At 48.5% G+C, this 71,546-nt stretch overlaps 1 protein-coding gene across 2 annotated transcripts; it reads left to right on the top strand.

Moving 5' to 3' along the window:
* Window positions 1-19,664: 19,664 nt before the first annotated feature.
* LOC137323482 (gap junction gamma-1 protein-like) lies at window positions 19,665-60,783 on the top strand. 2 transcript variants are annotated; one of them, XM_067986990.1, is made up of 3 exons: window positions 19,665-19,789; window positions 52,983-54,134; window positions 60,598-60,783. In XM_067986990.1, the coding sequence occupies exons 2-3, from the start codon at window positions 53,015-53,017 to the stop codon at window positions 60,609-60,611; spliced, it is 1,134 nt and encodes a 377-aa protein (XP_067843091.1). In that variant the 5' UTR covers window positions 19,665-19,789; window positions 52,983-53,014; the 3' UTR covers window positions 60,612-60,783. The 2 variants fall into 2 exon arrangements, with proteins under 2 accessions (XP_067843091.1, XP_067843093.1); XM_067986992.1 differs by lacking the exon at window positions 19,665-19,789 and adding an exon at window positions 42,313-42,436.
* The last annotated feature ends 10,763 nt before the right edge of the window (window positions 60,784-71,546 follow it).

Here is a 71,546-nt window from a genome sequence, read left to right as displayed (position 1 = left end):
TTTTTATAACTGATAAATGAAAATGTTCAAAGAAAATGAAAAAAAACCCCCACTATTTTGTTTAATGCCCCGATGATTTTTCTCCCTGGTTTTGCTCCCAGCAGTGTCCTGGAGATTAATCTTCAATTCCTGGAGACTCCAGGGCAATCCTGGAGGGGTTGGCAACCCTAACCCAGAAGCTTCATCCAATGCCCTCCACTGCAGCACCCAAAAGGATCTCAAATGATTCCAGGGTTTTTTGCCTGCACTGTTTGAGTGTGTGGCGATCTTGGATAGGAACAGGTGGAGGCCATTCAGCCCCTCGGGCCTGTTCTGCCATTCAATTAGATCATGGCTGAGCTGTACCTCAGCTCCATTTACCCGCCTTTGCTCTATATCTCTCGATACCCTTACCCAACAAAAATCTATCGATCTCAGTCTTGAAAGCTCTAATTGACCCCTTTTGGGGGGAGAGAGTTCCAGATTTCCACTCCCCTTTGTGTGAAGAAGTGCTTCCTGACATCACCCCCGAACGGCCTGGCTCTAATTTTAAGGTTATGCCCCCTTGTTCTGGACTCCCCCCACCAGAGGAAATAGTTTCTCTGTATTTACCCTGTCAAATCCCTTTAACATTTTAAATGACCCCCTTAATCTTCTAAACTCAAGGGAATACAACCCAAGTTTATGCAACCTGCCCTCAGAATTTAACCCTCTAAGCCCCAGTATCATTCTGGATGTCAGATGAGGGTAGAATTGGGCTTGGCTGTGATTCCTGCCCCAGTGGAATAACCTCGCCACCGCTCAGAGCCTCGGCTCACCCATGAAGGCTGGTTGACTGGATGAGAAACTGGAGGTTAGCAGAGGCGAGGAGGGAATAGGAAAACAAATTGTTAAACCAGTTGTGTTGACTCTTTGCTCTCCTTCAACCCTCCTGATGTGAAGGCAGTGACAGGTACCGACTCTCAGGTGGACAATAAAAGATCCCAAGGCGACTATTCGAAGAAGAGCAGGGGAGTTCTCCCATTAAACAAAAAAGGCAAACCAAGCACTGGGCTTCATTTCTGGAGGGATAGAATAGAAAAGCAGAGAAGTTATGTTAAACTTGTATAGAACCTTGGTTAGACTGGGTCCGACCAAGTCCAGGGCAGGAAAGTGGAGTTGGGGTCGAAGATCAGCCACGATCTGATTGAATGGCGGAGCAGGCTCGAGGGGCCGTTTGGCCTGCTCCTGCTCCTATTTCTTATAAGCGCATAAGAAATCGGAGCAGGAGTAGGCCATACGGACCCTCGAGCCTGCTCCGCCATTCAATAAGATCATGGCTGATCTTCCACCTCAACTCCACTTTCCTGCCCGTTCCCCATATCCCTTGATTCCCCTAGGGTCCAAAAATCTATCGACCTCAGCTTTGAATATATTCAATGACTGAGCATCCACAGCCCTCTTGGGTAGAGAATTCCAAAGATTCACAAACCCCTGAGTGAAGAAATTCCTCCTCATCTCAGTCCTAAATGTCCGACCCCTTATCCTGAGACTATGCCCCCTAGTTCTAGACTCTCCAGCCAGGGGAAACAACATCTCAGCATCTACCCTGTCAAGCCCCCTCAGAATCTTGTATGTTTCAGTGAGATCACCTCATTGAACAACTTATCTTCTTAGATCACACTGGGAGTATTGTGAACAGTTCTGGTCTCCATATTATAAAAAGGATATAGAGGCACTGGAGAAGTTGCAAAAAAAGATTCACAAGGATGATCCCAGAGCTGAGAGGTTATACCTATCAGGAAAGAGTAAACAGGCTGGGGGTCTTTTCTCTAGAAAAGAGAAGTTGAGGGGTGACCTGATAATAAGAACAAAAGAAATAGGAGCAGGAGCAGGCCATACGGCCCCTCGAGCCTGCTCTGCCATTCAATCAGATCATGGCTGATCTTCGACCTCAACTCCATCTCCTGATAGAGGTCTTTGAGATTATGAAAGGGTTCGATAGGGTAGATGTAGAGAAAATGTTTCCACTTGTGGGGGAGACCAGAACTAGGGGGTCATCAATATAAGATAGTCACTAATAAATCCAATAGGGAATTCAGGAGAAACTTCTTTACCCAAAGAATGGAGAGAATGTGGAACTCGTTACCACAAGGAGTAGTTGAGGCGAATAGCATCGATGTATTGAAGGGGGAGCTAAATAAGTACGAGGGAGAAAGGAGTGGAAGGATATGCTGACAGGGTGAGATGAAGTAGGGAGGGAGGAGGCTCGTGTGGAGCATAAACACCGGCATGGACCTGTTGGGCCGAATGGCCTGTGTTGTAAATTCTATGTAAAATTTATCCCTCAATCAACATTACTAAACCAGATTATCTGGTCATTATCACATTGTTGGTTGTGGGATCTTGCTGTGCGCGACTTGTCTGCTGCGTTTCCCACATTACAACGGTGACCACACCTCACAAAGTACTTCAACGGCTGTAAAGCGCTTTGGGTCGTCCTGAGGTCATGAAAGGCACCAGATAAATGCAAGTCTAAGATAACTAAGGAAAGAGTAGGGCCTATTAGAGACCAAAAAGGTAACCTGTGTGTGGAGGCGGAAGATGTGGGTCTGGTTCTTAATGAATACTTTGCATCGTCTTCACAAAAGAGGGGGACGATGCAGAGATTGTAGTTAAGGAGGAGGAGTGTGAAATATTGGATGGGATAAACATAGTGAGAGAGGAAGTATTAAGGGATTAGCAGGAAAATAGATAAATCGCCAGGCCCGGATGAAATGTATCCCAGGCTGTTAAAAGGAGCAAGGGAGGAAATAGCGGAGACTCTGACCATCATTTTCCAATCCTCCCTGGCTACAGACGTGGTGCCGGAGGATTGGAGGACTGCTAATGTTGTACCGTTGTTTAAAAAGGGAGAAAGAGATAGACCGAGTAATTATAGGCCAGTCAGTCTAACCTCGGTGGTGGGCAAATTATTGGAATCGATTCTAAGGGACAGCATAAATCGTCATTTAGAAAGGCACAGGTTAATCAAAGACAGTCAGCATGGATTTGTTAAGGGAAGGTCGGGTCTGACTAAAACTTGATTGAATTTTTTGAGCAGGTAACAAGGAGGGTCGATGAGGGTAATGCATTTGATGTCGTGTACATGGATTTTAGCAAGGCTTTTGACAAGGTCCCACATGGCAAACTGGTCAAAAAAGTAAAAACCCATGGGATCCAAAGGAAAGTGGCAAGTTGGATCCAAAATTGGCTCAGTGGCAGGAAGCAAAGGGTAATGGTTGTCGGGTGTTTTTGCGACTGGAAGGCTGTTTCCAGTGGGGTCCCACAAGGCTCAGTACTCAGTCCCTTGCTTTTTGTGGTATATATTAATGATTTGGACTTGAATGTGGGGGGCTTGATCAAGAAGTTTGCAGATGATACAAAAATTGGCCGTGTGGTTGATAGTGAGGAGGAAAGCTGTAGACTGCAGGAAGATATCAATGGACTGGTCAGGTGGGCAGAAAAGTAGCAAATGGAATTCAATCCAGAGAAGTGTGAGGTAATGCATTTGGGGAGGGCAAACAAGGCAAGGGAATACACAATAAATGGGAGGATACTGAGAGGTGTAGAGGAAGAGAGGGACCTTGGAGTGCATGTGCACAGATCCCTGAAGGTAGCAGGACAGGTAGATAAGTTGGTTAAAAAGCCATATGGGATACGTTCCATTATTATCCGAGGTATAGAATGTAAGAGCAGGGAGGTTATGCTGGAACTGTATAAAACATTGGTTAGGCCACAGCTTGAGTACTGCGTACAGTTCTGGTCACCACATTACAGGAAAGATGTGATTGCACTAGAGAGGGTACAGAGGAGATTTACGAGGATGTTGCCAGGGCTGGAGAATTTTAGCTATGAGGAAAGATTGGATAGGCTGGGGTTGTTTTCTTTGGAACAAAGGAAGCTGAGGGGAGATTTAATTGAGGTGTATAAAATTATGAGGGGCCTAGATAGAGTGGATAGGGAGGACCTATTTCCCTTAGCAGAGGGGTCAGTGACCAGGGGGCATAGATTTAAAGTGATTGGTAGAAGGATTAGAGGGGAGCTGAGGAGAAATTTTTTCACCCAGAGGGTGGTCGGGGTCTGGAACTCACTGCCTGAGAGGGTGGGAGAGGCAGAAACCCTCAACTCATTTAAAAAGTACTTGGATGTGCACTTGAAGTGCCGTAACCTACAGGGCTACGGACCAAGTGCTGGAAAGTGGGATTAAGATGGATAGCTCTTTTTCGGCTGTCACGGACATGATGGGCCGAATGGCCTCCTTCTGTGCCGTAAATTTCGATGATTCTATGAAGTCCTTCCTATGTTTACTCCACTCGTCTATGGGAGAAATCGCAACGATCCTGGTTCATACTTACACATAATCCCAATGTTCAGCCCCCCTCTCCCCGGCTCCATGCCTGAGGAGAGGTGTTTAAAATGGTGGCAGCGTCGTTACCTCCCCGCCTTCGTGCCGCACTCTCACCGGTCGCGATTTTTCACCCCACGGCTTCGCGAGTGCTCGAGAGCCGAGGTTCCGATGACGTCATTGGGACCCCGATGCGATTTTAACCCCCTCTCCCCCCCCCCCCCCCCTCCCAAGGCTGCGGGCAGTGCTGACGATGCAGGGGGGAAGCTGTCCCCGGGCGGGATCCAGGGCCAGCGGAGGCCCAGGTGACCTGGAGTCCTCCTCCGGGGCCCGTCCCCGCGCAAAGGAAGCCTCGGGCCTCCCCTTCCCGTTTCCAGTGCTCTGGAACTCCGGCTGATTTCCTTCTCTCCCTTCCCCCCACCGCCGGGCAGCCGAGGCCAAACGAAGCACAGGACCGAGACCGAGCCTCGGGCTGTCTGAACTGTGCGGTTTTACTGGCAAGCCGGTCGTGCGTTTACACACTGAGCCAGCGAGGGGCGAGCCGCCCGTTTGTTCTCAGCAGGGAGCTCCCATCCCACGTTCCAGCCCGGCCAACCCGTATCCTCTCCATCGCCATGTCCGCCAACTTCCACCTCCATCACATCGCCCGTCTCCGCCCCGCCTCAGCTCATCTGCTGCTGAAACCCGTAACATCTTTACGACATTAAAGGCACCCTATCAATGAAAGTTGCTTTTAAAGGGACTACATCAATGGAAGATGTTGACCAGTTAAAGGCGCTATACAAAGGCAAACTGTTCCTGCTGTACCGCAATCCAGCCATAAATCACCGGTTGTGCGCTCAATATGTACGGTGACTCCCCTTCCCTCCCTTTAAGCAACCTCCCTTTCAGACTCAGGGGCCACTCACCGACACCTCACCACCAGGCCTGATTCATGCGTTTCAACATGACAGCTGCACAGGAAACGATGCCAGAATCGCTCCTGAGAGTTCCCTTCAGGCGTGTAGCATGTCGGCCCATTAAAGCTCCAGCAAAATCCCACACCACCCTCTCTGAGTCAACATGGAGAGACTGGAGAAGCTGGGGTTGTTCTCCTTAGAGCAGGGATGGTTAAGGGGAGATTTGATAGAGGTGTTCAAAATCATGAGGGTTTTTTGATAGAGTAAATAAGGAGAAACTGTTTCCAGTGGCAGGAGGGTCGGTAACCAGAGGTCACAGATTTCAGATAATTGGCAAAAGAACCAGAGGGGGAGATGAGGAGAATGTTTTTACGCAGCGAGTTGTGATGATCTGGAATGCGCTGCCTGAAAGGGCGGTGGAAGCAGATTCAATAATAACTTTCAAAAGGAAATTAGATAAATACTTGAAAAGGAAAAATTTGCAGGACAAGGGAAAGGGCACTCTCACTTCTGAGTCAGAAGGTTGTGGGTTCAGAGACTTGAGCACATAATCCAGGCCGACACTCCCTGTGCCAGCACTGAGGGAGTGCTGCACTGTCGGAGGGGCCGTCTTTCAGATGCGACGTTAAACCGAGGGCCCCGTCACCCCCTCTCAGGTGGACCTAAAAGATCCCATGGCCACTATTTTGTAGAAGAACAGGGGGAGTTCTCCCAGGTGTCCCTCAACCAACATCACTAAAAAAACAGATTATCCGGTCATTATCACATTGCTGTTTGTGGGATCTCGCTGTGCGCAAATTGGCTGCCGCGTTTCCTACATTGCAACAGTGACTACACTTCAAAACTTAATTGGCTGTAAAGCGCTTTGGGACGTCCTGAGGTTGTGAAAGGCGTTTGTGACTCAGGCAAGAGGGAGGAGTGTTCATGCTACAATTTAAAGTGCAGGGGGCTGCGGGGGTGCTGAGAGACCACCCCCCTGGCACTAATAAAGTCAGCACAAGAGACACTGTTTGTAATCTGCTGTCTCCATGGAAACGGGCCTAAGTGTTAGCAGAAAGCCTTCAGTACAAACACTGAACTTCTGTCGACCGGTCCGGGTTCAGTGCTAATCATTGACTCTGAGCAGGACTCAGCGGCTCATCAAAAAGGCTACATATCTTCATTACTTTCCATCAGATGGTCGGTGAGCTCAGTAACGTTCTCCAGGCGGTAGCGCAGGCTCCTCCGACAGCTCTCTCCCTGAGTACCCTGCCTCCACCGAAAACAAAACCCCCCCTCTATAGACCAGTCAGCCTGGAGTCAGGGCCTCAATCATGCAAGGCGAAGAGACTCACCGGGAGGGGCTTAGAAATTAAAAACTTTCGGGACTGAGATCGATAGATTTTTGTTGGGTAAGGGTGTCGAGGGAGCGGGAGAAAAGGCGGGTAAATTACATGGAATTTACAGCACAGAAACAGGCCGTTCGGCCCATCTGGTCCGTGCCGGTGTTTCTGCTCCACACGAGCCCCCTCCCTCCCTACTCAATCTCACCCTATCAGCATAATCTTAGAATAAGGGGCTGCTCTTTCAAAACTGAGGTGAGGAGAAACTTCTTCACTCAGAGGGTGGTAGGTCTGTGGAATTTGCTGCCCCAGGAAGCTACATCATTAAATAAATTTAAAACAGAAATAGACAGTTTCCTCGAAGTAAAGGGAATTAGGGGTTACGGGGAGCGGGCAGGAAATTGGACATGAATTTAGATTTGAGGTTAGGATCAGATCAGCCATGATCTTATTGAAGGCTTGAGGGGCCGAATGGCCCACTCCTCTTGCTATGTTCCTAAGTGGAGCGAACGATGGGTGGTGGGTTGATGGCGTGTTGGTCAGACGCAGAATGATTGTCACGCTCACGTCTAGTACCCGAGACCGACTGATACACGGTGCAGCCTATACACGTTCTGCAGCAGTTACCGACTTATTCACGCTGAATCCCACACACCTCCCGCACCAGAGGCTGACCAAAGAATTAATTCCCCTCCGCTTTCAAGGCTCAGCTCGATGGGTTTTCTCTGGGTGAGCGTGTCGAGGGAAAACGGAGTAAAGATACAGATCAGCCATAAAAGAAAACTTGCATTTATATAGTGCCTTTCACGACCTCAGGATGTCCCAAAGCCCTTTACAGCTGAAGAAGTAATTATGAAGTGCAGTCACTGTTGTGATGTAGGAAACGCGGCAGCCGATTTGCGCACAGCAAAATCCCACAAACAGCAATCAAATAAATGTGATGTTGATTGAGGGATAAATATTGGCCCAGGACACCGGGGAGAACTCCCCCTGCTCTTCTTCGAAATAGTGGCTGTGGGATCTTTTACGTCCACCTGAGAGGGGGCAGACGGGGCCTCGGTTTAACATCTCATCCGAAAGACGGCACCTCCGACAGTGCAGCACTCCCTCAGTAACTGCACTGGGAGTGTCGGCCTGGATTATGTGCTCAAGTCTATGGAGTGGGACTCGAACCCACGACCTTCTGACTCAGAGGCAAGAGAGTGCGACCCACCGAGCCACGGTTGACATGACCTAATTGAATGACAGAACAGGCTCGAGGGGCTGAATGGCCTGCTCCTGTTCCTACATGTCAGCCATGGCTCAGTTGTAGAACCCTCAACGGAACTGAGTTCTATCCTATTCTGACTGCCGTTGAGCTCTCTGCCCGCATTCCGCTCCTGATGCAGGCCTGGGATTTTGGGGCCAATGACTCTTAAGCTGGGACAGCGGTAGCAACATCGAAATTGGCCTGGCCGCTCATGGGATGGTATCATAGAAGGTACAGCATAGAAGGAGGCCATTCGGCCCGTCGTTCCTGTGCCGGCTCTTTGAAAGAGCTATCCAGTTAGTCCCATTCCACTGCTCTTTCCCCATAACCCTGCAAATTTTTTCCCTTCAAGTATTTATCTAATTCCCTTTTAAAAGTTACTATTGAATCTGCTTCCACCGCCCTTTCAGGCAGCGCATTCCAGATCATAATAACTCGCTGCATTAAAAATGTTTCCTCATGTCGCCTCTGGTTCTTTTGCCGATCACCTTAAATCCGTGTCCTCTGGTTACCGACCCTCCTGCCACTGGAAACAGTTTCTCCTTATTTACTCTGTCAAAACCACTCATGATTTTGAACACCTCGATCAAATCTCCCCTTAACCTTCTCTGTTCTAAGGAGAACAACCCCAGCTTCTCCAGTCTCTCCACATAACTGAAGTCCCTCATCCCTGGTACCATTCTAGTAAATCTCCCCTGCACCCTCTCTAAGGCCTTGACATCCTTCCTAAAGTGCGGTGCCCAGAATTGAACACAATACTCCAGCTGAGGCCTAACCAATGTCCTTGTTTTTGTACTCTATGCCTCTATTAATAAAGCCCATTAGCTTTTTTTAACAGCCTCTCAACTTGTTCTGCCACCTTCAAATATTTGTGTATATACACCCCCAGGTCTCTCTGTTCCTGCACCCCCTTTAAAATTGTACCGTTTAGTTTATTTTGCCTCTCCTCATTCTTCCTACCAAAATGTATCTCTTCACACTTCTCTGCATTAAATTTTATCTGCCATGTGTCTGCCCATTTCACCAGTCTGTCTCTGTCCTCCTGAAGTCTGTTACTATCCTCCACATTGTTTACCACATTTCTGAGTTTTGTGTCATCTGCAAACATTGAAATTATTCCCTCTATATCCAAGTCCAGCTCATTAATATATATCAAAAAGAGCAGTGGTCCTAATACTGACCCCTGGGGAACACCACTGTATACTTCCCTCCAGTCTGAAAAACAACCGTTCACCACTACTCTCTGCTTTCTGTCCCTTTCCATTTCGACCTCTCTGCAGCCTTTGACGTGGTTGACCACACCATCCTCCTCCGTCGCCTCTCCTCCGTGTCCAGCTGGGTGGGACTGCCCTCGCCTGGTTCCATTCCTATCCATCCAGTCGTAGCCAGAGAATCACCTGCTATGGCTTCTCTCCCCGCTCCTGCACCGTTACCTCTGGAGTCCCCCAAGGATCTATCCTTGGCCCCCTCCAATTTCTCATCTACATGCTGCCCCTCGGCGACATCACCCGAAAACACAACGTCAAGTTCCACATGTACGCTGATGACACCCAGCTCTACCTCACCACCACCTCCCTCGACCCCTCCATTGTCTCTGATTTATCACACTGCTTGTCCGACAAGCGAAAATTTCCTCCAACTGAATATTGGGAAGACCGAAGCCATTGTCTTCAGTCCCCGAAACAAACTCCGTTCCCGAGCCACCGACTCCATCCCTCTCCCTGTCTGAGGCTGAACCAGGCTGTTCGCAATCTTGGCGTCCTATTTGATCCTGAGATGAGCTTCCGACCACATATCTGCTCCATCACCAAGACCGCCTACTTCCACCTCCGTAACATCGCCCGTCTCCGCCCCTGCCTCAGCTCATCTGCTGAAACCCTCATCCGTGCCTTTGTTACCTCTAGACTCGACTATTCCAATGCTCTCCTGGCCGGCCTCCCACCTTCCACCCTGCCCGTATCCTAACTCAAACGATCCTTAAAACCAACCTCTTTGACCAAGCTTTTGGTCATCTGTCCTAATATCTCCTTATGTGGCTCGGTGTCAAATTTTCTTTGATAATCGCTCCTGTGAAGCATAAAAAACATAAGAAATAGGAGCAGGAGTAGGCCACTCGGCCCCTCGAGCCTGCTCCGCCATTCAATAAGATCATGGCTGATCTTCGACCTCAACTCCACTTTCCCGCCCGATCCCCATAACCCTTGATCCCCTTAGAGTCCAAAAATCTATCGACCTCAGCCTTGAATATATTCAATGACTCAGCATCCACAGCCCTCTGGGGAAGAGAATTCCAAAGATTCACAACCCTCTCAATGAAGAAATTCCTTCTCCATCTCAGTCCTAAATGTCCGACCCCATATCCGGAGACTATGCCCCCTAGTTCGAGACTCTCCAGCCAGGGGCAACAGCCTCTCAGCATCTACCCCGTCAAGCCCTCTTATAATGTTATATGTTATATCTTATATGTTTCAATGAGATCACCTCTCATTCTTCTAAACTGCAGAGAGTATAGGCCCATTCTACTCAATCTTTCCTCAGTGGACAACCCTCTCATCCCTTGAATCAATCTAGTGAACCTTCGTTGCACCGCCTCTAAGGCAAGTATATCCTTCCTTAGGTAAGGAGACCAAAACTGTACACAGTACTCCAGGTGAGGTCTCACCAAAGCTCCGTACAGTTGCAGCAGGACTTCCTTACTCTTGTATTCCAGCCCTCTGGGCCAATATAGGTGACTCCAGTGAACGTGAAGCACCTTGGGACATTTTACTATGTTAAAGGCGCTATATAAATGCAAGTTGTTGTTGTTGGTGCCCCTCCATGTCTAGAGTTGCCAACTCTGGTTGGAGGATTTTGGGACGTCTCATCACATCACAGGATAGTTAAGAGTCAACCACGTTGGGTGTGGGACCGGAGTCACATAAAGGCCCAGACCCCGTAAGGACGGCTGGTTTCCTTCCCCTGAAGGACATTAGTGAAACCAGTTGGGTTTTTACGCCAATCCGACAGCTTCACTTTTACTGACACTGGCTTTTTATTTCCAGTTTTGTTTCTAAACTGAATTCAAATTCTCAAACCTCCCACGGTGGGATTTGAACTCGTGCTCTTGGTATTACTAGCCCAGTAATATAACTACCACTGAGCCACGGCTGACATGTACGGGATACAGGTACCTGAGTGTATTCGTAGAGAGGCTGGGGTCCCTCATGAATGTTTCATGATGAAATCTGTCATGCAGTTACCAGCTGTTGCCCAAGATTCCATCTCCCGGTGGACTGAATCCTCGGGAAGCATATGGTGAGCGAGTGGAATATTCCAGGCAGAAGGAAACCGCACTCAGTGTCGTCTTTTTAAAATCGAGTAACTCTGGCAAAGGGTCAGAGCTCTTCAGTGCAGGGCCGCATCGAGTTTGGAACGGGAAGATGAGGCAAATCAGGCAGGCAGTAGGGATTAGATGATGCCAAGCTACTCGGTTTAAAATCCTAAGAGTGTAAGAGGAAGAGAAAGTTGAGGGAGGTGAGGAGTTACACCGCTCGAGGTTTGGGAAAGGATCAGATAGTAGGGTTAGAAATCATAGAACGTTTACAGCACACAAGCTTGCCTCCCTTGTCTCTGTAACCTCCTCCAGCCCTACAACCCTCTGAGATCTCTGCGCTCCTCCAATTCTGACCTCTTACACATCCCCGATTTCCCACGCCCCCCACCATTGGCGGCCGTGCCTTCAGCCGTCTAGGCCCTAAGCTCTGGGACTCCGTCCCTAAACCTCCCTGCCTCTCACCTCTCTCTCGTCCTTTAAGGAGAGGCACGGATGAGGGTTTCAGCAGCAGATGGGCTGAGGCAGGGGGCGGAGGCGGGCGATGTTACGGAGGTGGAAGTAGGCGGTCTTGGTGACGGAGCGGATCTGTGGTCGGAAGCTCATCTCGGGGTCAAATAGGACGCCAAGGTTGCGAACGGTCTGGTTCAGCCTCAGACAGTGGCCAGGGAGAGGGATGGAGTCGGTGTCCAGGGAACGGAGTTTGTGGCGGGGACTGAAAACAACGTCTTCGGTCTTCCCAACATTTGGTTGGAGAAAATTTCTCCCCTTCCACCTCACCTCAGCCAGCTCACTACTGATCTTTCTAAAATCTGCCCTAATCCAATCTGCTGTCCTTGTTTCTCTCCTAACTTTTCCGCCATTTTAATTTGAACTTAAACCGTATCATATTATGGTCACTGCTCCAAGATATTGCCCACATTTAACTCAACAGGCTGATTTGCTTCATTAGTTGAAGAAAAGAAAGTAGTTGTATTTATATCATGCCTTTCATGACCATAGGACGTCCTAAAGTGCTTTACTGCCAATCAAGTACTTTTGAACTGTTGTAATGTAGGAAACGTGGCAGCCAATTTGGGCCCAGCACGGTCCCATAAACAGGAATTAAATAAATGATCAGTTAGTCTGTTTGTGATGTTGTTTGACATTGGTCAGGACACTGGGGAGAACTCTGCTCTTCTCCGAAATAGTGCCGCAGGATCTTTTATGACCACCTCAGAGGGCGGAGAGGGCCTCGGTTTAACGTCTCATCCGAAAGACGGCACCTCTGACAGTGCAGCAGTACTGAAATAAAAACAGAAAATGCTGGAAATACTCAGCAAGTCAGGCAGCATCTGTGGAGAAAGAAACAGAGTTAATGGGCCCAATTTTAGCACCCGCTACCGGGTGCGTTCTCGGTGGGGGGGCCCCGAAAATCCCGAAATCCAGGTGCGGGACCGGATCGCGCCACGATCCCGACCACTTCCGGGTTCCCCGATGACGTGCGGGGGTGCGAGCGCAGCCCCCGCTGGTGGGAATCCCGCAGGCAATTAAAGCCAGCGGGATGCCACTTGAGTGCATTTATTTTGCTTGTTCAGGTCATTAACTGACCTGATTAAGGGACTGTGTGTGATTTTGGAGAAACATGGGACTGTTTCACACACTGGGGGAAACAGTCCTAGTTGAACTGGACGTGTTGCAGCCGTCAGCCTGTGGCAGCTGCAAAGGTCCATTTGACAGGTGGGGTGGGGGGAGACCCTCACCCATTGCAGGAGGCCGCTCTGTCACTTGGGACCCCCCTCCTGATGGTCAAAGTCACCAACCTGCACACTCACCCCGGGGTCCGGAGACATGTGCCTACCTTGCGGACCCCCTCAGATGTACATATTGCAGATGGGGGCCGCCGTAGCTGCAGTCATGACTTCCTCGGAGGGCGCACAACATCGCCAGCCTTGCCATCCACGCCGTCCACCTCTGACACGTGGAGCTCCACAACAGAGTGCTGTGACACATCCACCTGTACAGCAGGAGGGAGGGCTACCACAGAGAGAGATGCGTCGCAGAGGGCACTACCCTCGCCACAGGGTCCACAGACCGAGGCGCAGCTCCCCGGACCTCTCTGAGCAGCAGTGCACACGGAGCTGCAGATTCACTCGACATGTTGTCGTGGAGATCTGTAGCCTCTTTCATGCCGAGCTGCTCCTGGCTGGCCCCAGCACCATCTGCTTACCTGTCGCTGCCAAAGTCACCACTGCCCTCCACAACTTCTCCTCCGCATCCTTCCAAGGTGCAGCCGGGTACACCGCCGATGTCTCTCAGTCGTCTGCGCGGAAGAGCCCTGCAAATACACCTGCACCTACTCTGCAGTAACACAATGGGTGGCATCAGTGGTGGGTCCTCATAGTGATACCCAGGAGCGGGCATTATTGGACACAACAGACAGGATTCGCGGAGACATGGAAGTGGTGGTGCCAATATAATGTGTGATGTGAGTTGTTCTGAAATTCAATATAGGTAACACCCATGGCAAACCCTCAGACACCCTTGTGCATCCCCTTCATGCTCACGACACGTTTGCCTTACGCTGCCTACTGCACATATGTGATGCATGCCCTGTGGCTGCAGCACAGGTGGTGGCAGGTTGAGTGAGGCTGGCCGTGAGGGAGATGCACAAGGGATAGAGCCATGAGATTGTATGAGGATAGGGTTGCGTGTTAGTGGCGGGGTGAGTACTCGCGAGGTGAGTAGGTGCAGGTAAGATGATGATGGGGTTTGAGTGGGTATGAGGGGTGATGTGACAGAGTAGTGTTGGCAGTGCAGAAGGAGATGTGGGGTGGGGGCAGTGTTGTGGCAGACGGAGTGTAGGGGAAAGACTACGTGTTCTCACTGTGGCTGACCTACTGCGGTCATTGGAGCGCCTCCTGCACTGTATGCAGGTGGGCGATATGTTGGTGGCGCAGGTGACCCCCTCTGCCACCTCGAGCCAGGCCTTCTTGGTGGCAGAGGCAGGCCGCTTCCTCCCGCCCGCCGGGTTAAAGATCTCTGTCCTCCCCCTCCTCCTCACCCCATCTGATGATACCTGGGGTGAGGCATCATTAAACTGGGAGCAGCCTTCCCCCTGGGCTGCTCCAGGCTGTAATTTGTTCCATTGGCTGCAGCATCTGTCAGTGGAGGACTGCCCCTTTAACTAGAGAGCCTCCAGCTGACAGATCGTACTGCGCATGCGCAGCCCGCCCGACGCGCAGACCAGCAGCGCGGACCCCGGAGGAGCAGGTAAGTGATTCCAATTAGTGGATTGCCTGCTACGATCGCGCGGGCAACCCACTAATTTCACCGGGCGCGGAGGCCACGCACCCGAAACCCAACCCGCCGGAAACCCGCAGGCCTGCTAAAATCAGGCCCAATGTTTCAGGTCAATGACCTTTCATCAGAACTGGAAGAATTTAAAGATTTAACAGTTTTTTAAGCAAGTACCGAGTCAGGGAAAGGAGGGAGGGGAGGAAAGAAGAAAAGGGAAGGTCTATGATATGGTGGAGGGCAGGGGTGATTAAATGACAAAAGGGATGATGGTGCAAGGCAAGGAGGGTGGGAATGGGACAAGTAATGAAACAAACGATGGGTCTAGAGGAGGTAAAAATGGCAACAGCAGAACCATTACCAGCACTGGCTGCCCGAAAAAATGGGAGCAGTGGTTATGGTCTGAAGTTTTGAAATCAGTGTTGAGTCCGGAGGGTTGTAAAGTACCTAAACAAAAGGTGATGTTCATCGAGCTTCCGTTGAGCTTCATTGGAACGGTGTAGGAGGCCGAGGTCAGAGTGGAAGCGAGACGGAGAATTAAAATGGCAAACGACTGGAAGATCAGGGTTACGCTTGTGGACTGAGCAGAGGTGTTCAGCAAAGAGATCACCCAATCTGCGTTTGGTCTCCCCAATGTAGAGGAGATCGCATCGTGAGCAGCGAATACAGTATACTGAATTGAAAGAAGCGGGGTGGGAGGAAGTGTAATCAAGGTAGCTGAGGGAGTTGGAGGAATGGTTAGTAAGTTTGCAGATGACACCAAGATTGGTGGCATTGTGGACAGTGAAGAAGGTTATCTAGGATTGCAACGGGATCTTGATAAATTGGGCCAGTGGGCCGATGAATGGCAGATGGAGTTTAATTTAGATAAATGTGAGGTGATGCATTTTGGTAGATCGAATCGGGCCAGGACCTACTCCGTTAATGGTAGGGCGTTGGGGAGAGTTATAGAACAAAGAGATCTAGGAGTACAGGTTCATAGCTCCTTGAAAGTGGAGTCACAGGTGGATAGGGTGGTGAAGAAGGCATTCGGCATGCTTGGTTTCATTGGTCAGAACATTGAATGCAGGAGTTGGGATGTCTTGTTGAAGTTGTACAGGGCATTGGTGAGGCCACACTTGGAATACTGTGTACAGTTCTGGTCACCCTATTATAGAAAGGATATTATTAAACTAGAAAGAGTGCAGAAAAGATTTACTAGGATGCTACCGGGACTTGATGGTTTGACTTATAGGGAGAGGTTAGACAGACTGGGACTTTTTTCCCTGGAGAGTAGGAGGTTTCGGGGTGATCTTATAGAAGTCTATAAAATAATGAGGGGCATAGATAAGGTAGATAGTCAAAATCTTTTCCCAAAGGTGGGGGAGTCTATAACGATGGGGCATAGATTTAAGGTGAGAGGGGAGAGATACAAAAGGGTCCAGAGGGGCAATTTTTTCACTCAAAGGGTGGTGAGTGTCTGGAACGAGCTGCCAGAGGCAGTAGTAGAGGTGGGTACAATTTTGTCTTTTAAAAAGCATTTGGACAGTTACATGGGTAAGATGGGTATAGAGGGATATGGGCCAAGTGCAGGCAATTGGGACTAGCTTAGTGGTATAAACTGGGCGACATGGACATGTTGGGCCGAAGGGCCTGTTTCCATGTTGTAAACTTCTATGATTCTATGAAGTAAGTGGAGTCAAAGGAGAAGTTGTTCAGCGTAAGAACAAGTTCAGCCGGGCGGAGGAGGGCGGTGGTGGATGGGGGGCTCCGTTCAAGGGAGGAGCGGGGGGTCTCGCAGGCCGTCCTGGTCAGGGACGGAGGTGTCGAGGTACTGGACGACCACGGTGAAAAGGGAGATGGTCAGGGCCGAGGACCTGGAAACTGTTGAAGTGGCGGAAGGTGTCCGAAGAGTCGCGGATGTAGGTCGGAGGAGACCGGACAAGGGGAGAGAAAGTAGAGTGGAGATAGGAAGGAGTAGGATCCGTGGGGCTGCACTGGGATTGTCAGCCTGGATTATGCGCTCGAGTCTCTGGAGTGGGACTCGAACCCACAACCTTCTGCCTCAGAGGACGAGAGTGCTACTGACTGACACCTAGTTATAACCGGATCTGGCGATACCTCTCCCCTCGCAGGCTTACGGACATACGTTTTAGGAATTCCATTCCCTGTTCTCCATTTTACTCTCTCCCTGTCTTAATCAACGAGTGGGTAATTAATATCTCCCAGAACAATAATTCTGTTATTCCTTCTCATCTCCCTGCTCTGTCTACAGATCCCCTCTTCCGTTTGCCTTCCACAGTTAGGGAGTCTGTAATACGACCCCCTCTAACGTAGCAATCCCTCTCTTTATCTCTGACCTCTAACCCCTATTGAGTCTGTCTGAACTTCTGTTCTGTAATATAATATATTCCCTCCTTCACCGATATCTCCACTCCTCCTCCTCCTCCTCCTTTCTTAGCTATCCTGTCCCTCCTAAAAAAATATTCCTGATTCACTTTTCCGCACCTGCCCATCTTGCAGCTCAGTTTATTTTCACACTGTTAAATCTCTAACTGCCCTTGCCATAATTGCCTCAGACTCCCGCAGTTTATTTCCCACACTTTGAGCATTGTAATCGAGGCACTTTATCTGATTTTGTTTGTCCTTGACACTAGCCCGAATTTCCCTTTGATTCTTCTGTCCAAGCTAACACCTCGTTCCTTTATCTCCGTCTATCTCCTGTATTTGTATGTTTACCTCATCTACTTGCTCTTTCTGATTCCTCTTACTTTCCCTCAGCTCCGTTCCTTCTTATTTTGACTCCTCACTCCCCTATTTGCCAGTTCATTGGCTCCCTTCCCTGCTCAGACCCAGCCCATTGAGTTACATCGAAACAGCGGAGAAACAGGCCATTCGGCCCAACTGGTTTTTTTGGTCCATGCGAGCCTCCTCCCTTTTGTTGGCGTTAATGTTCCCATAAAACGGAAACCCTTTTCCCAACGCTACCCCTTGAATCCGGAAGATTCCCACCCGCGAGGTCGTTCTCCTGAGCCCGCTTCCTCACCTCCCAACTCGTACCGAGTCCCGTTCACCCATCACCCCCACTGTCCTCGCTGACCTACATCGGCTCCCGGCCCAGCAACGCCTCGAATTTAAAATTCTCATCCTCGTGTTCAAATTGCTCCATGGCCTCGCCCCCTCCCCTATCTCTGTGACCTCCTCCAGCCCTACAACCCTCCGAGATCTCTGCGCTCCTCCAATTCTGGCCTTTTGCACATCCCCGATTTCCATCGCTCCACCATTGGCGGCCGTGCCTTCAGCTGCCTGGGCCGTAGCTCTGGAATTCCCTCCCTAAACCTCTCCACCTCTCCCTCCTCCTTTAAGACTCTCCTTAAAACCTCCCTCTTTGCCCAAGCTTTTGGTCACCTGTCCTAATATCTCCTTATGTGGCTCGGTGTCAAATTTTGTTTGATAATTGCTCCTGTGAAGCGCCTTGGGGATATTTTAATACGTTAAAGGCGCTATATAAATGCAGGTTGTTGTTGTTATGGAAAGACTGGGAAAGATTATGGAAGGCAAGGGAGAGCAGCCATTCCTCATGATCGACATGGGAGCTGACGATACAGGTAAGGAGAGGCCTGAAGTCCGGCACAAGGAGTTTACAGCAACAAGGTGCTGGGGTGAGATATGGGGTTAGGGAAGTACTGGGGTGGGATATGGGGTGGGGGAGGTGCTGGGCGAGATATGGGGGCAGGAGGAGGTGCTGGGGTGAGATATGGGGGTGGAGGAGGTGCTGGGGTGAGATATGGGGGTGGAGGAGGTGCTGGGGTGAGATATGGGGGCAGGAGGAGGTGCTGGGGTGAGATATGGGGGTGGAGGAGGTGCAGGGGTGAGATATGGGGGCAGGAGGAGGTGCAGGGGTGAGATATGGGGGCAGGAGGAGTTGTTGGGGTGAGATATGGAGGCGGAGGAGGTACTGGGGTGAGATATGGGGGCGGAGGAGGTGCTGGGGTGAGATATGGGGACGGAGGAGGTGCTGGGGTGAGATATGGGGACGGAGGAGGTACTGGGGTGAGATATGGGGGCGGAGGAGGTGCTGGGGTGAGATATGGGGACGGAGGAGGTGCTGGGGTGAGATATGGGGGTGGAGGAGGTGCTGGGGTGAGATATGGGGGTGGAGGAGGTGCTGGGGTGAGATATGGGGGCGGAGGAGGTGCTGGGGTGAGATATGGGGGCAGGAGGAGGTGCTGGGGTGAGATATGGGGGCAGGAGGAGGTGCTGGGGTGAGATATGGGGGCAGGAGGAGGTGCTGGGGTGAGATATGGGGGCGGAGGAGGTGCTGGGGTGAGATATGGGGGCAGGAGGAGGTGCTGGGGTGAGATATGGGGGCGGAGGAGGTGCTGGGGTGAGATATGGGGGCAGGAGGAGGTGCTGGGGTGAGATATGGGGGCGGAGGAGGTGCTGGGGTGAGATATGGGGGCAGGAGGAGGTGCTGGGGTGAGATATGGGGGCGGAGGAGGTGCTGGGGTGAGATATGGGGGCAGGAGGAGGTGCTGGGGTGAGATATGGGGGCGGAGGAGGTGCTGGGGTGAGATATGGGGGCAGGAGGAGGTGCTGGGGTGAGATATGGGGGCGGAGGAGGTGCTGGGGTGAGATATGGGGGCAGGAGGAGGTGCTGGGGTGAGATATGGGGGCAGGAGGAGGTGCTGGGGTGAGATATGGGGGCAGGAGGAGGTGCTGGGGTGAGATATGGGGGCAGGAGGAGGTGCTGGGGTGAGATATGGGGGCAGGAGGAGGTGCTGGGGTGAGATATGGAGGTGCGGATAACGGATGCTTTTGCAAACCAACTTATGCAAACCAACAGGACAAAGTCTCCACGACAGGAGGGGATTTGCAGAGGGAGAGGGCTAGATTTTGTGAGTTTTTGCTGTTTGCAAATCATCCCTTAATTCCCAATTACCCTGCTCCAGCCTCTCACTGTGCGAAGAAAGAATCTTTGCACCTCATGATTGGGGCGCTAACCAGGAATGTCATCTCACTGCAATCATCATTATTGCTCAAACAGACAATCCCAAATGATGGCCAAGATTAAAAACCTGAACAGGGCTGCCTGTTTACTGCTCCGTGTTTGCACATCGCCTCGAGTCAGATATCTTAATCCCCTAGTTTATTTTTCTTTTGAGTCGGGGGGGAGGGATAGATGATAGGGGAGGTGGATGGGGAGAGGAGGTGCACAGGAGATGGGGGAGGTTTCAGCAGGGTCCATGGATCACGTGCAACCCCCACCCCCCCTGCCAGCTTTTTTGACTTATCGTTGGCTTCTCTTTGTTTGCAAATCGGAGGGAATCTCAGGATAATCCAACGCGTGTGTTTGTGTGCTGTGCATCCCTGAGCTGGGGACAGACAGGAGGAGGGTCCAGGACGCGGGTGAGTACTGTACCTGTACCCGGGGAACTCGCAATCCGGGAGAGGAGGGCAAACTTCCCCAGGGCAGCAACCTTTCCAAACGCCCACCCCCCACCCCCCCAGGGTCTCAGGGTGATGTTGGCGGGTTCCCCGCTTATCATTGATCAGTTTCTGCAGTCCCGGTCAATTTCAGAGCAAAAAAAAAACAACGAACAACTTTACCAGCTCGCGGAGAGAAAACTTTCAGCAAAGTTTTACAAACTTTACGTCTCTCTGCTTCTTTCTCTGTCTCTCTCCCTTTCCCTCTTCTGTCTCTCTCCCTCGCTATATCTCTCCCTCTCTCTGTCTCTCTCCCTCTCTCTCCCTCTCTTTTATCTCTCCATCTCCTTTCTCTCTGTCTCTCCCCCTTTCTTTTCTGCCTGCCCCTCTCTTTTTTTTCTCTCTTCCTGCCTCAATCCCTTTCTTTTCTCCCTCTGTGTACCCCTCTCCTTTCTCTCCCTCTCTTTTCTCCGTCTCTCTTTTTCTCTTTCTCTTTTTCTCTCTCTTAATCTTTTGTTTTTTTTCTCTCTCACACACACACACACACATCCACTGGTGTTTGTGAATTCCCGCAACGAATTTAACCACCTTGTGGTTGCTGAGAATTTTAAACTTTGTTTTGCTGCTGGGACACTCGGCGGTGCCTGGATGAAGCGGGAGAGAGGGGACAGAATGAGGAGCTTCCGCTCAGTTGGAAAACCCTGTGTTTGAAATGTGCTATTTTTTTTCTTTTTGAGGTGGTGGGGGGAAAATGTTCTGAAAACCAGGTGAAATGGAGAAAGAATCAGGAATTCTGATTCAAACTGCTTCTCCTCCCTCCTCCTCCCTAAACTCTCTGGGTCCCTCATTCACTTCATCCTGTCCTTTGTTTTATGCTGTCTGGGTTGGCACAGATTTGCAGTGTGGGCTGGGTTCTGCTATTAATGCACAGCCGTGGGGGCAGGGAGAGAGAGAGAGAGAGAGAAAAGGAGAGAGACTCCTGGTGCATGCTTGATTCTCGGCCATTCAGCCCCTCCAGCCTATTCCACCATTCGATTAGATCTTGGCTGATCTGAATTTTAACTCCATTTACCCGCCTTGGTCCCGTAACCCTTAATCCCCTTACCCAACAAAAATCGATCAATCTCAGTTTTGAAATTTTCAATTGACCCCCAACAGCTTTTTGGGCGAGAGAGTTCCAGATTTCCACTCCCCTTTGTGTGAAGAAGTGCTTCCTGACATCACCCCTGAACGGCCTGGCTCTAATTTTAAGGTTCTGCCCCCTTGTTCCGGACTCCCCCCACCAGAGGAAATAGTTTCTCTCTATCGACCCTATCAAATCCTTTAATCATCTTAAACACCTCGATTCGATCACCCCTTAATCTTCTATACTCGAGGGAATACAAGCCAAGTCTATGCCAACCTGTCCTCGTAATTTAACCCTTTTAGCCCCGGTATCATTCTGGTGAATCTGCACTGCACCCCCTCCAAGGCCAATATATCCTTCCTGAGGTGCGGTGCCCAGAACTGAACGCAGTCTCCAGATGGGGTCTGACCCGAGCTTTGTACAACTGAAGTATAACTTCCTCCTCTTTGTATTCCAGCCCCCTCGAGATAAAGGCCAACATTCCATTAGCCTTTTAAATTTTTTTTTGTACCTGTCCTCGAGGTTTTAGTGATTCTTGTACTTGGACCCCGAAATCTCTCTGCTCCTCCACAGTTCCCGGCTTCTCACCATTTAGAAAGTACTCTAATTTACCTTTCTTAGATCCAAAGTGGATGACCTCCACTTCCCCACGTTGAACTCCATCTGCCACAGTTTTGCCCACTGATTTCCCTGTGCCCCCCCCATTTCAATTTCCTCCACCCTCCCCACTTCTCTCCGAAGGTGCTAACTCTCGCTGGGGTACAGAACTACGGGAGTGAGGCGCGATGCCCTTCAGTAACTCATTCATACAGCCATTATTCGTATGTGAGCTAGGAGTTGAGTGCAGGTGTTGGCTATTGGACTACAAGAGGCATCACAGCCAAGGCACATCCTAATCCTGTCCCTCGCCTGACGCCCACATTCGAGCAGGAGTCACTGGGTAGCAGTAAGGAGTGGAAGCCAGGAACACCGAGGCCCCTCGTAGCATCCCCCCAGACCGGTACCTCGGTGGAGATCAGATAACTTGGGAATTGAACCCGAGGGGACGGGGTGGGGGAAGACCTTCCTGATCTGCCTGGCTGAGGACCACACCGTGTGCACTTACCCACTCCGCCATTCATGGAATCATACAGCGCAGGAGGAGGCCATTCGGCCCATCGTGCCCGTGCCAGCTCTTTGAAAGAGCTATCCAATTAGTCCCACTCCTCCTGCTCTTTCCCTGTAGCCCTGCAATTTTTTCCTTTCAAGTAGTTATCCAATTCCCTTTTGAAAGTTATTATTGAATCTGCTTCCACCGCCCTTTCAGGCAGAGCATTCCAGATCATAACAACTCACTGCATAAAAACATTTCTCCTCATCTCCCCCCTCTGGTCTGTTTGCCAATTACCTTAAATCTGTGTCCTCTGGTTACCGACCCTCCTGCCACTGGAAAGAGTTTCTCCTTATTTACTCTGTCAAAACCCCTCATGATTTTGAACACCTCTATCAAATCTCCCCTTAACCTTATCTGTTCTAAGGAGAACAACCCCAGCTTCTCTACATAACTGAAGTCCCTCATCCCTGGAATCATTCTAGTAAATCTCCTCTGCACCCTCTCCAAGGCCCTGACATCCTTCCTAATGTCTGGTGCCTAGAATTGAACACAATACTCCATTCGACCAGCCTGCTTTGATGGTCGTGATTTTAATAATCGTGGGAGGGGAACCTTGCTGGGACAGTAAAGACGCTGTGTTTGTGCCTGTAAATCCGTCTTTTGGATGAGATGTTAAACCGAGGTCCCGTCTGCCCCCTCAGGTAGACGTAGCAGATCCCAAGGCACTATTTCGAAGAAGAGCAGGGGAGTTCTCCCCGGTGTCCTGGGCCCAATATTTATCCCTCAGTCAGCATCACTAAAACATTACTTGGTCTAATTAAATTCAACTAAATGGTTTAATGCGTTTGATACCTCAGCTACGATGCCCATGCTCCTCTCTTGGTTGAATAGCCTCAACACATGGGAAGAATTGGGTGAGGTGGAGGAGGTGCAGCTGCCCAGTGTAGTGAGAGTGCGTGGCCTCAGGAGCGGAAGGGAAGCAAAATTAGTGCAAAAGTGAGTCACAGTTTTACATTATGTAGAATTTACAGCACAGAAACAGGCCATTCGGCCCAACAGGTCCATGCTGGTGTTTATGCTCCACACGAGCCTCCTCCCTCCCTACTTCATCTCACCCTATCAACATATCCTTCTATTCCTTTCTCCCTCATCTACTTATCTAGCTTCCCCTTAAGTACATCTATGCTATTTGCCTCAACTACTCCTTGTCGTAGCGAGTTGCTCATTCTAACCACTCTGGGTAAAGAATTCCCTAAATTCTCTCTGAATAAAGAATTCCTGAATTCCCTATTGGATTTATTAGTGACTATCTTATATTTATGATCCCTAGTTCTGGTCTCCCCCACAAGTGCAAACATCTTCTCTACGTCTACCCTATCAAACCCTTTCATTATCTTAAAGACCTCTATCAGGTCACCCCTCAGCCTTCTCTTTTCTGGAGAAAAGAGCCCCAGCCTGTTCAGTCTTTCCTGATCGGTATAACCTCTCAGTTCTGGTATCATCCTAGTAAATCTTTTTTGCACCTTCTCCAGTGCCTCTATATCCTTTTAATAATAGGGAGACCAGAACTGTTCACCGTACTCCCAGTGTGGTCTAACCAAGGTTCTATACAAGTTTAACATAACTTCTCTGCTTTTCAATTCTATCCCTCTAGAAATGAACCCCAGTGCTTGGTTTGCTTTTTTTATGGTTTTATTAACCTGCGTCGCTACTTTTAGTGATTTGTGTATCTGCACCCCCAGATCCCTCTGCACCTTTACCCTGTTTAGACTCTTATTTTCCAAGCAGTATGTGTCCTTCTTATTCTTCCTACCAAAATGTACCACCTCACACTTATCTATATTGAAATTAATTTCCCAATTACACGCCCATTCTGCAAGTTTATTAATGTCTCCCTGTATTTTGAGCATTGCTGCAGTCAGTTTGTGTGGGGTTACTGGGGGTAGCTGGGCAATGATCCATCTGCGTTAGGAGGGGGCAGTTTCACCTGGTAATTGGCCGTGCAATCTTTGGGGGAAGGGGCGGGTTTTGATACTTCAGAACAAAGCCACTCGCTGCCTTGTACCATCTGTGACTTAATCCCCTCCATCTCCTGCCCCTTTTTGTTTTAAATGTTTAGTGCTGCCTCTGATCCTTTGTGTCCTGTAGCATCTCTTCCCCCCCCACCCCCACTCCGATTCACTCATCTGCACCGAGATATCTGCTTTTTGGAACCTTTTTGATGGCCCTCTTCCTGCAGTTAAATTAACAGTGAATAATAAAAGGGAGATGGGTTTGAGGCTCTTTGGGGGGTGCGTATAGGTCTGGCAAACAACTTCTGTGTATAGTATCACACTGGGTTGGCACCTTTACCCACTGGGCCAGTGAGATGCCCTTCCTTCTACAATGTGCTGTGTAAAATCATACAGCACAGAAGGAGGTCATTCGGCCCATCATGCCTGTGCCAGCTCTTTAAAAGATCTATTCCTTAGTCGCACTCCTCCCGCTCTTTCCCCACAGCCCTGTTATATTTTTCCTTTTCAAGTATTCCTCCAATTCCCTTTTGAAAGTTACTATTGAATCTGCTTCCACCGCCCTTTCAGGCAGCGCATTCCAGATCAGAACAACTCGCTGCGTAACAAAAAAAATTCTCCTCATCTCCCCTCTGGTTCTTTTGCTAATTTACAGATTTTAAATCTGTGTCCCCTGGGTTACCGACCCTCTTGCCACTGGAAACCTTTTCCTTATTTACTGTATTAGCAACATTCCCTATTCCACAGAATACAGCACTGGTTTTATATATCTTATCATTACTATATTAATCTGTATCACTGTTTATAGACTATGGTTAACTTTGTCAAACCTTCCCACTGTGTCCACCCTCCAGTAACTCGAGAATAAATAGTTGTTGCTGTGTGACTTGTAGAGGATGAGCATTGGCAGATATCCAACTGTAGGGGGCATCACATTTCCCTTATCCCCAATCCCCCCCACCAGCTCTGTGTGTGCAGTTTCCAGGAGGGATCATAACAGCTTGTGTTTATATAGTGCCTTTAATGTAGTATAATGTCCCAAGGCGCTTCACAGGAGCGTAATCAGATAAAATTTGACATCGAATTTAGACCAGGTGACCAAAAGCTTGGTCAAAGAGGTAGGTTTTAAGGAGCATCTTAAAGGAGGAGAGAGAGGCGGAGAGGTTCAGGGAGGGAATTCCAGAGCTTAGGGTCTAGGCACGGCCACCAATGGCGGGGCGATGAAAATCGGGGAACAGCACGAGGCCTGAATTGGAGGAGCGCAGAGATCTCGGAGGTTTGCAACGAGGTCACTGAATGGCGATGAGAAGCCGGACCTCTGAGCTTCTCTGTTTCCCCTCTGTAGCCCACGAACCCCCAAGTTCGAGACTTTGACACGGGCTTGGATCAGCTAAATCGGTGCCGATCAAAGATCGTAAACCCGGGAAGAATTCCACACGGAGCTGAGTTTAAAACGTTCTGATCCTGCAACTCCGTCTTGTCACCTCTCTCAAAACATCTCCAAGAATTTCACTTGGGAATATAGGAATTGGTAGATGAAAATAGACCAGGGTCCGTCTAGTTCACCTTCTCCCATCCCGGTAATCCCATGATACGATGATAATGGGAGTTATTGACTAATCACAGCCATCAATCTCTATCACTGAGTCTCCAACAGACCCAGACATGAGGTGAGGAAAATCCCCAGTGGGGGAGAGCTTCGGGAACCAGAGGTCCAAAGTCACCTGTTCCTCCCGAGCCTGTCACACTCGCCACACGTCAGGTCTCAAATCGCTCATATACTGGATACCAAAATGTTATTTACTGAAAGAAATCTCACCAATTTGCATTTGAATGAATCAATACTAACTGCTCCCACCGCCTCCCTCGGGAGACTTTTATAGATTGACCACTTGCTCACTGAAATATTGTTTCTGCAGATTTTTAAAAAAAGAACTTGCATTTATATAGCACCTTTCACGACCTCAGGACGTCCTAAAGTGCTTTGCAGCCAATGAAGTACGTTTTGAAGTGTAGTCACTGTTGTAATGTAGGAAACGCGGCAGCCAATTTGCGCACAGCAAGATCCCACAAACAGCAATGTGATAATGACCAGATAATCTGTTTTTTTAATGATGTTGGTTGAGGGATAAATATTGGCCCCAGGACACCGGGGAGAACTCCCCCCTGCTCTTCTTCTAACAGTGCCTGTAGATCTTTTACGTCCGCCTGAGAGGGCAGACGAGGCCTCGGTTTAACGTCTCATCCGACCAACGGCACTTCCGACAGTGCAGCACTCCCTCGGTACTGGCACCGGGAGTGTCGGCCTGGATTATGGGCTCAAGAGCTGTGGGCTGCTCAGGGCCTGAATAACATAGGTGTGGGGAGCTGGAGTATGTCCCTCCATTTTGTAGACTCACCATCTCGTGTTACTGCACTCCTGTAACGTGACTCCTGAGTAACTGTGGCCTGATCTACAGCTCGCTGTGTATAAAATAACCCAACAATCGAGACTTCGACCAAGTTGCTTTTCGATGAGATTGAGGAAGTGTTTTCCAACAGTTTCCTTCAGGTTGAAAGGGCCTCATTCATCGTGTTGGGCTCCTCCTAATCCCTTGCGGTGTAACTGACTCCTCTCGCATTACCTCCCCGGTGACCCATCTGTGTGCAGAGTCTCCCCCTCTCGAGCTCGGGGACTTTGTGCCCGTCTCTGCAGTTTCCTTTACAGTCCGAAAATGGAAATAATGCTCAGCGATTACAAGGGGCCCTTTAACATGTCTCAGATTCGTCGATTGTTGTGTTAGGTGTCAGCTATGGCTCAGTGGGTGGTGCTCTCGCCTCTGATAGTCAGAAGGTTGTGGGTTCAAGCCCCACTTCATGAGACTTGAGCACAAAACCTGGGCTTGCGGTACTGAGGGAGTGCTGCACTGTTGGGATGGAGACGTTAAACCGAGGCCCTAGCTGCCCTCTCATGGTGGATGAAGAAGAGCAGAGGAGTTCATCCCAGTGTCCTGGGGCCAATATTTATCCCTCAACCACTCTCACTAAAAAAACAGATGATCTGGTCATAATGCTGTTTGTGGGATCTTGCTGTGCGCAAATCAGCTTCTGTGTTTCCCACATTACAGCAGTGACTACACCTCAAAAAAGTACTTCATTGGCTGTAAAGTGCTTTGGAACGCCCCGAGGTGTTATATAAACACAACGTCTTCCTTTCTTTAAAGAGATTGGCGCCGATCCATTCCAGCAAAGTCCCCCGGGTATTGATGACGTGAATAACTAATTGATGATCAATTAACTGGTCATTCGACGCGTTGCTGTTTTGTGGGATCTTGCTGTGTGCGAAATGGCTACCTTAGAAAAGAGTCAGTGGTAGTGTAGGAATGATCAGGCAGTGGAGAGGAACCAAAGTCTTAAAAATCCCAAAAGTCCACAAAGCGAGACGGCCACTGGAGTGAAATGGCGCTGAGTCCGAATTTAAGGCCGTGCAGAGAATGTAACACAAGCTGGAGACTGGCAGCATTGGGTGGGCTGGGAGTGGCTACTGACCTTTCGTCCATGAAACGAGTCCATTGCGCGTGAAGAGGTGACTCAATGAAAGGGCAGTGTTAGCACCCAGCTTATACCTGCCAGCCCTCATTCCTGTGCTCCTAAGACACTGGGGTAGATCTCGACCCTGCGTGACGGTGTAAAACAGGGTGATGGCGGATCGGCAGACATTTCTAAATCCTTCCCACTCTTTATTTCCACTGAGCTGCAATAGAAGTAAAAATGTGGAGAGATGTGAAACGGCCGACTCACTATCGAAATATATAAAATCCTAACAGGACCAGACAGACTAGATGCAGGGAGGATGTTCCCGATGGCTGGGGGAGTCCAGAACCAGGGGTCACAGTCTCAGGATACGGGGTATGCCATTTAGAACCGAGATGAGGAGAAATTTCTTCACTCAGAGGGTGGTGAACCTGTGGAATTCTCTACCACAGAAGGCAGTGGAGGCCAAGTCATTAGATGTATTCAAGAAGGAGATAGATATATTTCTTAATGCTAAAGGGGATCAAGGGATATGGGGAAAAAAGCAGGAACAGGGTAATGAGTTAGACAATCAGCCATGACCATTTTGAATGGCGGAGCAGGCCTGAAGGGCCGAATGGCCTACTCTTGCTGCTATTTTCTATGTTTCTATCGCTCGTTTTACACTTTGAAGTGTAGTCACTGTTGTAATGTAGGAAACGCGGCAGCTAAATTGCAAAGTCGAGATCTACCCCAGTGTGTCTCTTGCTCATTCTCACTCCCTAATGCAAAGTGATTTTCCTCAGCTCTGCATGTGCGCACACAGGAAAAGCAACTGGCTATCCTTTACGGAGCAAGAGGTACGGTAGTGTAGTGGTTATGTTACTGGGCTAGTAATCCAGACGTCCTGGACTAATAAAAGAAAGTAGGACTTGCATTTCTGTAGCGCCTTTCACAACCCCAGGACGTCCCAAAGCGCTTTACAGCCAATTAAGTACTTTTTGAAGTGTAGTCACTGTTGTAATGTAGGAAACGCGGCAGCTAAATTGCGCACAGCAAGATCCCACAAACAGCAATGTGATAATGACCGGATAATCTGTTTTTTAGTGATGTTGGTTGAGGGATAAATATTGGCCCCAGGACACTTTCCCTGCTCATCTTCGAAATAGTGCCCATGAGATCTTTTACATCCAACTGAGAGGGCAAACAGGGCCTCAGTTTAACGTCTCATCCGAAAGACGGCACCTCCGACAGTGCAGCACTCCCTCAGTACTGGCGCTGGGAGCGTCGGCCTGGATTATGAGCTCAAGCCCCTGGAGTGGGGACTTGAACCCATGACTTTCTGACTCAGAGATGAGAGTGTTACCCACTGAACCACAGCTGACAATAATTAAGCAAACTTGAGATCAAATCCCATTCTGGCAGTTTGAGAATTTTGAATTCAGTTCTAAAAACGAAATCTGGAAAATAAGAAGCTCCCGGAATCAGTGGAAGTGATTGTGGAGCTGTCGGACTGGTTCTCTAATGGCCCTTTAGGGAAGGAAACCGGCCGCCTGTGGAGCTCTTTTCCTCATGGAATGCTGGAAATTCTGTAAGGTAATAATCACTGTCCATCTGTGACCAATCACTCAGGTTATCCAGACAACCAGGCTCCTTTTTTTTAATGAGCCCAGTGCGCATTCCTTGCCTGTACAATACGCTGAGACTTCATCTCCCCTTTCAGGCACGGCTCTACTGTTTGCCCAGCGAGTGGTGCAGTGGGGGGGGAGCGGAGGGGAGGGCGAAGAAACCTGGAGTTAAAAGCCGCTTGAGTTTGCGTGGGACTTTATATTAAAAAAAAAACCCTCTCCTCTTTGTCAGTTTATGCAGGTCGCGGGATATCTGGCAGCAGCACCAGGTCAACAAGTCGGCTGCTTTTAATGACTGGAGTGAATATTACTTTTCCTGTTTCCTGCTGTCTTGGGGGAAATCAGAGCCTGGGGTCAAACTTCAAAAGGCAGCAGGCCGCCTCGAGGCTCCGCATTCCCTGTGTTGAAACTCTGCCTCGAGGCCATCAGATTGCTGCAGCAGCTTAATTTACTATCGGGATCTTTCTGTCACTATTGATAAACGGTTGTGAAATGGTAGGGGTGACTTAGTCTCGTTTTCAAAAGTGCGGATGGTGGAGGGGGTCCCCGGGAGTGTGTCAGTATTCACAGGGGGTCCCCGGGAGTGTGTCAGTATTTACAGGGGGTCCCTGGGAGTGTGTCAGTATTTACAGGGGGTCCCCGGGGGTGTGTCAGTATTCACAGGGGGTCCCCGGGAGTGTGTCTGTATTTACATGGGGTCCCCGGGAGTGTGTCAGTATTTACAGGGGGTCCCCGGGGGTGTGTCAGTATTTACAGGGGGTCCCCGGGGGTGTGTCAGTATTCACAGGGGGTCCCCGGGAGTGTGTCTGTATTTACATGGGGTCCCCGGGAGTGTGTCAGTATTTACAGGGGGTCCCCGGGAGTGTGTCAGTATTTACAGGGGGTCCCCGGGAGTGTGTCAGTATTTACAGGGTGTCCCCGGGAGTGTGTCAGTATTTACAGGGTGTCCCCGGGAGTGTGTCAGTATTTACAGGGGGTCCCCGGGAGTGTGTCAGTATTTACAGGGTGTCCCCGGGAGTGTGTCAGTATTTACAGGGTGTCCCCGGGAGTGTGTCAGTATTTACAGGGGGTCCCCGGGAGTGTGTCAATATTGGTGGGTTGATCCACTCTTGCACACACCTCATGTCCATGTGTTTGTGACCCAGTTAAACACCCATCGTGGTGATACGTGGCACTGCCCCCACCCCGCAGGTGGCTGCCTTGTGACTGTGACGTGACTTGAAATTAGAGATGTTTTGTTTTTATTTGGTTTCCTGTTTTTCTCCCTCTCTCTCCGGGTGATGTAAGTGACGGACTGAGCAATGATATTCAGCCATCTGGAGTTCATTCTCACAGTGTCAGCCGTGGCTTAGTGAGTAGCACTCTCTCACCTCTGAGTCAGAAGGTTGTGGGTTCAAGTCCCACTCCAGAGACTTGAGCACATAATCCAGGCCGACACTCCCAGTGCCAGTACGGAGGGAGTGCTGCACTGTCGGAGGTGCCGTCTTTCAGATGAGACGTTAAACCTCTCAGGTGGGTGTAAAAGATCCCATGGCACTATTTTGAAGAAGACGAGCAGGGGGAGTTCTCCCTGGTGTCCTGCCCAATGTTTATCCCTCAACCAACATCACCAAAAAACAGATTATCTGGTCATTAATCACATTGCTGTTTGTGGGAACATAGGAACAGGAGGAGGCCATTCAGCCCCTCGAGCCTATTTTTTTTTATTCGTTCATGGGATGTGGGTGTCGCTGGCGAGGCCGGCATTTATTGCCCATCCCTAATTGCCCTCGAGAAGGTGGTGGTGAGCCGCCTTCTTGAACCGCTGCAGTCCGTGTGGTGAAGGTTCTCCCACAGTGCTGTTAGGAAGGGAGTTCCAGGATTTTGACCCAGCGACGATGAAGGAACGGCCGATATATTTCCAAGTCGGGACGATGTGTGACTTGGAGGGGAACGTGCAGGTGGTGTTGTTCCCATGTGCCTGCTGTCCTTGTCCTTCTAGGTGGTAGAGGTCGCGGGTTTGGGAGGTGCTGTCGAAGAAGCCTTGGTGAGTTGCTGCAGTGCATCCTGTGGATGGTACACACTGCAGCCACAGTGCGCCGGTGGTGAAGGGAGTGAACGTTTAGGGTGGTGGATGGGGTGCCAATCAAGCGGGCTGCTTTATCTTCCACCATTCAATGAGATCATGGCTGATTTATGACCTAACTCCATATACCCGCCTTAGCCCCATATCCCTTAATTGCCTTTGGTTAACAAAAATCTATCAATCTCAGATTTAAAATTAATAATTGAGCTAGCATCAACTGCCGTTTGCGGAAGAGAGTTCCAAACTTCTACCACCCTTTGCGTGTAGAAGTGTTTCCCAACTTTACTCCTGAGAGCCCTGGCTCTAATTGTTAGGCTACGTCCCCTAGTCCAAGACTGGGATCTTGCTGTGTACAAATTGGCTGCCACATTTCCAACATTATAACGGTGACTATACTTCATTGGCTGTAAAGCGCTTAGGGACGTCCTGAGGTTGTGAAAGGGGCTATATGAATGCAAGTCTTTCCTTTTTATTTGAGACACTGCCGTGCTGAAAACATTCCACCCTAAGGTCTGTATCGTGGTTAAGAGCACCTGGGTCCTGGGGCTCAAACAGAGGCACGTGGCTGGATTTTCCCCCTCACCAACCCGTCCCAAATCGGGAGCGAGACAGCGACAGCGATGGCGGGAAATTGAGGCCTACTGCTGTCGCCCCGACCTGGATTTTCCTTTCTCCCCCCCCCCCCCCCCGCCCCCCACCTCCCATGCCGCGCCCTCGCCAGGACTGAAACCTGGCCATTTTCCTCCCTCGCCCAGCGAGGCCTCGAGCTCCTGGCGGATTTCCCTCCCGCCCGACCCCTCTGACCGCCACTCCCCACAACTGCTTGGAGAAAGGTGCTTGTAGGCCTTGTGGGGGGAGGGGGGAATAGGGGTTGGGCCTCAGTGGGAGGGTGGGGAGAGGTGGGGGAAGAGAGCTCAGTAGAGGCCTCCTCTGTCACAGTTTAGGCCCCAAGTGGCTTGCCCCTTAGGCCTCGGCCTTGTTCACTTTAGTCTTCGGTGGGGGGGGGGGTCTTCTGCCCCTTTTGAAGGTCCATCACCAGCTCTTTGATTGCTGCTGGACGATCCCACGTCGCACCTCCTGATGTTCCAGATTGACAGCGGCGAGCTCCCTCTTAGGAGCAGGAGAAGGCCATTCAGCCCCTCGAGCCTGTTCCACCATTCAACAACAACAACTTGCATTTATACAGCGCCTTTAACGTAGTAAAACGTCCCAAGGCGCTTCACAGGAGCGATCATCAGACAAAATTTGACACCGAGCCGCATACGGAGATATTAGGACAGGAGACCAAAAGCTTGGTCAAAGAGGTAGGTTTTAAGGAGCGTCTTAAAGGAGGAGAGAGAGGTAGAGGGAGAGAGACAGGGGGGTTTAGAGAGGGAATTCCAGAGCTTAGGGCCGAGGCAGCTGAAGGCACGGCCACCAATGGTGGGGCAATGAAAATCAGGCAAGAGGCCAGAATTGGAGGAGTGCAGAGACCTCGGAGGGTTGATTGGATCCTGGCTGATCTGCACTTCAGCTCCATTTACCCAACTTTACTCCACATCCCCAGATACCCCATAGAAACAAAAATCTCCGATCTCAGTCTTGAAAGCTCCAGTTGACCCCCAGCATCCACAGCTTTTTGGGGGAGAGTGTTCCAGATTTCCGCTCCCCTTTGTGTGTGAAAAAGTACTTCCTGATTTCACCCCTGAACGGCCGAGCTCTAATTTTAAGATTGTGCCCCCTTGTTCTGGACTCCCCCCCCCTCCCCCCCAAGGACATGGTTCCTCTGTATCCACTCCATCGACTCCTTTAATCATTTTAAACACCTCGATTAGACTCAATCTTTTATACTCGAGGGAATACAAGTCTAGCCTGTGCAACCTATCCTCATAATTTAACCCTTTTAGCCCCGGTATCATTCTGGTGAATCTGCGCTGCACCCCCTCCAAGGCCAATATATCCTTCCCGAGGGGCGGTGCCCAGAACTGAACCCAGTTCTCTAGGTGGGGTCTAACCAGAGCTCTGTATAACTGGAACATCACTTCCACCCCTTTGTATCCCAGCCCTCTTGAGATAAAGGCCAACATTCCATTAGATGGTGGTAGAGACACTACAATTTGGCCTCAGTGCCCTCAGGTTAGGGAGAGGAAGAAGTCGGGCAGAGGTTCCTGCTTCTGGTCATTACACATGACTCCCGCCGGGAAGTGCGCGTGCACGCGTGTATATGTGTACATGCAAGTGTGTTTGCACGTGTGCATGAGCGAGTGTGAGCGTGTGAGTGTGTGCTGAGTAATGGTGAATCTAATACAGGAAATGGCTCGATAAAACCTACCTGGAGCAATTGCCTTGTGTTACTTTTATTATCATGTTCAAAAGCTGTGCTCAGGATGGACTGGTGTCAGTGATAGACACAGGCAAGGAGTCTTAACCGGGAGTGTTTGATGGGACAGTGTAGACGGAGCTTTACTCTGTATCTAACCCGTGCTGTACCTGCCCCTGGGAGTGTTTGATGGGACAGTGTAGAGGGAGCTTTACTCTGTATCTAACCCGTGCTGTACCTGCCCTGGGAGTGTTTGATGGGACAGTGTAGAGGGAGCTTTACTCTGTATCTAACCCGTGCTGTACCTGCCCTGGGAGTGTTTGATGGGACAGTGTAGAGGGAGCTTTACTCTGTATCTAACCCGTGCTGTACCTGTCCCTGGGAGTGTTTGATGGGACAGTGTAGAGGGAGCTTTACTCTGTATCTAACCCGTGCTGTACCTGCCCTGGGAGCGTTTGATGGGACAGTGTAGAGGGAGCTTTACTCTGTATCTAACCCGTGCTGTACCTGCCCTGGGAGTGTTTGATGGGACAGTGTAGAGGGAGCTTTACTCTGTATCTAACCCGTGCTGTACCTGCCCTGGGAGTGTTTGATGGGACAGTGTAGAGGGAGCTTTACTCTGTATCTAACCCGTGCTGTACCTGCCCTGGGAGTGTTTGATGGGACAGTGTAGAGGGAGCTTTACTCTGTATCTAACCCGTGCTGTACCTGCCCTGGGAGTGTTTGATGGGACAGTGTAGAGGGAGCTTTACTCTGGGGGTGATTTTAAGCACGGTGGGTTAAGAACGGGTGGGTTGGGCCGGGTGGGTGTTGAGAATTGTTGATTTTTGGGTCGCAACCGCAGCCCGGTTTTATTTCTGGGTTTAATGTTGGTGCAGAAAAGTCCAGGCTTCCCGCCGGGAACGCAAAGTCCGGAAATTTTGCGGTTGCGACCCCAAAAAAAAAAACAACTATTTTCAACTCCCACCCGCCCCCAACCCACCCGTTCTTGGGGTTTAAAATCACCCCCTCTGTATCTAACCCGTGCTGTACCTCAGTTATTTCCGAGGCTGATTCTGAATGCAAAATGTTGTGGGGAAGAGCGGAGATGAAATGAGCCACCTCCAGCTAGGAATGTTGTGATGTTTTTGTGAGCAAGGTGAAGTTCCTGCATCAAGAGTCTTATTTGTGATTGAGTAATGTGTTATGACTTTGAGAGTTTGTGTCCAGGCCTGTTGGAGAATGAGTTGGCATTTGGGCAGGTAAAGATCTGTATCGGTCTATAATTATGAAGGGTTTTAGAGCAGAGACAGTTAAGAGGAGATTTAATAGAGGTGTTCAAAAATCATGAGGGGTTTTGATGGAGTAAATAAGGAGAAACTGTTTTCTACCGACAGGAGCGTCGGTAACCAGAGGACACAGATTTAAGATAATTGGCAAAAGAACCAGAGAGGGAGATGAGGATCTTTTTAATCAGCGAGTTGTTCTGATCTGGAATGCGCTGCCTGAAAGGGCGGTGGAAGCAGATTCAATAATAACTTTCAAAAGGGAATTGGATAAATACTTGCAAAGGAAAAAAATTGGCAGGGCTATGGGGAAAAAGAGGTGAGGTTGGGGGAGTGGGACTAATTGGATAGCTCTTTCAAAGTGCTGGCACAGGCACGATGGGCTGAATGGCCACCTTCTGTGGTGTATGACTGTTTGATGCAGTTATTAGCAACACCTCATTCTGCAGTGTCTGGAGTCTCCTGTAGAAATGAAATCGGACAGTGCATTCCCAGTGCAGATGTGCTGAGTTGCTGTCCCAGGCCTCAGTTTGTTGCTTTTCGAGTTGCGAGAAGCCTTTTGTGAGGCCCCGAGCCCATCGCATGTATGATTCTAACTGTACAAAGCAAAAAAGACCGTGCATTTAAACAGCACCTTTCATGACCTCGGGACATCCCAGAGCGCTCTACAGCCAATGAAGTACTTTTTGAAGTGTGATCACTGTTGTAAGAAACATGGCAGCCAAATTGCGCACAGCAAGATCCCGCAAATAGCAATGTAATAATGACCAGATCATCGAGTTTTAGTGATGTAGTTTGAGGGATAAGTATTGGCCCAGGACACCGGGGAGAACTCCCCCTGCTCTTCTTCGAATTAGAGGCTGTGGGATCTTTTACGTCCACCTGAGAGGGCAGACGGGGCCTCGGTTTAATGTCTCATCCGAAAGACGGCACCTCCGACAGTGCAGCACTCCCTCAGTAACTGCACTGGGAGTGTCGGCCTGGATTATGTGCTTGAGTCTCTGGAGTGGGACTTGAACGCTAGCATCTGAGTCAGAAGGTCATGGTTGAAGGCCCACTCCTGGGGTTTGAGCGTGACCGCTATTCGAAGAAGAGCAGGGGAGTTCTCCCCGGTGTCGTGGGCCAGTGTTTATCCCTCAATCACCATCAAGAAAAAAAATACAGATTATCTGGCCATTTAGCTCATTTGCTGTTTGTGGGATCTTGCTGTGCACACATTGGCTGCCGCGTTTCCTCTATTACAATGGTAACTACACTTCTAAAGTATTTAATTGGCTGTAAAGCGCTTTGGGATGTCTGGAGGTTGTGAAAGGCAAGATATAAACACAGGATTTTTTTTACTCATAGTACAAGCCAGCGACGCCCACATCCCATGAACGAATAAAAGAAAAAACACTCTGGCTTTTTGCCACTGAATGTTGGGTAATGGGCTTTACTTTACAACAGACCTGGATTGGATATAACATTACTCATTGCAGACATGTGGAAATCTGAGTGTTTACGTACACCGAGCAGCAGGTCATTTGTCATCCTTATGACAAGTAGTCAAACTCTTGTACGTGACGGCTTACAGCTCCACGGGAAATAGAGTTAAAGGTGTCAGCGCCGCACATATACTGGAGGGAGAGGGGTAAGCTCCACTTAAACCAAGACATTAATGTTGGGGGTACAGGATGTGTTTAATCCGAGGATGGATTCTTTGCACCCACCCCCCCCCCCCACCCCGGCCGATCCTGTGCTCCCTGACCTACGTTGGCTGCCGATCCGGCAATGCTGGCCTCGCCCCCTCCCTCTGTAACCTCCTCCAGCCCTACAACCCTCCGAGATCTCTGCGCTCCTCCAATGCTGGACTCTTGCACATCCCCGCTCCACCATTGGGCGGCCGTGCCTTCAGCTGCCTCGGCCCTAAGCTCTGGAATTCCCTCCCTAAACCTCTCCGCCTCTCTACCTCTCCCGCCTCCTTAAAACCCACCTCTTTGACCAAGCTTTTGGTCACCTGACCTAATATCTCCTTATGTGGCTCAGTGTCAAATTTTTATCTGATTTACGCTCCTGTGAAGCACCTTGGGATGTTGTTGTTATTTGTCTTTAATGAATTCTATCATGGAGCAGTTGGGATCCCACCAGTGCTACAGACGGCCCAATGCAGGGTTCTCCCAATACGTTGGCTACTAGACACATGTGGCTAAGTGGGAATCCAGATGTGGATAATTGCATTCCTGATTAGTAAATAAAAAATTGGTATTAGACACCATCGTTGGCCTATGATCTCAATCCTCATAATCATGGGCGATTTTAACTTTCATCTAGATTGGACAAATCAAATTAGCAAAAGTAGCCCCGAGGATGAGTTCATAGAGTGTTTTAGGGACTGTTTCTTAGACCAATACGTTGTGGAACCAACCAGGGAACAGGCCATTTTGGATCTGGTAATGGGTCACGAAACAGGATTAATTAATGACCTCAAAGTAAAGGATCCCTTAGGAAACAGTGATCATAACATGATAGAATTTCACATCCACGAGGGGACATAGATTTAAGGTGAGAGGGGAGAGATACAAAAGGGTCCAGAGGGGCAATTTTTTCACTCAAAGGGTGGTGAGTGCCTGGAACGAGCTGCCAGAGGCAGTAGTAGAGGCGGGTACAATTTTGTCTTTTAAAAAGCATTTGGGCAGTTACATGGGTAAGATGGGTATCGAGGGATATGGGCCAAGTGCAGGCAATTGGGACTAGCTTAGTGGCATAAACTGGGCGACATGGACATGTTGGGCCGAAGGGCCTGTTTCCATGTTGTAAACTTCTATGATTCTATATCCAGTTTGAGAGCGAGGATCTTGGATCTGAACCTACGGTATTAAACTTAAATAAAGGCAATTACAAAGGAATGAGGGCGGAATTGGCTAAAGTGGACTGGGTAAACAGATTGGATGGTATGATGGTGGATAAGCAGTGGCAAACATTTAAAAAGATATTTTATGACTCAACAAAAATATCTCCCTGTGAGGAGGAAAGACTCCACAAGAAGGGTGAACCAACCATGGCTAACTAAGGAAGTTAAGAATGGTATCGGGTTAAAAGAAAAAGCATACAACATGGCAAAGATTACTGGTAAGCCTGAAGATTGGGAAAACTTTAAAAACCAGCAAAGGATGACTAAAAGAATAATAAAGAAGGAGAAAATAAATGGTGAGAGTAAACTAGCAAGAAATATAAAAACTGAGAGTAAAAGCTTCTACAAGTATATAAAAAGGAAGAGGGTAGCTAAAGTAAACATTGGTCCCTCAGAGGATGAGACTGAGGAAATAATATTGGAAAACAAGGAAATGGCAGAGGAATTGAACAGATATTTTGTATCTGTCTTCATGGTAGAAGACACTAATAACATACCAATAATAGTAGAAAATCAAGGGGCAAAGGGGAGGGAGGAACTAAAAACAATCACTATCACTAGAGAAAAAGTACTAGGTAAACTAATGGGTCGAAAGGCTGACAAGTCCCCTGGACCTGATGGCTTGCACCCGAGGGTCTTAAAGGAAGTGGCTACAGAGATAGTGGATGCATTGGTTGTAATCTTCCAGAATTCACTAGATTCTGGAAAGGTCCCAGTGGATTGGAAAACCGCAAACGTAACACCCCTATTCAAGAAGGGAGTGAGAGAGAAAGCAGGTAACTATAGACCAGTTAGCCCAACATCTGTCATTGGGAAAATGCTAGAATCCATTATTAAGGAAGTAGTAGCAGGACATTTGGAGACTCATAATACAATCAAGGAGAGTCAACATGGTTTTATGAAGGGAAAATCATATCTGACAAATTTATTAGAGTTCTTTGAGGAAGTAACGAGCAGGTTGGATAAAGGGGAACCAATGGATGCAGTGTATTTGGATTTCCAAAAGGCATTCGATAAGGTGTCACATAAAAGATTACTGCACAAGATAAGAGCTCATGGTGTTGGGGGTAATATATTAGCATGGAGAGAGGATTGGCTAACTAACAGAAAACAGAGAGTCGGGATAAAAGGGTCATTTTCAGGATGGCAATCTGTAACTAGTGGGGTGCCGCAGGGCTCAGTGCTGGGGCCTCAACTATTTACAATATATATCAATGACTTGGATGAAGGAACAGAGTGTCTTGTGGCCAAATTTGCTGATGATTCAAAGATAGATGGAAAAGCAAGTTGTGATGAGGACACAAAGTGTCTGCAAAGGGATATTGACAGGTTAAGCGAATGGGCAAAAATTTGGCAGATGGAATATAATGTGGGAAAATGTGAAGTCATCCACTTTGGCAGGAAGAATAAAAAAGCAAAATATTATATAAATGGAGAAATACTACAAAATGCTGCAGTACAGAGGGATCTGGGTGTCCTCGTACATGAAACACAAAAAGTCAACATACAGGTGCAGCAGGTAATTGGGAAGGCAAATGGAATATTGGCCTTTATTTCAAGAGGGATGGAGTATAAAAGCAGGGAAGTCATGCTACAACTGTACAGGGTGCTGGTGAGACCACACCTGGAGTACTGCGTACAGTTCTGGTGCCCTTATTTAAGGAAGGATTATACTTGCATTGGAGGCAGTTCAGAGAAGGTTCACTAGGTTGATTCTGGGTATGGAAGGGTTGTCTTCTGAGGAAAGATTGAACAGGTTGGGTCTATACTCATTGGAGTTTAGAAGAATGAGAGGAGATCTTATTGAAACATATAAGATTCTGAGGGGGGTTGACAGGGTAGATGCTGAGAGGATGTTACCCTTCATGGGGGAATAGTCTCAGAATAAGGGGTCGCCCGTTTAAGACGGAAATGAGGAGAAATTTCTTCTCCGAGGGTTGTGAACCTTTAGAATTCTTTGCCCCAAAGAGTGGTGGAGGCTGAGGCACTGAATACATTCAAGGCTGAGTTCGACAAATTTTTGATCAGCAAGGGAGTCAAAGGATATAGGGAAAGGGCAGGAAAGTGGAGTTGAGGCCAGAGTCAGATCAGCCATGATCTCATTAAATGGTGGAGCAGGCTCGAAGGACCAAATGGCCTACTCTCGCTCCTATCGTTCTTATGTTCTTATGTTATGTTCTTATGTATGCACATGCATCTGAGCTTTAACATTTTTGTGTGTTTGTTGGTAAAATGGTAAGATGAAAAGCAGAGTGTGGGAGTGTTTTTTGATCGTTGCGAGTGCTTTACTTCTTTGGGTACTGAATGGTGGGAGATGTTTGTTCAGTAAATATACAGAGAGTTACATAGAATTTACAGCACAGAAACAGGCCATTCGGCCCAACTGGTCTATGCTGGTGTTTATGCTCCACACGAGCCTCTTCCCACCCTACTTCATCTCACCCGATCAGCGTATCCATCCATTCCTTTCTCCCTCATGTGTTTATCCAGCTTTCCCTTAAGTACATCGATGTTATTCGCCTCAACTACTCCTTGTGGTAGAAAGTTGCACATTCTCACCACTCTCTGGGTAAAGAAGTTTCTCCTGAATTCCCTATTGGATTTATTAGTTACTATCTTAAACTTATGACCCCTAGTTTTGGACTCTTCCACAAATGGAAACATCTTCACTGCGTTTACCCTTTCATTATCTTAAAGATCTCTATCAGGCCACCCCTCAGTCTTTTTTTCTAGTAAAAAGAGCCCCAGCCTGCTCAATCCTTCCTGATGGGTATAAACCTCTCAGTTCTGATATCATCCTAGTAAATCTTTTCTTGCACCTTCTCCAGTGCCTCTATATCCTTTTATAATATGGAGACCAGAACTGTTCACAGTACTCCCAGTGTGGTCTAACCAAGGTTCTATACAAGTTTAAAATAACTTCTCTGCTTTTCAATTCTATCCCTCTAGAAATGAACCCCAGTGCATTGTTTGCTCTTTTTCATGACCTTATTAACCTGCGTTGCTACTTTTAGTGATTTGTGTATCTGTATTCCCCCCAGATCCCTTTGCTCCCCTGCACAAGTGTGAACTACATTTACCTGCCTTTTCTTCTAAGATTATTGCATGTGGCTAAAACGCTGTCGCCATAGTCACACCCTTGGCTAGTCAGCGATTTGAATAGGACAACACTGGTTTACTGCCCCTGACCTCTGTGCTCGTAAACATTTCTAACCTGGACTCTCCTGGTGCTCAATGAGTTCACCCAGTGAGTGGTTGAGCCAAACAGATTTGGACGGTCCCAGATTTGATCCTTGGATCTGCACTGAGTTGGCTGATATCAGCTGGATTAACAGTGGGGAAGTTGCTACAATTGGCCTCAATGTCCGGCAAAGCACGATGGGCCGAATGGCCTCCTTCTGTGCTGTATCATTCGAAGAACTTGGGTTCAGGAAGGAAGAATTGACCAGGGTTCTTGCTCCTGATTGCCATCTGGTGGCTGCTGTGGGAGTGCGCAAGGCTCAGCTGCGATGCACCCAGTGACCAAATAGCCTGGTAACACTGGCCTTCAAGCCCAGCACTTGGCCCGGGGACTGGAGGGCTACTGGTCCCTATTTTCAGGCAAAGAAGTGGAGAATATTGGCAAGATAAACAGGGAGAGGGAGGAGGGGATTGGGGGGTGGCGGGGGGGGGGTGCAGAGTAACGTGCCATCTGTCGATCCCTCCGCTTGCAAACCGCCATGGGCAATGAATGTGGAGATCAAGTGAGAGTCCAAGGGAGGCGATGGAATAAGGTGGACACTGGGCTCCCAAAGCTGGTGGTCCTCCAGGCTGCACGGTATGGAGGGAGGTGGTTGTCTAATTCCTGCTTGAGTTGTCAGCCGTGGCTCAGTGGGTAGCACTCTCTCCTCTGAGTCATGAAGGTTGTGAGTTTGGGTCCCGCTTCAGATACTTAAGCACAAAGTCTAGGCCAACAATCCCAGTGCCAGTACTGAGGGAGTGCTGCACTGTCAGAGGTACCGTCTTTCGGATGAGACGTCAAACCGAGGCCCCGTCTTCCCTCTCCGGTGGATGTAAAAGATCCCACAGGGCACTATTTTGAAGAAGAGCAAAGGGGGGAGTTCTCCCCAGTGTCCTGGGCCCAATATTTATCCCTCAACCAACGTCGCTAAAACGGATTATCTGGGTCATTATCACATTGCTTTTTGGGGGGAGCTTGCCGTGCACAAATTGGCTGCCTACATGAGAACAGTGACTACACTTCAGGAAAGTACTTCACTGGCCGTAAAGAGCTTTGCGACCTCCTGAGGTCGTGAAAGGCCCTGTAGAAACGCAAGTTCTTCGGACTCGGGAGGCGAGAATGTTACGCACTGAGTCCGACCGAGGCTTCAAAACTCAGAAGCGACATTAGACAGCCAAGGCCTCCAAGTGTTAGTCAGCGGTTGGATCTCTGGAGATTTTGAAATGGAAGCCATGTTAGTGCAGGCACAGACAAGTTTGTGTAATGTCGGGCACAAGCATTATCACAGCCCTGCCACGTCAGTCTTGAAATGGAATTTCTTGGTTTACATAAGGGAAGGTGCTGCTTGAGGGGAGGGACTTAATTTTTAAATAGTTGGGTGTCTTCTAGTTTAGCTCAGTCTTGTTCAGTGACACACCAGTAAACCATAGTGGCCGTTGCAATATTTTAAACTCATTTTTTTTCCCTCCCTTGTGGAAAAGGAGCTGGTTTTTGAAGAGGCTGGGCCAAAGGCTATTTTTTTTTTACCCACGTTTTAAGGTAAGTTGGAAGACGCTTGATAGACAGTCTCTCCCCACTGAGATCCCTTCTCTTCATACTGGACCTGATTGTTTATTCGAGGGGAGCAGTCCATCGCGGGACTGAAACTTTGGAGCTGACACCTGGGATATCCGTTGGCTTTCCCTGACTGTTCAAGTTCCTTTTTTGGAGTTTTCCTCAATATCGTAGATGTGCAAACAGCAAATTCCTGCTGGGATTAAATTGGTGACCTGATAGAGGTTGTTAAAATTCTGAAGGGGTCCGATAAGGTAGGCGTAGAGAAGATGTTTTCCCTTGTGGGGAAGATCAAAGCTAGGGGTCATAAATATAAGGCAGTCAACGGGGAATTCAGGAGAAACTTCTTTACCCAGAGAGTGGTGAGAATGTGGAACTCGCTACCACAAGGAGTGGTTGAGGCGAATAACAGAGATACATTTAAGGGGAAGCTGGATAAACACATGAGGGAGAAAGGAACAGAAGGATATGCTGATAGAGTTAAAGATGGGTGGGAGGAGGCTCATGTGGACCAGTTGGGCCGAATGGCCTGTTCGTGCTGTTGATTCTATGGAAAATTGGACATGCCGAAGACTCCCAATTTTTAACTCTTTTTCTGTGACACCGATTTGAGTTGTATTTTGGAAATTTTGAAACAGTATCTGTCTCTCTCTCTCTCTCTCTCTCTCTTTGTCTGTCAGTCCGTCTCTCTCTCTGTCTCTGTCTCGCTCTCTCTCTCTCTCTCTTCCATTGTGGCCCATAATTAACTTGATGGGTGGATGATAAACTTAGAACAGATATGGGGTAAAACTTCTTCACTCAGAATGAGAAATGTTTGGTGTAATCTACATAGCAAGGAAAAATAGGTCAAAATATTGGGTTTATTTAAAATACAATGAGGTGTCCTGATGGAAGAGTTAATGTATTAGAGGAATGGGCTTCGATGGGAGAGTTAATGTACTGGAGGGATGGGCTTCGATGGGAGAGTTAATGTACTGGAGGGATGGGCTTCGATGGGAGAGTTAATGTACTAGAGGGATGGGCTTCGATGGGAGAGTTAATGTACTAGAGGGATGGGCTTCGATGGGAGAGTTAATGTATTAGAGGGATGGGCTTCGATGGGAGAGTTAATGTACTAGAGGGATGGGCTTCGATGGGAGAGTTAATGTACTGGAGGGATGGGCTTCGATGGGAGAGTTAATGTACTAGAGGGATGGGCTTCGATGGGAGAGTTAATGTATTAGAGGGATGGGCTTCGATGGGAGAGTTAATGTACTGGAGGGATGGGCTTCGATGGGAGAGTTAATGTATTAGAGGAATGGGCTTCGATGGGAGAGTTAATGTACTGGAGGGATGGGCTTCGATGGGAGAGTTAATGTACTAGAGGGATGGGCTTCGATGGGAGAGTTAATGTATTAGAGGGATGGGCTTCGATGGGAGAGTTAATGTACTGGGAGGGATGGGCTTTGCGAGATGTGTGAACTAACTTGAGTCTTTTCTCATCCCTGATTTATGTTTTGTAAAATCCTGCTTTTTGAAGGAGGGTATTGTTGATCAAAGGCGGGTTATAATTGCACATCTTGTAATGTGCAAATGGAATAATATGGTTTAAGCTCTTACACTGGTTATTAAGCTTCAGGGTGTTCAAGTAGCTCCCCACCCCCTCCTTCAAAACAAAAACTTGTCCACCTTTAGCAGCCTTGTGTTATGACTCGAATGATCTCTGCTGTCTTGCTGGTCTGTCAGCTGCGTGCAACTTCCCAGATAGGACATCTGCTGAAGCAGATCAGTTCCTTGGCAACTGGTCAACATTTAAAAAAAACTCGCTTTGGCTGGGTGAAAATTAACATGTTTTCTGCGTAACCTTAGAAGCGTAGAATGATACAGCACAGAAGGAGGCCAATCGGCCCATCGTGCCAAGAGCTATCCAATTAGTCCCACTCCTCCCCCCCCCCTCCCCCCGCTCTTCCCCAAAGCCCTGCAAATTTTCCCCCTTCAAGTATTTCTCCAATTCCCTTTTGAAAGTTACTATTGAATCTGCTTCCACCGCCCTTTCAGGCAGCGCATTCCAGATCATAACAACTCGCTGCATTAAAATATTTTTCCTCCTCTCTCCTCTGGTTCTTTTGTCAATTACCTCAAATCTGTGTCCTCTGGTTACCGACCCTCCTGCCACTAGAAACAGTTTCTCTTTATTTACTCTATCAAAACCGTTCATGATTTTGAACACCTCTATCAAATCTCCCTTTAACCTTCTCTGCTGTAAGGAGAACAACCTCAGTTTCTCCAGTCTTGCCACGTAACTGAAGTCTTTCATCGCTGGTATTTTTCTCGTAAATCTCCTCTACACCCTCTCTAAGGTCTTTAACATCCTTCCTAAAATGTGGTGCCCAAAATTGGACACAATACTCCAGCTGGGCAGTTTTCTAAATGAATTTTAAATATGTGGATTCTATTTCCCCCTCCACCACCCCACCCTCCCCACACCCCAAAGAAATTGTCTGTGGTTGAGGTGTATTGTCTGTGGTTGAGGTGTATTGTCTGTGGTTGAGGTGTATTGTCTGTGGTTGAGGTGTATTGTCTGTGGTTGCGGTGTATTTTCTGTGGTTGCGGTGTATTGTCTGTGGTTGAGGTGTATTGTCTGTGGTTGAGGTGTATTGTCTGTGGTTGAGGTGTATTGTCTCTGGTTGAGGTGTATTGTCTCTGGTTGAGGTGTATTGTCTCTGGTTGAGGTGTATTGTCTCTGGTTGAGGTGTATTGTCTCTGGTTGAGGTGTATTGTCTGTGGTTGCGGTGTATTGTCTCTGGTTGCGGTGTATTGTCTCTGGTTGAGGTGTATTGTCTCTGGTTGAGGTGTATTGTCTCTGGTTGAGGTGTATTGTCTCTGGTTGAGGTGTATTGTCTGTGGTTGAGGTGTATTGACCCTGGTTGAGGTGTATTGACCCTGGTTGAGGTGTATTGTCTCTGGTTGAGGTGTATTGTCTCTGGTTGAGGTGTATTGTCTGTGGTTGAGGTGTATTGTCTCTGGTTGCGGTGTATTGTCTCTGGTTGCGGTGTATTGTCTCTGGTTGCGGTGTATTGTCTCTGGTTGCGGTGTATTGTCTCTGGTTGCGGTGTATTGTCTCTGGTTGCGGTGGGTTGTCTCTGGTTGAGGTGTATTGACCCTGGTTGAGGTGTATTGACCCTGGTTGAGGTGTATTGACCCTGGTTGAGGTGTATTGACTCTGGTTGAGGTGTATTGACCCTGGTTGAGGTGTGTTGTCTCTGGTTGAGGTGTGTTGTCTCTGGTTGAGGTGTATTGTCTGTGGTTGAGGTGTATTGACTCTGGTTGAGGTGTATTGTCTGTGGTTGAGGTGTATTGACCCTGGTTGAGGTGTATTGACCCTGGTTGAGGTGTATTGACCCTGGTTGAGGTGTGTTGTCTCTGGCTGAGGTGTGTTGTCTCTGGCTGAGGTGTATTGAACCTGGTTGAGGTGTATTGACCCTGGTTGAGGTGTATTGACCCTGGTTGAGGTGTATTGACCCTGGTTGAGGTGTATTGACCCTGGTTGAGGTGTATTGACCCTGGTTGAGGTGTATTGACCCTGGTTGAGGTGTATTGACCCTGGTTGAGGTGTATTGACCCTGGTTGAGGTATGTTGTCTCTGGTTGAGGTGTATTGAACCTGGCTGAGGTGTATTGAACCTGGCTGAGGTGTATTGAACCTGGCTGAGGTGTATTGAACCTGGCTGAGGTGTATTGAACCTGGCTGAGGTGTATTGAACCTGGTTGAGGTGTATTGAACCTGGTTGAGGTGTATTGTCTCTGGTTGAGGTGTATTGTCTCTGGTTGAGGTGTATTGTCTCTGGTTGAGGTGTTTTTTTTTTTCCTTTATTCGTTCACGGGATGTGGGCGTCGCTGGCAAGGCCGGCATTTATTGCCCATCCCTAATTGCCCTTGAGAAGGTGGTGGTGAGCCGCCTTCTTGAACCGCTGCAGTCCGTGTGGTGACGGTTCTCCCACAGTGCTGTTAGGAAGGGAGTTCCAGGATTTTGACCCAGCGACGATGAAGGAACGGCGATATATTTCCAAGTCGGGATGGTGTGTGACTTGGAGGGGAACGTGCAGGTGGTGTTGTTCCCATGTGCCTGCTGCCCTTGTCCTTCTAGGTGGTAGAGGTCGCGGGTTTGGGAGGTGCTGTTGAAGAAGCCTTGGCGAGTTGCTGCAGTGCATCCTGTGGATGGTGCACACTGCAGCCACAGTGCGCCGGTGGTGAAGGGAGTGAATGTTTAGGGTGGTGGATGGGGTGCCAATCAAGCGGGCTGCTTTATCTTGGATGGTGTCGAGCTTCTTGAGTGTTGTTGGAGCTGCACTCATCCAGGCAAGTGGAGAGTATTCCATCACACTCCTGACTTGTGCCTTGTAGATGATGGAAAGGCTTTGGGGAGTCAGGAGGTGAGTCACTCGCCGCAGAATACCCAGCCTCTGACCTGCTCTCGTAGCCACAGTATTTATATGGCTGGTCCAGTTAAGTTTCTGGTCAATGGTGACCCCCAGGATGTTGATGGTGGGGGATTCGGCGATGGTAATGCCGTTGAATGTCAAGGGGAGGTGGTTAGACTCTCTCTTGTTGGAGATGGTCATTGCCTGGCACTTATCTGGCGCGAATGTTACTTGCCACTTATCAGCCCAAGCCTGGATGTTGTCCAGGTCTTGCTGCATGCAGGCTCGGACTGCTTCATTATCTGAGGGGTTGCGAATGGAACTGAACACTGTGCAGTCATCAGCGAACATCCCCATTTCTGACCTTATGATGGAGGGAAGGTCATTGATGAAGCAGCTGAAGATGGTTGGGCCTAGGACACTGCCCTGAGGAACTCCTGCAGCAATGCCCTGGGGCTGAGATGATTGGCCTCCAACAACCACTACCATCTTCCTTTGTGCTAGGTATGACTCCAGCCACTGGAGAGTTTCCCCCCTGATTCCCATTGACTTCAATTTTACTAGGGCTCCTTGGTGCCACACTCGGTCAAATGCTGCCTTGATGTCAAGGGCAGTCACTCTCACCTCACCTCTGGAATTCAGCTCTTTTGTCCATGTTTGGACCAAGGCTGTAATGAGGTCTGGAGCCGAGTGGTCCTGGCGGAACCCAAACTGAGCATCGGTGAGCAGGTTATTGGTGAGTCAGTGCCGCTTGATAGCACTGTCGACGACACCTTCCATCACTTTGCTGATGATTGAGAGTAGACTGATGGGGCGGTAATTGGCCGGATTGGATTTGTCCTGCTTTTTGTGGACAGGACATACCTGGGCAATTTTCCACATTGTCGGGTGGATGCCAGTGTTGTAGCTGTACTGGAACAGCTTGGCTAGAGGCGCAGCTAGTTCTGGAGCACAAGTCTTCAGCACTACAGCTGGGATGTTGTCAGGGCCCATAGCCTTTGCTGTATCCAGTGCACTCAGCCGTTTCTTGATATCACGTGGAGTGAATCGAATTGGCTGAAGACTGGCTTCCGTGATGGTGGGGATATCGGGAGGAGGCTGAGATGGATTATCCACTCGGCACTTCTGGCTGAAGATGGTTGCAAACGCTTCAGCCTTGTCTTTTGCACTCGCGTGCTGGACTCCGCCATCATTGAGGATGGGGATGTTTGCAGAGCCTCCTCCTCCCGTTAGTTGTTTAATTGTCCACCACCATTCACGACTGGATGTGGCCGGACTGCAGAGCTTTGATCTGATCCGTTGGTTGTGGAATCGCTTAGCTCTGTCTATAGCATGTTGCTTCCGCTGTTTAGCATGCATGTAGTCCTGAGTTGTAGCTTCACCAGGTTGGCACCTCATTTTTAGGTACGCCTGGTGCTGCTCCTGGCATGCTCTTCTACACTCCTCATTGAACCAGGGCTGATCCCCTGGCTTGTTGGTAATGGTAGAGTGAGGAATATGCCGGGCCATGAGGTTACAGATTGTGCTGGAATACAATTCTGCTGCTGCTGATGGCCCACAGCGCCTCATGGATGCCCAGTTTTGAGCTGCTAGATCTGTTCTGAATCTATCCCATTTAGCACGGTGGTCGTGCCACACAACACGTTGGATGGTGTCCTCAGTGCGAAGACGGGATTTCATCTCCACGAGGACTGTGCGGTGGTCACTCCTACAAATACTGTCATGGACAGATGCATTTGCGACAGGTAGATTGGTGAGGACGAGGTCAAGTAAGTTTTTCCCTCGTGTTGGTTCGCTCACCACCTGCCGCAGGCCCAGTCTAGCAGCTATGTCCTTCAGGACTCGGCCAGCTCGGTCAGTAGTGGTGCTACCGAGCCACTCTTGGTGATGGACATTGAAGTCCCCCACCCAGAGTACATTCTGTGCCCTTGCTACCCTCAGTGCTTCCTCCAAGTGGTGTTCAACATGGAGGAGGACTGATTCATCAGCTGAGGGAGGACGGTAGGTGGTAATCAGCAGGAGGTTTCCTTGCCCATGTTTGACCTGATGTATTGTCTCTGGTTGAGGTGTATTGACCCTGGTTGAGGTGTATTGACCCTGGTTGAGGTGTGTTGTCTCTGGTTGAGGTGTATTGAACCTGGCTGAGGTGTATTGAACCTGGCTGAGGTGTATTGACCCTGGCTGAGGTGTATTGACCCTGTTTGAGGTGTATTGACCCTGGTTGAGGTGTATTGACCCTGGTTGAGGTGTATTGACCCTGGTTGAGGTGTATTGAGTAGAATGGGCCTATACTCTCAAGTTTAGAAAAATGAGATGTGATCTCATTAAAACATGTAAGATTATGAGGGGGCTGATAGAGTAGATGCTGAGAGGCTGTTTCCCCTGGCTGGAGAGTCTAGAACTAGGGGGCATAGTCTCAGGATAAGGGGTTGGACATTCAGGACCGAGATGAGGAGGAATTTCTTCACTCAGAGGGTTGTGAATCTTTGGAATTCTCTACCCCAGAGAGCTGTGGATGCTGAGTCATTGAATATATTCAAGGCTGAGATCGATAGATTTTTGGACTCTAGGGGAATCAAGGGATATGGGGATCGGGCAGGAAAGTGGAGTTGAGATTGAAGATCAGCCATGATCTTATTGAATGGCGGAGCAGGCTCGAGGGGCCGTATGGCCTACTCCTGCTCCTATTTCTTATGTTCTTAAAACTCTGTGTTTACCTCTATCAGTATCTGGTGTGGAGTGGCTCGCTATGTCTTGGCCACACGACCGAATGCCCACAATTGATTATGGGTGATCTTCAATTACATGTGCTCAGATTTACTGCCTGTTGAAAGAAAGACCTTGCATTTCTATAGCACTTTCCACAAGCTCAGGACATTCCAAATAATAGGAGCTTGTAACAATGGTAATGCAGTAATGATGGGGGACTTTAATTTTCACGTAGACTGGGCAAATCACATTGGCAAAAGTAGTTTGGAGGACAAGTTCATGGAATGCATTCGAGATGGTTTCCTAGAACAATACGTCATGGAACCAACCAGGGAACAGGCTATTTTAGATCTTGTATTGCGTAATGAGACCGGGTTAATTAGTAATCTCACAGTAAAAGAACATCTGGGGAATATGATAAAATTTCACATTGAGTTTGAAAGTAACGTACTTAGGTCAGAAACTAGAGTCTTAAACTTAAATAAAGCCAATTACATAGGTATGAGGGGCGAGTTGTCAAAGGTAGATTGGGAAATTAAATTAAAGGGTTTGATGGTTGAAAAGCAATGGCAAACATTTAAAGAAATATTTCAATATTCTCAACAAATATACATTCCATTGAAAAATAAAAACTCCACGGGAAAAGTGATCCACCCGTAGCTAACTAAAGAAGTTAAGGATAGTATTAGATTAAAAGAAGAGGCTTATAATGTTGCCAAGGAGAGTAATAAACCTGGGGATTGGGAGAGTTTTAGAAACCAACAAAAGACGACCAAAAAATTTTTAAAAAGCGAGAAAATAGAATATGAGAGTAAACCAGTAAGAAATATAAAATCAGATTGTAAGAGCTTCTACAAGTATGTAAAAAGGAAGGGAGTAGCAAAAGTAAACGTTGGTCCCCTAGAGGCTGAGACAGGAGAAATTATAATGGGGAATCAGGAAATGGCAGATGCGTAAAACCAATATTTTGAATCTGTCTTCACAGTAGAAGACACAAAAAGCATACCAAAAATAGTGGGGAACCAAGGGGTAAATGAGAGTGAGGAACTTAAAACAATTAATATCACTAGAGAAAAAGTACTGGACAAACTAATGGGACTAAAAGCCGACAAATCCTCTGGACCTGATGGCCTACATCAGAGGGTTCTAAAAGAGGTGGCTGCAGAGATAGCAGATGAATTGGTTATGATCTTCTAAAATTCTCTAGATTCTGGAACGGTCCCAGTGGATTGGAAGGTAACAAATATAACCCCGCTATTCAAGAAGGAAGGAAGAGAGAAAACAGGGAACTACAGGCCAGTTAGCCTGACATCGGTCATCAGGAAAATGCTGGAATTCATTATTAAGGAAGTGGTAACAGGGCACTTAGAAAATCATAATATGATTAGGCAGAGTCAACACGGTTTTATGAAAGGGAAATCGTGTTTGATAAATTTATTGGAGTTTTTTGAGGATGTAACCAGCAGGGTAGATAAAGGGGAACCAGTGGATGTAGTATATTTGGATTTTCAAAAGGCATTCAATTAAGGTGCCACATAAAAGGTTGTTACACAAGGTAAGAGCTCGTGGGGTTGGGGGTAATATATTAGCATGGATAGAGGATTGGTTAACGGACAGAAAACAGAGAGTAGGGATAAACGGGTCATTCTCAGGTTGTCAGGCTGTAACTAGTGGGGTGTCGCAAGGATCAGTGCTTGGGCCTCAGCTATTTACAATCTATATTAATGACTTAGATGAAGGGACCGAGTGTAATGTATCCAAGTTTGCTGATACAAAGCTAGGTGGGAAAGTAGGCTGTGAGGAGGACATAAAGAGTCTGCAAAGGGATATAAACAGGTTAAGTGAGTGGGCAAGAAGGTGGCAGATTGTGGGGAAATGTGAGGTTATTCACTTTGGTAGGAAGAATAGAAAAACAGAATATTTTTTTAAATGGTGAGAAACTATTAAATGTTGGTGTTCAGAGAGACTTGGGTGTCCTCGTACAAGAAACACAAAAAGTTAGTCTGCAGGTACAGCAAGCAATTAGGAAAGCAAATAGAATGTTGGCCTTTATTGCAAGGGAGTTGGAGTACAAGAGTAAGGAAGTCTTACTACAATTGTACAGGGCTTTGGTGAGATCTGCCCTGGAGCACTGCGTTCAGTTTTGGTCGCCTTATCTAAGGAAGGATATACTTGCCTTACAGGAGGTGCAATGAAGGTTCACTAGATTAATTCCTGGGATGAGAGGGTTGTCCTATGAGGAAAGATTGAATGGAATGGGCCTATATTCTCTGGAGTTTAGAAGAATGAGAGGTGATCTCATTGAAACATGTAAGATTCTGAAGGGGCTTGACAGGGTAGATGCTGAGAGGTTGTTTTCCCATGGCTGGAGAGTCTAGAACTAGAGGGCATAGTCTCAGGCCATTTAGGACTGAGATGAGGTGGAATTTCTTCACTCAGAGGGTTGTGAATCTTTGGAATTCTCTACCCCAGAAGGCGGTGGATGCTCAGTCGTTGAGAATATTCAAGGCTGAGATCGATAGATTTTTGGACTCTAGGGGAAATCAAGGGATATGGGGATCGGGCAGGAAAGTGGAGTTGAGGTCGAAGATCAGCCATGATCTTATTGAATGGTGGAGCAGGCTCGAGGGGCCGAGTGGCCTACTCCTGCTCCTATTTCTTATGTTCAAAGCGCTTTACAGCCAATCAAGTAATTTTGTACGACCAACTTGGAGTGGGATCAACCAAATCAGTACAGATCAACCCTGGGGCCGCCCTACAATGGGCAGGGATATTTACAGGCAGCCATTGGGGGGATCGGGGTGGGGGGTGGTGGGTGCGTGGGAAGCCTTTCCACCCATGAACCACAGCTCAATTCATCTGATCGCGTGTCGGCCGTTGCTCAGTGTGTCTCACTCTTGCCTCTGATTCAGAAGGTTATGGGTTCAAACCCCACTCTGGAGACTTGAGCCTCATAATCTACACTGACACTCCCAGTGCAGTACTGAGGGGAGTGCCACACTGTCGGAGGTGCCGTCTTTTGGATGAGATGTTAAACCAAGGCCCCATCTCAGGTGGATGTAAAAGATCCCACGGCTGCTATTTCCAAGTAAGAGCAGGGGGAGTTCTCCCTGGTGTTCTGGGCCAATATTTATCCCTCAACCCAACGCCTAAAAACAGATTATCTGGTCATTTATCACGTTGCTATTTGTGGGATCTTGCGTTGCGCAAATTGGCTGCCGTGTTTCCTGCATTACAACAGTGACCACACTTCAAAAATACTTCAGTGGCTGTAAAGCGCTTTGGGACTTCCTGAGGTCGTGAAAGGTGCTTTATAAAAGCGAATTTGTAAAAAAAAAATCTTTTTATGCGATGCAGAGGCTGGGTTCAGGTTGGATTGGTGGCATCTTCATCCTTGTTTTTCTGTTGGTTCTTTCCTTCCAGTTTGCTTTTTGTAAAGGGCTCGCTCTGCCAAGATGAGCTGGAGCTTCCTGACGCGACTGCTCGAGGAGATCCACAATCACTCGACGTTCGTTGGCAAAGTATGGCTGACTGTCCTCATAGTCTTCCGCATCGTGTTGACGGCAGTGGGCGGCGAGTCCATCTACCATGATGAACAGAGCAAGTTCGTGTGCAACACCCTGCAGCCCGGCTGCGAGAACGTCTGCTACGACTCCTTCGCCCCCCTGTCCCATGTCCGCTTCTGGGTCTTCCAGATCATCATGATTTCGGTGCCCTCCATCATGTACCTGGGCTTCGCCATGCACCGGATCGCCCGGGCCGAAGGCGGCCCGGTCAAGCCCAAGAAGAGGATGCCCATCGTCCACCGGGGGGCGGCCCGCGACTACGAGGAGGCGGACGGGGACAACGAGGAGGACCCGATGGTCTGTGAGGAGATCGAGCACGAGCCCGAGGCCGAGGCCGAGAAGAAAGCCCCTGAGAAGAAGCAGCACGACGGCCGGAGGCGCATCAAGGAAGACGGCCTCATGAAGATGTACGTTCTTCAACTCCTGTTGAGAACGCTCTTCGAGATAGCCTTCCTGTTTGGCCAGTACTTTCTCTATGGGTTCAAGGTCCTCCCCGGCTTCGTCTGCAACAAGAAGCCTTGTCCCTACACGGTCGACTGCTTTGTGTCCCGTCCCACTGAGAAGACCATCTTCCTGCTGGTCATGTATGTGGTGAGCAGCCTGTGTTTGTTCCTCAACATCTGCGAGCTCTTCCACCTCGGCTGCGGCGGCATCCGGGACGGCCTGAGGGGGAGAAGGAACGCCTCCCGCCCTTCCAAGTGCAACCCCTCCGCCCCCCCGGGCTATCACTCGGTGCTTAGGAAGGACAAGTACAAGTCCAAGATGTCCAATGGGAGCGTCGCATACCGGGACAACCTTGGGGGCCCGGGGCCGGAAAACTTTGAGATGTCTGACGCCGTCCACCGGCACCTGAAGCTTGCCCAGGAACAGCTGAACATGGCCTATCGGGCGTCCGGGGAGGTCCCCCACCATCCCAGGAGTAGCAGTCCCGAGTCCAACGGAACAGCTGTCGAGCAGAACCGACTGAACTTTGCTCAGGAGAAGGAGGGCGCCTGTTCTGAGAAAGCAGGTAAAGTAGATTATTGACTGTTACTTAGTTATTGGTGTCAGTGGGGTAGCTCTCTCTCTCGCCTGACGAGTCAAGAGGGTCGTGGGTTCGAGTCCCCACTCTGGAGATTTGAGCACATAATCCAAGCTGACACTCCCAGCGCTGGTACTGAAGGGAGTGCTGCACTGTCCTGTAAAAGGTCCCACGGGGACTATTTTGAAGAAGAGCAGGGGGACTTCTCCCCGGTGTCCTGGGCCAATATTTATCCCTCAGTCAACATCATTAAAAACAGATTGTCTGGTCATTTGTCACATTGCTGTTTGTGGGATCTTGCTGTGCGCAAATTGGCTGCCGCGTTTCCCTACATTACAACAGTGTCTACGCTTCAAAAAGTACTTCATTGGCTGTAAAGCGCTTTGGGACATCCTGAGGTCATGAAAGGCACGATAAAATTGGAGGCTCTTTCTCAATTGTGTTTATCCTTCAGTCTCGGGATGTGGGCGAGGCTGGTACAGGTGGCATTTATTGCCCGTCCTCAGTTGCCCTGAAAAGGTGGTGGTGGTAGTAGTTGTTTTTGTACAACTTGAGTGTTGCTTCAGAGGGGCATTAAGATTCAACCATGTATTGTGGGACTGGAGATCACATGGTGGTAGTTAGGGTTGGTTTCCTCTCCTGATGGGTGCTGGTGAACCAGTTGAGTTAAGACAATCTAGTAACTTTCATGGGTCATGATTTTTTTTTTCAATTGTTGAGTTCACTTTTGCAACTTGCCATGGTGGGATTTAAACTCACAACTGCTGGGTTATTAGCCCAGTAATGTAACCACAATACTACCGATTATCTTTGCCTATGTGGTCAGGTATCCCAATTGCCCAGGTTCCTTTGGATAATTTTGACAAACAGGCCTCTATCCTATGACTTACAATTTCACACCTCTTCAGATGGGTGTTTGTCGGACATACTGATTGCAGGTTGAAGCAGTTGTTATGATCTGGAATGCGCTGCCTGAAAGGGCGGTGGAAGCAGATTCAATAATAACTTTCAAAAGGGAATTGGATAAATACTTGAGGGGAATAAATTTGGGGAAAGACCGATGGGAGAGGGACTAATTGGACAGGTCTCTCAAAGTGCCGGCACGGGCACGATGGGCCGAATGGCTTCCTTCTGTGGCGGATGATTCTATAATTCTAAATTCAGCAAATGGATCTTCGATTTATAAAGGTATAATCCCCTGACACTTCCTCCTCTTCTTCAATGCCCCCATCTCCATTTTCCCCCTCCTCTTTTAAAGGCACTGACTCATCACGGGATATTATTCCATCCAAAATTATACTGAACAGGCCAAAGAAAAGAGAGGGTTGGTGGGAGGGGAGGAGAAAGGGATGTTGCGAAACCACGGCACAGCACCAAAGGAATGTACTCGGGGAGGAAGGGGCCCATATGGAGTTTCGTAACCAGGAAGTACGCCAGCAATATACTATCCAGCATCAAAGATGCATTGTGTGTTCTCTGGGACTCCGATATCAGCAAAGCAGAGTTCCTGGAGTGGGTTTCTGCCTTTTCAACCTATCAGTCCCCCCAGGATGGATGAGCTATCCTCAGGGGTACATAGGAACATAGGACCATAGGAACAGGAGTAGGCCATTCAGCCCCTCGTGCCTGCTCCGCCATTTGAAAAGATCGTGGCTGATCTGTGATCTAACTCCATATACCTGCCTTTGGCCCATATCCCTTAATACCTTTGGTTGCCAAAAAGCTGTCTATCTCAGATTTAAATTTAGCAATTGAGCTAGTATCAATTGCCGTTTGCGGAAGAGAGTTCCAAACTTCTACCACCCTTTGTGTGTCGAAATGTTTTCTAATCTCACTCCTGAAAGGTCTGGCTCTAATTTTTAGACTGTGCCCCCTACTCCTAGAATCCCCAACCAGCGGAAATAGTTTCTCTCTATCCACCCTATCTGTTCCCCTTAATATCTTATAAACTTCGATCAGATCACCCCTTAACCTTCGAAACTCTAGAGAATACAACCCCAATTTGTGTAATCTCTCCTCGTAACTTAACCCTTGAAGTCCCTTGGGTACTTGAAGAGACAAGGAAGGAGATTTGTGTAGCAATGACAAGTCATTTTTGAGGAACACTGGGTCAACTCTGACAAACATAAAAGTGGAGCAATACAGTTCCCATATTAGAAAGGGTAATAGCGCCATACCTGGGAACTACAGAGGCATTGGTCTTGGAATCAATAATCAGAAACAAAATGGAAAAGCAGCAGTATGAAAATAACCAAATAAATGACGGCCAAGAGTTTAGAAGTGATAGATCTTGCCTGACCAACCTCGTAGATCTGGAATGCGCTGCCTGAAAGGGCGGTGGAAGCAGATTCAATAGTAACTTTCAAAAGGGGAATTGGATAAATACCTGAAGGGGAAAAATTTACAGGGCCATGGGGAAAGAGCAGGAGGGAGTGGGACTGATTGGATAGCTCTTTCACGGAGCCAGCTCAGGTATGATTAAACATCACAAGAGAGACCGCTTTACAAAGGTCGGTGGATATTGCAGGCAAGATTTGGACATGGATTAGAAACTGGCTAAAGTTGGGGGGGGGGGTTAGAAAATAATTGGAAGGGAAGCTAGGTGGTGGGGGGGAGGAGGGAGGGAGTTATTGAGTACAATGGTCCCTGGGAGCTAATTGAGGTGTTTAAGATGATTAAAGGATTTGATCGGGTCGATAGAGAGAAACTATTTCCTCTGGTGGGGGGAAGTCCAGAACAAGGGGGCAGGACCTTAAAATTAGAGCCAGGCCGTTCAGGGGTGACGTCAGGAAGCACTTCTTCACACAAAGGGGAGTGGGAATCTGGAACTCTCTCCCCCACACTTCCCCACCCCCCAATCCCCAAAAAAAAAGCTGTTGAGTTTGGGGGTCAATTGAAAATTTCACAACTGAGACTGATAGATTTTTGCTAGGCAAGAGTATTAAGGGGTGCAGAACCAAACCAAGCAGATGGGTTTAAGATACAGATCTGCCATGATCTAATTGAATGGCGGAACAGGTTCAAGGGGCTGAATGGCCTCCTGCTGTTCCTATGTTGCTAGACCAGATGGTCCCATGTTCAATTCCAACCTCAGCCTCGTGGCAGCATGGGGCGTTACACTTGCACCCCCCCTCCCCCCCCACAGCTAACGTGTTGACGGGAGGGGCAAATCAGCCCAGGTGATCACTAACCAGCGACACCTGCTGGACTGTACAAGTGTGTAGTTGTTGCATGAGGAATGGGCTTCCGTCACACGCTGTCCAGCCTCGCCTATATAACAAAAAAACATCCCATTGGTGTAGGTTCCCAGAGGCTGTCGGCACCTATGGGCATTATCCACCCACAAGGTCATTGCCGGAAGGAGGGGAGAAAAATGGGAGGGGGGGGGTTTACAGGCAGGATTTGGAACTACCCTGTTGCAAGGTAAAGATGAATAAGAAGGAGAGAACTTGCATTTATACAGCGTCTTCCACGCCCTCAGGACGTCCCAAAGCGCGTTTACAGCAAACAAAGTACTTCTGAAGTGTGGTCACCTATTGTATTGTAGGGAAACGCAGCAGCCAATTTGCGCACAGCAAGATCCCACAAACAGCAATGTGATAAATGACCAGAAAATCTGTTTATTTTTTTTAGCAATGTTGGTTGAGGGATAAATATTGGCCCAGGACACCGGGGAGAACTCCCCCGCCCCCGCCCCCGCCCCCGCCCCCGCTCTTTGAAATAATGGCCGTGTGGATCTTTTAAGTCCAACTAAGAGGGCAGACGGGGCCTCAGTTTAACGTCACATACAAAAGACAGCACCTCCGGCAGTGCAGCACTCGAATGTCAGCCTAGCTTTTGTGCTGAAATCTCTGGAGTGGGGACTTGAACCCATGGAACTATTCTGACCCAGTAGGTCAGAGTGTTACCCACTGAGCCACTGCTGACATCAATACAGTAAATAATGCTTTCTGGGTGTTAGACAGGTTTGAGGCACTCCTTTCACCTCTGGGACCTGGATTTAAATCCAGTCTGGATTGTAAATGTAATTATTGTCTGTGAGGCTTCCTAGCTGAAATGAATTGGCCAGACTCTTCCTAAATTGGGATTATGTAAAATTGGGCATGTTCTCACCAGAAAAGAGAAGGTTGAGAGGTGATGATGGTCGCTGCCTTTAGGATTCTAAAGGGACTAAATAATGTCGACCATGACGGGCTGTTTCACCTTGTCCAGAACAGTAGACCCCGAGGACACGGCCTGTGCTCGAAGGGACGGGAAATTCAAAACTAACCTGTGGAAACAATATTTCAGTGAGCGAATCTATGGAACAGACTCCCAAGGGATGATGTGGAGATGCCGGTGATGGACTGGGGTGGACAAATGTAAGGAGTCTTACAACACCAGGTTATAGTCCAACAACTTTATTTAAAATCACATGCTTTCGGAGGCTTCCTCCTTCACTCACCTGACGAAGGAGGAAGCCTCCGGAAGCTTGTGATTTTAAATAAAGTTGTTGGACTATAACCTGGTGTTGTAAGACTCCCGAGGGAGGCGGTGGGAGCAGTTAGTATTAATTCATACAAATGTAAATTAGAGAGATTTCTTACAGAAAATAACATCTTGGGATCCAGTATATGAGCGATTTGAGACCTGACGTGTGGCGAGTGTAACAGGCTCGGGAGGAACAGGTGACTTTGAACCTCTGGTTCCCGAAGCTCTCCCCCACTGGGGGTTTTCCTCACCTCATGTCTGGGTCTGTTGGAGACTCAGTGATAGAGATTGATGGCTGTGATTAGTCAATAACTCCCATTATCATCGTATCATGGGATTACCGGGATGGGAGAAGGTGAACTAGATGGACCTTGATCTTTGTTCATCCAGCAATTCCTATGTTCCAAGTTTCTACTGGAAATGGTCCAACAGCACAATCCTGTCCCTAATCCTAACACTAATTGACATTAAAACTGCCATGCTCCCTCAGAAGTAACACGGAAGGGTAGTATGTGAAATGATAATGCTTTATTGATGCAGTAAAAAGAAAGAACTTGCATTTATATAGCACCTTTCACAACCTCAGGATGTCCCAAAGCGCTTTACAGCCAATTAAGTACTTTTTTTGATGTGCAGTTAATAATGTTGTAATGTCGGAAACACGGCAGACAATTTACACACAGCAAGATCCCACAAACAGCAATGAGATCATCTGTTTTAGTGATTTTAGTTGAGGGCTAAACATTGGCCAAAGACACAGTACCCTGCTCTTCTTCAAAATGGTGGCTGTGGGATCTTTAACATCCACAGGGCAGATGGGGCCTCATCTGAAAGACAGCACCTCCAACAGTGCAGCACTCTCGTCGTACTGCACTGGGAGTATCAGCTTAGATTTGGTGCTTATGTCCCTAGAGTGAGGCTTAAACCCATGACCTTTAGACTCTGAGGCAAGAGCGCTACCCGCTGAGCCACGGCTGTACTCTAAGGCTGTGTCTAAGGGGTGGTGTTGGGCCAGAGTGCAGAGAACTTTGCCAACTGCTTGGCTGTGCAGTTCCTGACCTGAAAGATCTTGACATTGCATTGGGAACTGTTCCATTCCCCAGAACTAACATCCCTAAACCTAGATGAGTATAGAAGTTCACCAAGAAAGATCTTCTTGGAATCTATGGACATCCAAGTAGATGTTTGGCCACAGTAAAGACTTCTGCTAAAAGACTTTTGGAATGTAGTGATCCAACTAACATTGGGAGCTGCCGCAACGGCGTGTAGCAACTGAAAATAGTGCAAGATGTTTGAGGGGGGAGCAAAAATAAGGTTGAAGTATTGCAGTGGTTATATTGCTGGACTAGTAATCCAGAGGCCTCGGCTAATAATCCAGTGGAACAAGAGTTCCAAATCCCACCATGGGCAGTTTGAGAATCTGAATTCAGTTTGAAACAAATTAGGAAATTAAAAGCTGGGCTCAGCAGGAAGCTGTCGGATTGTCGTAAAAACCCAATTGGTTCACCAGCGTCCCTTCAGGGGAAGGAAATTTGCCGTCCTTACCCAGTCTGGGCCTGTATGCGACCCCAGTCCCACGTCCAAACTGGCTGGCTCCTCAGTGCCCTCTGAAGTGGCCGAGCGAGACGCTCAGTTGCATCGAACCAGGAGAAGGAGGGCCACCAGCACCTTCTCGGGGAAGCTAAGGATGGGCCGGCCTTACCAGCAACGACCACGTCCCGTGAATCAATTTCAGAAAGAACAGCGAAGGAGGCCCGTTGTCAGGGTGACATGATTGGGGGTGGGGGTGGGTGGGGGGGGGGTGCGAGGGGTGCTGAAGAAAATAGGCAGATTCTCCTGAGCTACTCGCCAACGTAAGGATGCCAAAATGTTTCATTGGTGAAGTGGGTAACCCACTCGATCCATCTCCTTCTCTCCTGGATAACCCACTCGATCCATCTCCTTCTCTCCTGGATAAACCGCCTCTTCCTTTCTCTTGCAGGTCTGAGGGCGTGATTCTGAAGGGACTGGCTGCGCAACCGTGAGGTTTTTGGAGGGAATCGGCGCATGGAAGCAATAAAGGGACCTCGACTGGAAAAAACTTGCAGTTCATTTTAACTTCCCCGGCATTAATGTCGCCAATTCTTTTTCAACAAAAAAAAACCACTGGATAAAGCCGGGGGAGGGAGAGGGATGGGGAGTGGGGTGGTTAGGGAGGGAGGGGGGGGGAGGGGAGGGGTTGGGTCCGAGGGTGATGGAGGGTTGGAGGAACTTGACGAGTGCCGAGCAGTCAAAACCGTGGCTTGTACTTTTGGTGCTTTTTTTTTGGTATACTGGAACATTCCGCACACACAACCGAAGGAGTCGGGTCCGAGGACTCCTTGGGTCTGCTCTAGGATGTAACATGAATCTCGCAACTCTCGTAGCACTGAGCTAGTATTCAGCTTTTAAAGGGAATCCCCGCTAACCCCCACCCCCCCACCCATCCCCGTAGATTGGGGGGAGGGGGTGACCATTCTGCAATATAACTGGATAGAAACCAACAGAGCTGGCTGGGCAGATTAGCTTGTATTGCTTTCTCCTGCTGTTGAATTCGTCCTTCATTCCATGTTCCTGCTCTCAGGGGTTACTTTTCTTACGGACAAAAGGCTTTGCTATTTTTTTTTTTAAATTTTGTGCTGGGTGATTTACAATTCTGGCGTTTAATTGCAATTGTTTACAGCCGTAGAACATTCCAGAACTTTGTACTTTGGGAAAGAGCGACGATCAAATGATTTTTTGATGAGCTCGATGGTGATTTTTTTTTTTTTTTTGTCTTTGTTTGGTACTTTCGATGAACTGTGCTTCGTTTGTGACCATTTCACTGACTGGTTTGGGGCCTACTGGGTTAATGCTCCGGGCCCTCCTCCACCCCGGTTGCCATGGTACTGGATTGTTCCACTTTATTACTTGGGTGCGTTTACCTCTTGCTTTCTCCATTCCGCCCCCCCCACCCCCGGAAAACTATCAATTGGGGGGGAGGAAGGTACGAAAATCCTTATTAAAAATGAATTATCTATGCAAGTAACAGGTCCAACCTCACGTCGGTGAAATCGGGAACAGAAGCTTGAATTACTTTATCTTTTAATGTGATTTTGTTTTTGTTTTTTAAAAAGAGGCCTGAGGCACCGTCCTCAAGTCACACTCCCTCCTCGGTGCAGGGCCTGAGCATTGCGCCAACTTGAAACCGTTCTCACCAGACCCGCCAAAGCTGCGCGGCAGCTGCGTGGTAAGGGACGGACTTAATCTAGGCTCCTCTCTTGATCTCCGGGGTTCCTTCTGTCATCAAGTCGTCACGGTCGCACTGTTTATGTTGTAATCTTGGCCGCGGCCACTCCACCGGCGGGGAGAGTCACCCAGTTGGTTTCAGAAAAAAAACTCTCCCACTGAACGTCGGGACTGTTCTGTTCATATTTTTATAATCGCTTCAGAGGGCGGTTAAGAGTCAACCACCTTGATGTGGGGACTGGAGTCACGTATAGGCCCAGACCGGATAAGGACGAGGGGGGGGGGGGTTTCCTTCCCTAAAGGACATTAGCGAAACCAGTTGGGTTTTTTGCGACAATCCATCAGCTTTTGATGGTCACTTTCACTGATACTGATTTTAAAAAATGAATTCAAGATAATAGTCTAACAATCCAGAGACTCGCGTTCTCTGGATTGTTAGCCTATTATCATAACCACTACACCACCATGTGAATTTTCTTTGCCAGCTGGTGGCTGTTTAACATACATGAATCACTTAGAATCATAAAATCTTACAGCACAGGAGGAGGCCGTTCGGCCCATCGTGCCTGTGCCGGCTCTTTGAAAGAGCTATCCAATTCGTCCCACTCCCCCCCTGCTCTTTCCCCATAGCCCTGCAAATTCTCTCCACTTCAAGTATTTATCCAATTCCCTTTTGAAAGTTACTATTGAATCTGCTTCCACCGCCCTTTCAGGCAGTGTGTTCCAGGTTGCTGCGTTAAAAAAATTCTCCTCGTCTTGCCTCTTTTTTTTGCCAATTATCTTAAATCTGTGTCCTCTGGTTACCGACCCTCCTGCCACTGGAAAGAGTTTCTCCTTATTTACTCTGTCAAAACCCCTCATGATTTTGAACACCTCTATCAAATCTCCCCTTAACCTTCTCTGCTCTAAGCCTCTCTAATCTCTCCACATTACTGAAGTCCCTCATCCTTGGTACCATCCAGGTAAATCTCCTCTGCACCTTCGCCAAGGCCTTGACATCCTTCCTAAAGTGTGGTGCCCAGAATTGAATACAATATTCCAGTGTATTTTGCTAATGTCACACATTAAGTGCACAACAACTTGCATTTATATAGCGCCTTTAACGTAGTAAAATGTCCCAAGGTGCTTCACAGGAGCGTTCATCAAACAAAATTTGACACCGAGCCACATAAGGAGATATTAGGAGAGGTGACCAAAAGCTTGGTCAAAGAGGTAGGTTTTAAGGAGCATCTTAAAGGAGGAGAGAGAGGCGGAGAGGTTTAGGGAGGGAATTCCAGAACTTAGGGCCTAGGCAGCTGAAGGCACGGCGGCCAATGGTGAAGCGATTAAAATCGAGGATGCGCAAGAGGCCAGAATTGGAAGAGCGCAGAGATCTCGGAGGGTTGTAGGGTTGGAGGAGGTTACAGAGATAGGGAGGGGGGTGAGGCCATGGAGGGATTTGAAAACAAGGATGAGAATTTTAAAATCGAGGCGTTGCTGGACCAGGAGCCAATGTGGGTCAGCGAGCACGGGGTGGATTGCCCCAGCTGCAGTACCCCTCGGGCTGACCTCACCCCACGTGCTATGGGCGAGGGACGGTGCTTGAATGAGCCGGTTTTCATTAGGCTCGAGTGGGAGTCGGGCAGAGGCTTGTTCCTTGCTGAGGGTGCGCCGCGAAGTCTAGGACTCGGGTGGGCAAAGCTGGGACCGAGTTATACCGCGCACTGCGAGCAAAGAGTTGGGGACGAGGGTTGGGGGTTGGGGGGTTGGCCCTGATGCTCTTTGTGGGTTTTTGGAAGGGGGAGAAGGGGAGACGTTGATTGGGGGGTGACCATTTGGGATAGAGAGCTCGACTTGGGGCGTGATGGTCTTTGAACGTGTTCCTCCCTACAATACGGCCAAAGAGGTTGTAACCAGCTCTTTGAGAAGTGCTTCTATCTGCCCCAGATAGTCACAATATTCCTCTTAAAAAAAAAAAAATAGGAACCCCCGCCCCCCCATTTAACATACTTCAGAATTAAATCCACACGTGTCTTTTTGCTTTCTCTCAAATTTTTCCTGCGTTTGAGTTTTCATTCCTCCTGTCCCTCTCTCCCCCTGGGGGGGCGGGGGGATTGGAAACTACTTGCGTTTCCAAAAGAATAGCAGCACTGTTCAACAAGGCCCCAGTCTGATTCTAGCCGGGAGTCTTGTTTCAGCTGTGAGGAGTACGCAGGGCCCTGTGCCTCGATTGTGTGCGTGTGTTTTTTTTACAGTAATTTTTTGGTGACTCTCACACCGAACAGCTGCAATCACTTAAGAGTCAGGGTCTGGCTGAGTTGTGCACTCTTCTTGTGCCTCTGTTGCAATCCAACGGCATTCGCACGGCCTCACCAAACCTAAATCTACACCACACCACGCTGCTGGATAATTTGTGCTCCTGTTGTAATAAGCACCTGATTTTATTTGCACCCCCTGGGATGATCTTGGAAAGGGGGCAGGGCAGGAGTATCGTAACATTTCACCTCAATGTTTCAAATCGCCATGATTCGTAGGAACAGGAGGAGGCCGCTTGATTGGCACCCCATCCACCACCCTAAACATTCACTCCCTTCACCACCGGCGCACCGTGGCTGCAGTGTGCACCATCCACAGGATGCACTGCAGCAACTCGCCAAGGCTTCTTCAACAGCACCTCCCAAACCCGCGACCTCTACCACCTAGAAGGACAAGAACAGCAGGCGCATGGGAACAACACCACCTGCACGTTCCCCTCCAAGTCACACACCATCCCGACTTGGAAATATATCGCCGTTCCTTCATTGTCGCTGGGTCAAAATCCTGGAACTCCCTTCCTAACAGCACTGTGGGAGAACCTTCACCACACGGACTGCAGCGGTTCAAGAAGGCGGCTCACCACCACCTTCTCGAGGGCAATTAGGGATAGGCAATAAATGCCGGCCTTGCCAGCGACGCCCACATCCCGTGAACGAATAAAAAAAAAAGGCCATTCAGCCCCTCGTACCTGTCCTGCCGTTCAATTAGATCTTGGCTAATCTGTACCTCCATTTACCTTCCGTTGCTCCATAACTAACAAAAATCTATCAACCTCAGTCTTGAAAGCTTCAATTGACCCCCAGCATCTACAGCCGTTTGGGGGAGAGAGTTCCTGATTTCCACTCCCCTTTGTGTGAAAAAGTGTTTCCTGATTTCCCTCCTAATGACCTACCTCTAATTTTAAGATTGAGTCCCCTTGTTCTGGGTTCCCCGCACTAGAGAAAATAGTTTCTCACTATCTACCCTTCATCATTTCAAATACCTCGATCAGATCACCCCCTCAACCTTCTCAACTCTAAATTCTCTTTCCTCACCCAGGGATGTTGTCTCGACTCAATGGAAGCCATCTTAGATGCTTACACTGGAAGCTTCTGGCAACTGTCTCCGTCTATCTAGCACAGACCAATGTTTTGGTAGGTTGCCAACTCTGGTTGGACGTACTCCTGGAGGTTTCAGCACATGGTGCCCCACTGACCCGCCCCCACTCTCCCGCCATCGGTCGGCCAACACGTCCATCCTTGTGGTGCCCTGCCTTCCCACGGCCAATTGGAAATTAAACAGAAGCTTCGTTACCCAATTGAATGATTCTTGACCGTCAGTCAAACAGGCTTTGTTTCTGCCCCCATCTCCGACGGCGTTCAAAGAAATTGGAAAAAAAACACACTTTTTTTTAACGCCTCGATGATTTTTTCTCCCAGGTTTTTTTTTTATTCGCAGCAGTGTCCTGGAGATCAATCTTCAATTCCTGAAGACTCCAGGACAATCCTGGAGGGTTGGTGGCCCTAGGTTCCCCGCCCTCTCCTCCCGCATTAGGAACGTCAAGACCCTGAAACGTTGCTCTCCCTACCGTTAGGGGGTTGGGGATGAAATTGCGTTAATTTCTTTTTGCATGGGTAGCCAAGTCCAAGTCCGTTCCTGGCCAGGTGCGTCGTCTGACGCTCTCTTCTGTTTCTGGGGGGGGGGTGGTGGTGCGGGTACTACCTTAACTGACGACATGCGAAAGACGCACAGCGCAAGAGTTGTGGGCAACTGGTGGCAATTGTCTATTGGGCGCAAGGCTCTGGCCCTCACTGCCGAGGTTTAATTTAATGTTAATTGATTTTTCCCTTGCTTCGTAAGGAACATGAACCAAAGATAATCTTGTGTTTTACTCTTTTTTTTTATATAGATAAATGAGTGTAGATGTTTGCTCTATTATGTTCTATTAGTTCCAGTTTTTGTAAGGGTTATTCTATAGGTAAAATGGTTTCCACTGGGATATGAGAAATTGTGCACAAGTCTCTGACTGGGTTCTGTTCTTTTTTTTGTGTGTGGCGAGTTTTAAGTCCAATACATTTCGAGCCAGTTGCCTGATACATGGTCTTTCATTTCATGATTTCATTTTGTACCTCCCGTGACCAATTCTGTTTTGGAATAGGAATTTGCTGTTGGCTGGAGTTGGAGGCTTTTGATCTGAGGTTCTTCCTGGCCAATATTGCACTCGAGGAGGCAATCTCTGACTACCAGCGGTGAGCTTATCGTGTTCTACAAACTTGTGTATGTCCTGTGTACTTGGTGTCTTTTACTGTTTTTTTTGTACTTTTTTTTTAGGGAAATTAAACGAGACGCTGCCAATGATTTCATGTGTCTTCAAGTTTAGCCGTGTGTGCAGTTTGTTTCCTGCTGTTTCTGTTCCCCATGCGTTTCCTTGCACCTAGGTCTCCATCTTTACACACTGTAAAAGAAAGAATGAATTTGCATTTATACAGCGCCTTTCACAAGCTCAGGACGTCCCAAAGCGTTTTACAGCCAATGAAGTACTTTTTGAAGTGTAGTCACTGTTGTAACGTAGGAATATAATGTTGTACTCGTAGGAAATTGAGGTTTATAGAGATGTTGATAGAATCAAAGAATGATACAGCACAGAAAGAGGCCATTTGGTGAGTGGGCAAGAACATGGCAGATGCAGTATAACGTGGATAAATGTGAGGTTATCCACTTTGGTTGTAAAAACAGAAAGGCAGATTATTATCTGAATGGTGATAGATTGGGAAAAGGGGAGGTGCAACGAGACCTGGGTGTCCTTGTACACCAGTCGCTGAAAGCGAGCATTCAGGTGCAGCAAGCAGTTAGGAAGGCGAATGGTATGTTGGCCTTCATTGCAAGAGGATTTGAGTACAGGAGCAGGGATGTCTTACTGCAATTATACAGGGCCTTGGTGAGACCACATCTGGAGCATTGTGTGCAGTTTTGGTCTCCTTATCTGAGGAAGGATGTCCTTGCCATGGAGGGAGTGCAACAAAGGTTTACCAGACTGATTCCTGGGATGGCAGGACTGACGTATGAGGAGAGATTGGGTCGACTAGGCCTATATTCACTAGAGTTTAGAAGAATGAGAGGTGATCGCATCGAAACATATAAAATTCTAACAGGACTAGACAGACTAGATGCAGGGAGGATGTTCCCGATGGCTGGGGAGTCCAGAACCAGGGGTCACAGTCTCAGGATACGGGGTATGCCATTTAGAACCGAGATGAGGAGAAATTTCTTCACTCAGAGGGTGGTGAACCTGTGGAATTCTCTCCCACAGAAGGCAGTGGAGGCCAAGTCATTAGATGTATTCAAGAAGGAGATAGATATATTTCTTAATGCTAAAGGGATCAAGGGATAGGGGGAAAAAGCGGGAACAGGGTAATGAGTTAGACGATCAGCCATGATCATTTTGAATGGCGGAGCAGGCCCAAAGGGCCGAATGGCCTACTCTTGCTCCTATTTTCTATGTTTCTATTCGGCCCATCGTGCTTGTGCTGGCTCTTTGGTAGAGCTATCCAATTAGTCCCACTCCCCCTGCTCTTTCCCCGTAGCCCTGTAAAAGTTTTCCTTCCAAGTATTTATCCAATTCCCTTTTGAAAGTTACTATTGAATCTGTTTCCACCGCCCTTTCATAACAGCTCACTGTGTAAAAATTGTTTTCCTCATGTCGTCTCTGGACCTTTTGTCTTAAATCTGTGTCCTCCGGTTACCGACACTTCTGCCACTGGAAGCAGTTTCTCCAACAAAACCCTTCATCTGATTCACGTGGGGATCAATAAATGGAATGGACCTTGGGTAGCAGAAGGAGTCCATGACTGAGATAGTCTAGCATGGGCTGAGAAAAGAGTGGGCTTGGTCGGCCAAAACCTTTCCTCATTCCTTATTTTCTTGGTGCTCTCGTCAACTACAAATTGAAACGTGAAGCACAACAGACCAGGGAGGGGCTCACAACTTTCTGTTAGAAAATTGGGGGTAGGGGGGCGGGAGTGAGAGGGGAAGTTAAGTTGCAACTTTGTCACCCAAGAAATAGAGAAACGGAATAAGTTGCCAGGGAAGGATGTTGAAGCGATGAGTGGTAGATCAGGCAGATACCTAAACGGGATGGGCTTCTTCGGGAGAATAGTCTTTTCGTTCGCTAATGTTCCTGGTCAATGCTGAATTGAGAAAGAAAGAACGAACTTGCATTTATATAGCGCCTTTCACGACCTCAGGACGTCCCAAAGCACTTTACACCCATTGGAGTACTGTTTGAAGTGCAGTCACTGTTGTAACGTAGGAATATAATGTTGTACTCGTAGGAAATTGAGGTTTATAGAGATGTTGATAGAATCATAGAATGATACAACACAGAAAGAGGCCATTTGGTGAGTGGGCAAGAACATGGCAGATGCAGTATAACGTGGATAAATGTGAGGTTATCCACTTTGGTTGTAAAAACAGAAAGGCAGATTATTATCTGAATGGTGACAGATTGGGAAAAGGGGAGGTGCAACGAGACCTGGGTGTCCTTGTACACCAGTCGCTGAAAGCGAGCATTCAGGTGCAGCAAGCAGTTAGGAAGGCGAATGGTATGTTGGCCTTCATTGCAAGAGGATTTGAGTACAGGAGCAGGGATGTCTTACTGCAATTATACAGGGCCTTGGTGAGACCACATCTGGAGTATTGTGTGCAGTTTTGGTCTCCTTATCTGAGGAAGGATGTCCTTGCCATGGAGGGAGTGCAACAAAGGTTTACCAGACTGATTCCTGGGATGGCAGGACTGACTTATGAGGAGAGATTGGGTCGACTAGGCCTATATTCACTAGAGTTTAGAAGAATGAGAGGTGATCGCATCGAAACATATAAAATTCTAACAGGACTAGACAGACTAGATGCAGGGAGGATGTTCCCAATGGCTGGGGAGTCCAGAACCAGGGGTCACAGTCTCAGGATACGGGGTATGCCATTTAGAACCGAGATGAGGAGAAATTTCTTCACTCAGAGGGTGGTGAACCTGTGGAATTCTTTACCACAGAAGGCAGTAGAGGCTAAGTCATTAGATGTATTCAAGAAGGAGATAGATATATTTCTTAATGCTAAAGGGATCAAGGGATAGGGGGAAAAAGCGGGAACAGGGTACTGAGTTAGACGATCAGCCATGATCATTTTGAATGGCGGAGCAGGCCCAAAGGGCCGAATGGCCTACTCTTGCTCCTATTTTCTATGTTTCTATTCGGCCCATCGTGCTTGTGCTGGCTCTTTGGTAGAGCTATCCAATTAGTCCCACTCCCCCTGCTCTTTCCCCGTAGCCCTGTAAAAGTTTTCCTTCCAAGTATTTATCCAATTCCCTTTTGAAAGTTACTATTGAATCTGTTTCCACCGCCCTTTCATAACAGCTCACTGTGTAAAAATTGTTTTCCTCATGTCGTCTCTGGACCTTTTGCCTTAAATCTGTGTCTTCCGGTTACCGACACTTCTGCCACTGGAAGCAGTTTCTCCAACAAAACCCTTCATCTGATTCACGTGGGGATCAATAAATGGAATGGACCTTGGGTAGCAGAAGGAGTCCATGACTGAGATAGTCTAGCATGGGCTGAGAAAAGAGTGGGCTTGGTCGGCCAAAACCTTTCCTCATTCCTTATTTTCTTGGTGCTCTCGTCAACTACAAATTGAAACGTGAAGCACAACAGACCAGGGAGGGGCTCACAACTTTCTGTTAGAAAATTGGGGGTAGGGGGGCGGGAGTGAGAGGGGAAGTTAAGTTGCAACTTTGTCACCCAAGAAATAGAGAAACGGAATAAGTTGCCAGGGAAGGATGTTGAAGCGATGAGTGGTAGATGAGGCAGATACCTAAACAGGATGGGCTTCTTCGGGAGAATAGTCTTTTCGTGCGCTAATGTTCCTGGTCAATGCTGAATTGAGAAAGAAAGAACGAACTTGCATTTATATAGCGCCTTTCACGACCTTAGGACGTCCCAAAGCGCTTTACACCCATTGGAGTACTGTTTGAAGTGCAATCACTATCGTAATGTAGGGAGACCCGGCAGCCAATTTGTGCACAGCAAGATCCCACAAACAGCACTGAGATAAATGACCAGTTAATCTGTTTTTTTTTTAGCCATGTTGGTTGTGGAATAAATATTAATCAGGGCACGGGGGGAAACTCCCTGCTCTTCAAAATGGTGACCTGGGATCTTTTACTTTCACCTGAGAGGGCAGACGGGGCCTCGGTTTAACGTTTCATCCGAAAGACGACACCTCCGACAGTGCAGCACTCCCTCAGTACTGGCACTGGGAGTGTCGGCCTGGATTTTGTGCTCAAGTCTCTGGAGTGGGACTTAAACTGACAACCTCCTGACTCAGAGGTGAGGGTGCTGCCCACTGAGCCATGGTTAGGTTTTAGACAGCGGAGTGGTGGGTAGTACAATGAAATCCAGGAATCTTCACTTCTATCCAGTAGTTCCTGCTGAAAGTGCGCTCGTATGGAAGTTCATAGAATGATACCAGTGCATAATGAGGCCACTCGGCCCATCGTGCCTGTGCCGGCTCTTTGAAAGCGCTACCCAATTAGTCCCATTCCCCCTGCTCTTTCCCCATTGCCCTGGAAATTTTCCCCCTTCAAGTATTTATCCAATTCCCTTTTGAAAGTTACTATTGAATCTGCTTCCACCGCCCTTTCAGGCAGCGCATTCCAGATCATCACAACTCGCTGCGTAAAAAAATATTTCCTCATCTCCCCCTCTGGTTCTTTTGCCCGTTACCTTAAATCTGTGTCCTCTGGTTACCGACCCTTCTGCCACTGGAAACAGCTTCTCCTTATTTACTCTGTCAAAACCCCTTCATGATTTTGAACACCTCGATCAAATCTCCCCCTTAACCTTCTCTGCTCTGAGGAGAACAGAGTTGGGTGATGACCCTTTAGAACTTGGCTGTGCTGTCTCTTTCCACCCCAACCATTATAATGCAGCAACAATGCTGCTACGGGAACCCAGTGCCCATTTTTACCGTGTGGGCTGATGATCCCACAGATGGATCCAGCTCTGCCAAGTGGCATGGGCGCTAGGCTCTGCTTTGAGCCTCCCACCAGGGGACTTCGCTCATGATCTGGGCAGAAGCTGAGGGACTGCCTCACCAACTTCCTCTCCTCAGTCCCACGGTCTACAAGCTGCTCAGCCCTTTCGCTCAATCTCTACACCTTTCAAAAACTGCTGTCATCACTCTTTCCCTCCCCTGTTTCCGCACCCCCACCCCCCCCCATACTCTCGTCCCCCTCCAAAAAACCTGCTCTCAATTCCTATATCTTTTTCCATCTATCTCCCCATCCCCAACCTTCCCCTTCTTCGTTCTAAAGCCCTGACCATGTCATCACCTTGAAGTTCTCCAATCAGTACAATTTCA

Source organism: Heptranchias perlo, chromosome 7 (assembly GCF_035084215.1).
Source record: "Heptranchias perlo isolate sHepPer1 chromosome 7, sHepPer1.hap1, whole genome shotgun sequence".
Classification (NCBI taxonomy): domain Eukaryota; kingdom Metazoa; phylum Chordata; class Chondrichthyes; order Hexanchiformes; family Hexanchidae; genus Heptranchias; species Heptranchias perlo.
This window is presented reverse-complemented; position numbering and strand designations above follow the sequence as displayed.

Bases quoted from the DNA above. Each gene is read 5' to 3' on its own strand.
- LOC137323482 (XM_067986990.1), top strand. From the start codon at position 53,015: ATGAGCTGGAGCTTCCTGACGCGACTGCTCGAGGAGATCCACAATCAC.